At 41.1% G+C, this 72,089-nt stretch overlaps 1 protein-coding gene across 2 annotated transcripts; it reads left to right on the top strand.

Annotated features, from left to right (window-relative positions):
* The first annotated feature begins 23,735 nt into the window (after window positions 1–23,735).
* tmc4 (transmembrane channel-like 4) lies at window positions 23,736–61,312 on the top strand. 2 transcript variants are annotated; one of them, XM_060920377.1, is made up of 16 exons: window positions 23,736–23,882; window positions 30,424–30,610; window positions 30,715–30,863; window positions 30,959–31,126; window positions 31,664–31,749; window positions 33,173–33,318; window positions 33,425–33,572; window positions 34,974–35,132; window positions 36,176–36,330; window positions 36,643–36,763; window positions 54,064–54,161; window positions 54,426–54,609; window positions 54,829–54,959; window positions 55,161–55,316; window positions 60,515–60,593; window positions 60,888–61,312. In XM_060920377.1, the coding sequence occupies exons 1-16, from the start codon at window positions 23,855–23,857 to the stop codon at window positions 61,122–61,124; spliced, it is 2,232 nt and encodes a 743-aa protein (XP_060776360.1). In that variant the 5' UTR covers window positions 23,736–23,854; the 3' UTR covers window positions 61,125–61,312. The 2 variants fall into 2 exon arrangements, with proteins under 2 accessions (XP_060776360.1, XP_060776361.1); XM_060920378.1 differs by lacking the exon at window positions 34,974–35,132 and having other exon boundaries at window positions 36,275–36,330.
* The last annotated feature ends 10,777 nt before the right edge of the window (window positions 61,313–72,089 follow it).

The raw sequence follows: 72,089 nt of genomic DNA, 5'->3' as shown, positions 1-72,089 counted from the left end.
TTGATGCCCTCGCCTGTGGAAAAGCTCCAGGAAACGATGCCATTCCACCAGAGGTAATCAAACAAGGGAAACCAGCACTCCTCCCACATCTCCAAGACCTTCTCTGTCTATGTTGGAAAGAGGGCTCGGTACCTCAGAACATGAGAGACGCTAAGATCGTAACACTCTTCAAAAACAAGGGTGACAGGAGAGTCTGCGACAACTATCGCAGCATCTCCCTCCTCAGCATTGTTGGCAAAGTTTTTGCCCGCGTGGTTCTGTCCAGACTGCAGGTGTTAGCCGATCGCGTATATCCAGAGACTCAATGCGGCTTCAGAGTTGGGCGTTCTACCATCGATATGGTTTTCTCAGTGAGGCAATTGCAGGAAAAGTGCAGGGAGCAGAATCAACCCCTCTTCCTGGCTTTTGTTGATCTCACTAAAGCCTTTGACCTGGTCAGTCGCAGTGGTCTGTTTAGACTTCTCGAAAGGATTGGGTGCCCACCAAAGCTTCTGAGTATAATCAGGTCATTTCATGACAACATGAGAAGTATGGTCAGCTTTGAGGGAAACACGTCAGAGCCGTTCCCAATCCTCAGCGGAGTTAAACAGGGCTGCGTGCTCGCTCCAATGCTCTTTGGTATCTTTTTTTCTCTACTTCTGAGCTATGCCTTCCGGTCCTCTGCTGACGGTGTCTACATTCATACTCATCACGATGGCAAGCTATTCAACCTGGCTCGCCTACATGCAAAAACCAAGACAATCCGTGTCCTCCTCAGGGAGCTCCTCTTCGCTGATAATGCAGCTCTGGCTAGCCACTCAGAACAAGGCCTTCAGCGTCTCCTGGACTGCTTTTCAAGTGCATGCCATGAGTTCTCACTAACCATCAGTATAAAGAAAACTGTGGTTATGGCCCAGAATGCTCCATGTCCCCCTCTCATAACAGTCAACGGCTCCAGGCTTGTTGTAGTCGACAGGTTTACCTACCTTGGATCGACGGTCACCCACAACCTGTCCCTTGACGTAGAAATCAACACCAGAATAGGCAGAGCTGCCTCTGTCATGTCCAAACTCAAACTTAGAGTATGGGAAAACAGAAATCTGTCCATACAAACAAAGCTCAGGGTGTACGAGGCTTGCATCCTTGGCACTCTTCTTTATGGAAGCAAGAGTTGGACAACTTATGCGGTACAAGAAGCCAAACTTAACGCTTTCCACATGAGATGCCTACGAAGGATCCTGGGCATTACCTGGATGGACAGGATCACAAACTCCGAGGTCCTCAGGAGGTCAGGATCTCGGACTATGTACGCAATTCTCAGCGAGCATTGTCTGAAATGGCTAGGCTATGTCCGCTGCATGGACCGAGACCGCATACCAAAGGACTTACTGTATGGCCAACTTGAGTGCGGAACCTGGCAAAAAGGCCGCCCACATCTACGATACAAGGATGTCTGTAAGAGGGACCTCAGGGCAGCACATATTGACGTTGAGTCTTGGGAGAACATCGCCCTAAACCGCACCTTGTGGAAGTCCACCATCAAAACCGGGGTGAGAAGGGAGGAGGAGGATCGCGACAGACTGCAAAAGGAAAAGAGAGAAAAGCAAAAAACACAAACAGCTCAACATACTCGACGTTTATTTGTGAGGGCTGCAGCAAGGATTGCCACTCGAGAATTGGACTGTACAGTCATCGGAGAACCTGCTGCAGGAGGGGGCACGTGCCATCATCTGTTCAGACAGAGGGAGGCCGATGATGATGATGATGATGATGATGATGATCATGGCACGAACAAAGAAGATTTCTGAGGACCTCAGAAAAAGCGTTGTTGATGCTCATCAGGCTGGAAAAGGTTACAAAACCATCTCTAAAGAGTTTGAGCTCCACCAATCCACAGTCAGACAGATTGTGTACAAATGGAGGAAATTCAAGACCATCGTTACCCTCCCCAGGAGTGGTCGACCAACAAAGATCACTCCAACAGCAAGGCGTGTAATAGTCGGCGACCACAGGGTAACTTCTAAGCAACTGAAGGCCTCTCTCACATTGGCTAATGTTAATGTTCATGAGTCCACCATCAGGAGAACACTGAACAACAATGGTGTACATGGCAGAGTTGCAAGGAGAAAGCCACTGCTCTCCAAAATGAACATTGCTGCTCGTCTTCAGTTTGCTAAAGATCAAGTGGACGAGCCAGAAGGCTATTGAAAAAATGTTTTGTGGATGGATGAGATCAAAATAGAACTTTTTGGTGTAAATGAGAAGCATTATTCCAGCATAAGAACCTTATCCCATCTGTGAAACATGGTGGTGGTAGTATCATGGTTTGGGCCCGTTTTGCTGCATCTGGGCCAGGACAGCTTGCCATCGTTGACGGAACAATGAATTCTGAATTATATCAGTGAATTCTAAAGGAAAATGTCAGGACATCTGTCCATGAACTGAATCTCAAGAGAAGGTGGGCCATGCAGCAAGACAACGACCCTAAGCACACAAGTCATTCTACTAAAGAAGAATAAAGTTAATGTTTTGGAATGGCCAAGTCAAAGTCCTGACCTTAATCCAATGGAAATGTTGTGGAAGGACCTGAAGCAAGCAGTTCATGTGAGGAAACCCACCAACATCCCAGAGTTGAAGCTGTTCTGTATGGAGGAATGGGCTAAAATTCCTCCAAGCCGGTGTGCAGGACTGATCAACAGTTACCGCAAACATTTCGTTGCAGTTATTGCTGCACAAGGGGGTCACATCAGATACTGAAAGCAAAGGTTCACATATTTTTGCCACTCACAGATATGTAATAATGGATCATTTTCCTCAATAAATAAATGACCAAGTAAGTATAATTGTGGCAGCGGGGGTGTAGCCAAGCAGCAGTTTGTGAATGGAGGGCGGGGTCAGGGAAGGTAAGTGGCTAAGTCATTGCACCTGCTGTCAATTAATGTGTATGGGTGTGTGTGTTTGTTGCAGGGACGGAGCATAAAAGTAGGGGGAGAGCAGAGAAGAGGAACTCTCTCCTGACCAGAATGCATGTGTATGAGAGAGTAAGCTGAAAAGCTATAAGTATATACAAAATCAAGTTTGTGAGAACTCCACCCCCATCAGGGATTCGCAACAATAATATTTTTGTCTCCTTTGTTTAACTGGGTTCTCTTTATCTACTTTTAGGACTTGTGTGAAAATCTGATGATGTTTTAGGTCACATTTATGCAGAAATATGGAAAATTCTAAAGGGTTCACAAACTTTCAAGCACCACTGTATTTGTATTAACAACACATTTGCTCACATTGCATTGTGGATAATACAGGTGCCATTTCAGGAGCTCGTGCAGTTTTATTGCTTGTTTTATCATTTGGGACATGTCCACAGAAGATGGCATTTATGTGACCTCCAGAATATAATCAGTGTGGTTTGGGACACATCCATAGCTGACTGACTGTCTCTTTGTTTTACAGTAACAGTATATACCGAATTGTGTGACGGCTCTGTGATTTGCATATGATTCGGATATCTGCATGTAATGGCACTCCGTTAGCTCTTCCTTGGTTACTGTACCATTTCTAGAGTCAGTCGAAAAAACACTCTTTTTTCCACGTGAGCGACGAGACATGACAACTTCCCTTGTCTTTCTAAAATGTTTACTTAAAAACAACAAGGTAAATCACAAAGTCTGGCGCACGGTCAAAAGACTGTGTTGCTTTCACCGTGTTCTGACTCGAAACTAAGGTATAAGTGATGTCACATCATAAGATTTAGAACATGGAACTCTTTTCTATGTTCTTTTTCTATGTTCTAAACTCTTTTCTATGTTCTTAAATTATCATCATTCATTTTTAACTGTTTTTAACTTAAATTATTATTGCTTAACTGGCCCTTACATTACCCGGCCCCTAATTGTTTAGGCAGGAAGACTAAGCAATTACAAACTTAAACATTCAAATGACTTTCAATATCTCTGAACAGTCCAACTGGCTTCTTATGATTTTTCCTTTTTTCACATCTTCTCACTCAATCGTCTCTTCTGACGCTGCTTCTTCCAACAAGCACAGTTTGTTGGCAGGTCTTTCCAAGATGTTGGTCTTGGTTTTTATCTTCACTCTTCGCACCATTCCGCTGGAATCCGGTAATGTTTCGACTACTCTTCCCATGAGCCAGGAATTGCAAGGAGAAGAGCTGTCCACTAGTAACATGACATCTCCAGTAATAAAGTTTCTCCTTGGTCTTGACCATTTCTGCCGTTCTTGGAGGAGAGGAAGATACTCACGCGTCCATCTAGTCCAAAATAAATCTGCAAGATATTGGACTTGCTTCCATTGCTTTCTTGTATATGTGTCATCTTTGTTGAAGATGCATGGTGGCACGCTGGGTTGAGACTTCAGTAGCAATAAGTGATTAGGTGTTAGAGGCTCAAGGTCATTCACATCATCTGAGATACTTGTGAGCGGCCTGCCGTTGATGATACTCTTGACCTCACACATTATTGTCTGAAGACAATCATCATTCACAGCTTGTTCTTTCAACAGGGAATTGAGGATTCTTCACACTGTGCGAATCTGTCTTTCCTAGATCCCACCCTGGTGGGAAGCTGCTGGACTGTTAAATATCCACTTTATTCCCTTTGGTTGCAAGGCTCTTTCAATCTTATCATTATCCAGGTGCTGTATGGCTTCTCTCATCTCCCTTTCAGCGCCCACAAAGTTTGTGCCGTTGTCAGAGCACATGATGGTGACTTGACCCCTTCTGCTTACAAAACGTCGAATGGCATTAATACAGGAGTCTGTATCGAGGCTGTCTGCAACTTCAATATGCACAGCTCTGAGGGTGAGGCAGGTAAACATCACGCCGTATCTTTTGACTGTGCTCCGGCCCCGCTTGACATCAAACGGCCCAAAGTAATCAACACCTGTGTTCACGTATGTGTGTGTGGGGGGGGGCACTCAGATTATTTGGGGGGGGGCCCACTCAGATTATTTTGTCCCGGGCCCAGCCAAAGCTGTCAACGGCCCTGCCCTTACGCACAGAGATTCTTCCAGATTCTCTGAATCTTTTGATGATATTATGCACTGTAGATGATGATATGTTCAAACTCTTTGCAATTTTACACTGTCGAACTCCTTTCTGATATTGCTCCACTATTTGTCGGCACAGAATTAGGGGGATCGGTGATTCTCTTCCCATCTTTACTTCTGAGAGCCGCTGCCACTCCAAGATGCTCTTTTCATACCCAGTCATGTTAATGACCTATTGCCAATTGACCTAATGAGTTGCAATTTGGTCCTCCAGCTGTTCCTTTTTTGTACCTTTAACTTTTCCAGCCTCTTATTGCCCCTGTCCCAACTTTTTTGAGATGTGTTGCTGTCATGAAATTTCAAATGAGCCAATATTTGGCATGAAATTTCAAAATGTCTCACTTTCGACATTTGATATGTTGTCTGTGTTCTATTGTGAATACAATATCAGTTTTTGAGATTTGTAAATTATTGCATTCCGTTTTCATTTACAATTTGTACTTTGTCCCAACTTTTTTGGAATCAGGGTTGTACACTGGAACAGCAGAAAATCCTGCAGATCAAGCTAGCAGGGGCTTGAAGGCCAAGAGTTTGATGCAAGGAGGAACATGGATTAATGGACCAAACTTCTTGCTGAACAATGAATGCGATTGGCCAACACAACCTATGGAAAGGAAAGAAAGCCTTCAAGACGATCCAGAAGTCAAAAACACAGTTACAGTCAACACAATCAAAGTCAAAGATAACATGGAACCAATTAACAATTTGATCTACTACTACTCTGACTGGCATAAGCTAAAAAGGTCGGTTGCCTGGATTTTAAAGGTAAAGAAAACTTTGCAGCAACTGAAGGATGAAAGAAAAGAGTTCACAAGAACAATCAGTCAAACTGAAAAGGACCCTGAAAGGCAAAGGTCAAAGTTAGGACAGCATATGGAAAAATGCAAAACAACGATAGAACGGAAATCACTTACCTTGGAGGATCTGGCTGCTGCAGAAAAGGAGATAATTATGTTTAGCCAAAGACAGAAATTTGGAGAAGAAATCAAAGCTCTGCAAAAAGGCAAACAAGTCAGTTGCAACAGTCGCCGTTTAAACTAGACCCAATCCTTCAAGATGGCATTTTGAGAGTCGGGGGAAGACTTAACAAGTCAGCTATGCCAGAAAATGTCAAACATCCAGCGATACTCTCTAAGCATAGTAGAGTCTCTACACTGATTTTGAGAGACATACACCAAAGAACAGGACACTGCGGATGGAGTTATGTTTTGTCACAACTAAGATACAAGTATTGGATCCCACAAGCCAATTCTGCTATCCGAAAGATAATCAATAAGTGCACAGTGTGCCGCAGGACTAATGGAAAGGTCGGAGAGCAAAAGATGGCGAACCTACCTGAGGACTGCCTTATGCCCGACAAACCACCTTTTACGAACACAGGCAGGGCCGTTGACAGCTTTGGCTGGGCCCGGGACAAAATAATCTGAGTGGCCCCCCCCCAAATAATCTGAGTGCCCCCCACACACACACACATACGTGCGCACGCACATCGCCACACAGCAACCACCCACACCCAACCCCTCTTTTCACAGTCTCCATTCACTCCAACCCTTAAATAACAGGTATTCCAAGCCCATTATAACAGTCAACCATTTTATTTCAACATTTCAACATATTTACAGTTTGAACATTTCCTTAGTCTGCAACTATTCAGGTGCGAAATGCAATGCGCCGGACTTTTGCTGTGGCAAAGTCGTCAATATGAATGGCGCGTTGCGCGTGCTGGGGTTACATTACGGGGCTGGAAAAAAGTTATCTGTGTCTTACCTGGCTAAGCTGCCCCACTGCCTTCACAATCTGCTGCATCATCTGAATCTTTTCTAAAATATCTATGCAGTGAGCCAGGCCCGGTGCCATGGGCGGGCCTTAGGGGGCCGTGCCCGCCCTGAGACTCATGTGGGCCCGCCCTGCTGGAACCCAGAGCAGAGACTTTTTTTTCATAGGAGACAGGTCACTGAAGAAATCGTCCATAGAAATGAATGGGGACAGTTCGTAACGGCAGCAAACATTCTAATCAACCGTCTCTGACGGCAGTACGGGTCTGCAAATATCCCGCCTGTTCCGCTGCCAACAACCAATCATATGTCGATCTGAACCAACAGCTTTCCAATCATCTTGCAGCTTCGTGCTCCGCTGTCCCTCTCCTGCCGTTATAGAAGTACTGCGCCTGCGCAGTGTCAAAATAATCCACCAGAAAAGTGGATTTTAAAGCTTTTTCTGAGTCATGAGAACCAACCTAACACTCAAGTATAATCAACTTTTCATGGCGATTTCAATCATATGCTCTTCGCGACCGTTAGTTTTCACAGAGTCCAGTATTGATATCTCCCCCATTCATGTTCAGAGGGTCTGGTCTCACTAATCCGAAAAAGATGCCTGAAAGTGGCCGGCGAGTGACAGCACTTGGCCTGATAGGAGCCCGTCACAGCTGCTTCTTCTTTGTTTTTTTTTCCCCCTCAAAAAAAAAACAAAACGTAAACTACAAGTCAAAGTTTTTCAGTATAACAATAATAAAGAAAAATGTGCTCAATTTAAAATGTATTGAAACTATTCGAAATCGGCTGATCGGTTCATTCATTATTATCCGTGAGTACAGAAACACTAGTAATAATTTCTGGATCATTGCTATAAACGTGGACTAATATTTCTTGGGAACCAATGGGTTAATGTCATGGAATGAACCAACCGACCAATCGCATTTTTCCTTCAAATGGTATCTGGGTAAATGAGCAGCTGTCTCAGCCAATCACATTTTATTGCTGGACGGGATCATATCACGACATCTTCCGGTAGATACCCGAAATCAGTTTTGTGTATTGTGAGGCCAGCGGAGCAAAAAAAAAAAACTTTTAATATGCTGAGCAATGTTTGATACATTTTGGAAAGTTGTTTTGGTTGCTTTATAGGTTTCTTAGAATATTTAACTCGTCACGTCTGTGCTGCTCTCCTGGGTTGCTAGAAACAGTTGTGTTGCCCTGGCTTGGCGTATAAAATGTGTGCCCCCCCCCCCAAAGCAATTCAAGGCCCGTCCGTCAGTCCGTGTCTGGCGCCGGGTCTGCAGTGAGCCCCTGAGGCTCTTGGCTTCTTCATCTCTTTTTCTCTTTTCTTTTCTTTGCTCCTGACTTGTGCATGTTGGCAAACGGGCTCGCACGCTTATTGTCGAAGGGTTATGATGGAATAGTGCCGTGTTATTTGGCGCCTTAATCAAAGACCAAACCATTTCTGCATTAGGGGTGGTAGGTGGGTTCTTGAATCTATTTTCGAAGACAATAAAGGCAAAAGAACCAGAAATCATCCATTGAATGCAAATATAGCACATTTTTCTCCCCCAGATCAACACATTTTGAAATGAAACAGAATGATTAATGGCATCTTCATGAGGGACCAGTTCTGGGCCCCCCTCATGCCTGGGCCCGGGACAAAATACCCGGTTGTCCCCCCCTGTCGACGGCCCTGTGTGTGTGTGCACTGTATATGTGAATGGCCATTTAAGTTAGAGGTCTGTGTGAGTGTGTACACTATGTATGTGTCCATGGCCATTTAGGTTAGAGGATTGTGTGTCTGTGTGTACTGTTTGTCAGTAATTCCATGAAACAGTGTAGCATGAGACGGCCTGCAGTGTAATAACCCTCACAGTAAAAAGAAACAATAGGCAAATATATGCCATCTAAGAATTAGCAAAGTATGATGCAACGTGTATACACACTAGCGATATGTCCATGAATGGACTACCACCATTTTACTGTCCTGTTTCCTAGTAGGTGCAGCATGTACTTGATTGTTGTGTTTGAGGACGACAACCAAACCGGCCCGGTGGCCAAGGAATGGTTTTCAGGTGGCCTGGCATGGTGGCCGCCATATAAGCTGTACTCGAGTTGAGGGGGGATGGGGGGGATGCCATCCCCCCTGGAATAAAAAATGGTCAAAATCATCCCCCCTCTAAAACGGGCATCCCCCCTCCCTTCCCTTGAGCAATTTTATCAGTAAATGTGGACATTACTTCTATTTAACATTGGAATTAGAAATGCCATTCCACGTAGATTTGCTGAAACTGAGCATACAGTAAGCTACCGCGAGAGAGGGCACGCGCAAGCGAAGCGTTTGAGGAGGTGACATTCAGTTGGGGTTCCGTTATTTTTGATTTCATTCGGGGTCAGTGACAGCAGCGGATTGCAGCATTGGCCAAGCGGAGTGGACAGCAAGACCTAAGCAAGTTCGGATTTAAGATTGCAAGAAAAAACATTTCAGGAGGTAAGTCAAGAGTTACGAATATCAGTCACACTTTCTGTGAGCCCACTATCATGCTGTAAAGTTACCGATATGTAGCCTAATTTGTGGGCGGCGGATAACAACACAGCTATCATAATGAATGTTAGTTTGGAGTCTAGCCAGCTATCGATAGCTTACTCAGGTTCATGTTAGCTTTGATTTCTTGTATAAGGCCATTAATTTAATCAGCCTGGACGTTCGTTTGTTATTCTTCAGGCAACAAAAAGTGTTATTCAAGACAGGAAGGCTAAAATAAACGACACTAGCAGTTTTGAAGGCTTCATTGCCTCATTAGAGAGCCGGTCACAACACGTAAGGCAGAGCAGGATTGGTGTAGGACTCGACAAAGTGTCTGCTAAAATGCAGCTTTCTTTTTCTTCGTCATAGGCTCTTCTTCTGTCTCCTCAATGGGCCTTTTCCCCTTTCCAAAGAAACTTTCCAAAGATGCCTGCTTTTAACTCATTTTGCTAGCTTGTATCCAGTATGTATCAAAGTGCTGCTATGTATCGAAGCAAAGTATCAAAGTATCCAAGGCAGCTCCTTGGTAACCGTCAACGTTAAGGTGTCACGTGACCTAGATAACAGCGGGAATCAACGTTACGGAAAGAATCCGGTCATTTTTCAAAGCTCAAATCCTCGTTCAGATAATAAATAAATCAGAAATAACATAATTATATTTAATTAAATTATCTTATCCACTGCTCTTTATTCCAGATGACAGTCAGCAGCAACTGCAACACGGTGCGACAGGAGCTGGAGGACCCGGAGTGTGAGACAATACAGGAGCAGGAGCAAGCAGGAGAACCAACAGCTGAAGAGCTGAAGATTTACAATTTACTGTTGCTTCTTTTAGCTTATTGGTTCCCTACCTACCTCTGTATTTAACTCAATGTTCCCAATGTTCAGCTTTGAATACAAATTCTATTGACTTGATATGAAAAGATTCAGTTGTTCATTTACATTGCCTGCTGAGGTTTTAATAAATTATTTACCAAACGATTTAAAAGGAGCCTACCATGACTATGAAGTTACACTTCAAATTTGTCATCTGCATTTCACCCTAATATGGAGAATGTGGTCGGTATGTCAGCCAGGAGACTGACTAAATATGACACATGACATCCACACTGTGCATGTTTTACAGTAAAATACCAGTGTATTATGTTTTTTACAACAATAAAAAGGGTACACCGTGTGTACTACACACTTTATCAGCACAAAATACTGTATGTCTGGTAAATGAACAAGGTCCACAGACCTACGTTGTGTGCAAACCCTCCTAAAAGCAAACCAGTTTCCCACCGACGGACCGACCTATGGGTCGACACGCGACTAAAAATTTCACCATCCCCCCTGGTTTGATTTTACAACTCGACCACTGCATAATAAGGACCAATTTCAGATCCTAGGAGCAGTTCAGAAGAGGGTCATGCCAGACCCAGCAAAAGGGTGGAGGCAGTTCTGCGCTCGTGTACTGTATGAATCAGGTAATAAAGCATCCAAAAGACTGTTACATCTCAATGCTAAAACTCAACCGCATAAAGTTCAATTTTTATAGATATCCAAATATCTGTAAACAGCACCTCAGTGGAATTGTGTATCCAGTCATTGTAAAAAGCCTTTTTGTCAGAGGTGACGCTTGAGAAGATGATGGCAGAGACAGTAATTTTGTTAAATGCAAGGTTTTTTTTTTTTTTGCTCTGGTATAGGCTTATGCAAGGCTGACACTTGCACGACTTTTGGCCACGATTTTGTCGTGGCAAGTCGTGCCATTTTGGGGCACGAACTGGGAGGCTCCTGCACTGTTCACGACTAGTTCACGCATAGTTCACGACGAGTTCACGAATGCGTGCCCGTCCACATTCACGAACTGGCACGACGAGTTCACGCATAGTTTGCGCATAGTTTACGCACTTCCCACATTGGCACGATGAGTTTGCGCAATTCGGACGGTGTCGTGCCAACTTGGGCACGCCATATAAAAAGGGGGCCTCCCCAACCCCTGGTCATTTTTGAATTGGCTGTGGAAGAGACAACATACTGAATACCAGAGACACAATCATTGCAGAGAAGAGAAGATGCCTATACCTGGCAGCTGCTCTAGCCATTGTTGAAGAGCAGCAGAAAAGGCTGGAATGGCGAGAAGTGTCCGGGAAGCCCTATATATACCCCCGCACCGACGCGAACACCACTGTCGCGCAGTAGTCGTGAACTGCTCGTGAACTCGTCGTGAACTGCTCGTGAACTGCTCGTGCCATGCGCAAACTGTTCGTGAAGTGCATAAACTAGTCGTGAACTGCTCGTGCCATCAATGCGTGACCGTGTCAGTGGGAAGGCACGGCCACGCTGCGACGCGCACCAATTCGTGAACATGTCGTGAACTACTCGTGAACTCGACGTGAGCTGTTCGTGAACTATTCGTGGCAGTTCGTGACAGTCGTGGCATGGCGCGCACTTCCACACACTGGCACGCATCCTCCCGCATCGTCCCGACGAGTTCACGATGAGATCACGAACAGTTTGCGCATAGTTCACAACCCGGTCGCGAAATTTTGTCGTGACCAAAATTTTGAACATTTCAAAATTCTCGTCCCGACATGGCACGCAGTCACGACGGGTTTACGCACACTTCACACCAGTTTACGACTAGTTTGCGCACTGGCACGACTCGAGTCGTGCCAATGCGTGCCACGGAATCGTGCAAGTGTCAGCCTTGTATTATAATGATACGTTGTTCACAGACTCCATTCAAACTATCCAGTCCAAGTGGGACAAAGCATGCATCACGTCAGACTTAAATACAGATGTTGAAATGCAGGAGAATCCAGTTAGAGAACGTAAAAGGTGAGCCCATTTCTTTGATTTAAATTAAATTAGATATTGTCTGTATATCAAATACTTGTATGTGAAGAAAGTGCTAATTTTTGTAAATGTATAGACCAAGACGGCTCAGAGAGTCATCATCACTATCTGAGGAGGAGGAGGATCCTGAACACCTAAGAAGACCTCCCCCTTTACCTTTGAAAATTGCAAGACCAAGAGAAGAGCCAACTTACACTGAATGTAAGTATCTTTCATAGATTCCAAGCATTAGGCTGTCCTTAGAAATAGACCTCTACAGTGGCCTCATCAAAACGTGATTGAAATCCTGCAACTGGTTCCATCCCAAAAAATCCTATAGAAAGCCACGCTGTGGCGACCACAAGCCAGCTTCCAATGCAACTTCATTTGTTGTTTCATAAACTTGTTAGACCATTTTGACAGCCGATCAAAAGATGGGATTCAAAAACCTCTTCGTCAAGCCTCTGTGCAGACAAACTATAAAACCTAACTATAAAACTTTAACATTACCATGTTCATTAACATTTGCCACCCCTTCATATCCCCAAGTCTCAACAGTATTATGGAGGCTGAAGGACCACTGCACCACACTGATCAACAGCAAACCTGCCTGACTGAAATCCCTCGGCGTCCCCAAACCTGCCTGACTGAAATCCCCCGGCGTCCCCAAACCCGCCTTCCTCAAACCCACCAGCTGATTCCAGCTACCTGTACTGGTAAGTTTTGAGAACAAATCTGTTTTAATATTGTTGTTAAAGGTCACAGAGTGCTGCATGATTGAAGTGAAAGTCCCATTTTTGTCAGTGTGACACAGCTCACAGCGCACACAACGAAATTGCAAACATTTTGCCATTTCATGCGTGATGCATAAATGCAATCACTAACCCACGGGGGCATAGAAAATATTTTCTTTCCTCCCTGTCAGTGTTACTTTACCCTGGAATGCCACTTTAAAGGTATATTGCACTTTTGTATTTTGCACTTCCCCATCAGCTGTCGAAAGATTGATTTTGGAGCAGCAAGGGGAGCTGCACCTCAAGGTTAATCACATCATGGCCCTTCTTCAACAACTTTTGCAAAACCGTGATGTAGAGAGGGGTGAAGAACAACGGCGAGAATACGACCAGAAAACTCCCTTAACCTCAGCACAGGACCTTGACGATTTCGATGAGCTGCTAGACAGTGACTCAAATTTTAAGAAATACATGGTATGAGAGGCGGCACGGTGGTGTAGTGGTTAGCGCTGTCGCCTCACAGCAAGAAGGTCCGGGTTCGAGCCCCGGGGCCGGCGAGGGCCTTTCTGTGTGGAGTTTGCATGTTCTCAGGTTAGGTTACCTGGTGACTCTAAATTGACCGTAGGTGTGAATGTGAGTGTGAATGGTTGTCTGTGTCTATGTGTCAGCCCTGTGATGACCTGGCGACTTGTCCAGGGTGTACCCCGCCTTTCGCCCGTAGTCAGCTGGGATAGGCTCCAGCTTGCCTGCGACCCTGTAGAAGGATAAAGCGGCTTGAGATAATGAGATGAGATGAGATGAGACATGGTATGAGAATGTTTTATTGTCATTGCATAAAGAAAGAGTATAGAGTAGTGATACGCAGGATTTTTAACAACCGTGTGTATACACTGTCTGTGTCAATGGCTGTTTAAGTCAGCTCACAGAGCGCGCGAGTGGAGTGCACGAGCAGTGATTTGGGACTGAGCCGCTGTGTGTGTGATCTCAGTGCATGTCGGGCATGCGCGTCACTTACCACTTGCAAGTGGAAGGATGGCAAGCCTAAAGACAATCATAACTACACAATGGGCAGTATTTGCATCAGTATTTGCAGTATTTTCATACTTTTATACTCTTTAATGAAAGGTGATACAAGGCGGAAGTCCGCGCCGTTTTTCAGCAGTCGCGTCACATGACCAACGCCAGCGAATCAGGAAGGTAGATGTCACAGTGATGTTGTCCAATGACGACGCCAGCTAGAGCTCAGCACAGCGTATCCGTGTATTCTCAATGTTTACACAGCACCGGACCAGACACGATCTGGATTGAAGACGTGGACGCTGGCGGATTCCCGTTTCCCGGCGTTTTAATGTAAACGGACAGTGCATCCGCGAAGAAAACGAGACAGATACGGTCTAATGTAAACTTGGCCTTAGAGGCCTGTGTTTGTTTACTGTCTCTATGTCCATGGCCGTTTAAGTTAGAGGCCTGTGTGTGTGTACACTGTGTCCATAGCCGTTTAAGTTACAGGGCTGTGTGTGTGTGTGTGTGTGTGTGTGTGTGTGTGTGTGTGTGTGTGTGTGTGTGTGTGTGTACACTGTCTGTGTGAGTGGCTGTTTAAGTTAGAAACCCGTGTGTGTCCACTGTCTGCGTCCATGGCCGTTTAAGTTAGAGACCTATGTGTGTGTGCACACTGTGTCCATGGCCATTTTAGTTAGAGACCTATGTGTGTGTGTCCTGTCTGTGTCAGTGGCAGTTAGAGGCCTGTGTGTGCACATTGTCTACGTTCATGGCCGTTTTAGTTAGAGGCCTGTGTGTGTGTCTGTACATCGTCTACGTCCATGGCCGTTTTAGTTAGAGGCCTGTGTGTGTGTGTGTGTGTGTGTGCGTCCTGTCTGTGTCAGTGGCCGTTTACAGTAAGTTAGAGGCCTGTGTGTGTACACTGTCTATGTGCTCATCGCCATTTAGTTGGAGGCCTGTGTAATAGGTTCAGTAGATCCACTCGCCATTGTGTATAGTAATAATCTGCTGTCACTTTAAGAACGCAGTTAGTTATGGGAATGATGTGTTGGGGCTCTTCCCTGTTTGTTTTTCAAATGTAATTATCAATTCCCCTATATACTGTAGAGCCCAGTTTTTCAAATACAAGTGCCATTGCCATTGGACACTGCCACACCATTCACAAAGTGCCTTTGTTTTGGACCTCCAGAATAAAGACTGGTTACAACACAATGCAACGACTTCTGTTACATTTGTGTATATTGTATTATCTGAGAGACAGTAATTTCTCTGTACTGTGTATTTGGATGCTGTGTTTTAATTGGTCGTTTTAAATTCTTATCTCATCTCATTATCTCTAGCCACTTTATCCTTCTACAGGGTCGCAGGCAAGCTGGAGCCCATCCCAGCTGACTACGGGCGAAAGGCGGGGTACACCCTGGACAAGTCGCCAGGTCATCACAGGGCTGACACATAGACACAGACAACCATTCACACTCACATTCACACCTACGGTCAATTTAGAGTCACCAGTTAACCTAACCTGCATGTCTTTGGACTGTGGGGGAAACCGGAGCACCCGGAGGAAACCCACACGGACACGGGGAGAACATGCAAACTCCACACAGAAAGGCCCTCGCCGGCCACGGGGCTCGAACCCAGGACCTTCTTGCTGTGAGGCGACAGCGCTAACCACTACACCACCGTGCCGCCCCGTCGTCGTTTTAAATTAAATAATCAAATGTGTGTGTGTGCTTGCTGTGTATGTGTTAATGGTTGTTATGCAAGAGGGGTGTGTGTGTGTGTGTCAGTTTGAGAACAGGTGGTGACAAAACAATAAAATGATGTCTTTAAATTCTGTAACACTTCTTAAACACTAACTATTACACTATTATAACACTATTAAAATTACCTGGTATATGTGAAATTACCTAATATACAATGATTTAAAATGTGTGTGTGGTTTATATTTATATATATATATACCCCCTGTAAAAGGCTGTTTTAAGTTAAGGCCATCCCTCAGAATCACTGAAGTGTCTGCTACAGAAGATAGAAGTAAGGGAAAGGGTGGTTGTGTAAATAACTTGACACTTGACACTGGATTTACATATTGCTTTCCCTTGGTGCGCAGTGATTTTTTTTCCCCCTGTGATTTTGTTTAAGTGTGCTGTGATTGAGTGGTGTGCTTAACTTTTTTTCCAACACCATCCATTTATTAAAGACTAACAACATGTCGTTAATGGCCAGGTGTGACTCGTGTGCATTTGGGTGATGGGAGATTGGGCTGATCTAGGACAGGTCTCTGGGTATGTCTTGCCCTTTTTGTTTCAGGAGGCCACCATTGGATGGGCAGAGAGAGGGTCGCTGGCTACACGGAACACTGGTGATGATGCAATACTGTGTACTTTAAATGTTAAATTGTGGGGGGGGGGGGGGGGGTAGGGTTGCATCGTAAATATGTCGGCCCATGATCAAAGCCTTGAATCGTTTAGACATCGGCCAGTAGTCATTTACGATGGCTGGCCGACATCTCGGCGACGTCATAGCAATGAGCAAAAGATCTCCATGCGAAGTCTGGCGGACGTAGCTGACATACATTGGCCCAATGTCGGCCCTACATACACGTGTTGTTGGGGTCATTCAAGGACCGGCCCTGAAACGAGGCTGTGCAGTCGAAGACCACTCTTAACTTTCCTTTTTTAGGGTGGTACACCCCATGATGTGGTATATAAAACACCCTGTTGTTATCACGGTTCAGCTGATGTGCTGGAACTTGAACAGAGTAGCCTTTGTCAATAATGGTGACCATGAAGGCCTTGTACTCTTCATAGAACCCAGGATTCTTCTTGAACTTTCTGAGTAGAGTGGCTATGCGCTGTTCTGCCACACAACGATTATTAGGCATTTGAAGCCTTCTGTTCCTGAGTGGCAATCCAATGCTGTAATGTCCATTCTCTAAAGTTGCTGTTTCCTGCACAGACTGCATGAATTGTTTGTCTTCTTGTGACAACTCTTCTTTGTCATCATAGTTACGCTCTGGGAAGTCAGCATTGTATTGTTGGACCAGCAACTTCTCAATTTCCATCACAGAGATCCTGTTCACTGAACATTGAGGTGGTTTATTCTCTGTGTCGTCCAGCTCTTTTCTTATGGGCCCATTCACGACCCAGCCAACAGCAGTCTTCACCGCATAAGGTCCTCCATCTCTACTGTTGATGATGCGCCATGGCTCCATTGCCTTTGGACGGTTTGCTCCAATAAGTAGGCCTATGTCCGCTTCTATTTCTGGCAAGCGTACTTCTTTGAGGTAAGGCCACTTCTCTATATCTGATTGCTTTGGTATGTTGTCAGTGTTAACAGGTATGTTGTTGTGAGTGTACACCTTGGGTAACTGAATATACTTATTGTCTTCCAGTCCGCACACTTCCAGGTCCGATATCACATAACTGTTCATGAGTTTCTGTTCCCCAGGTTCATTTTGACCCATGGTGCTGAGAAGTATTTGCGTTGGTTTCCCTTTAACGTTCAGTTTTCTTTGCAGGTCTCTAGTGCAGAATGTTGCTGTACTTCCTGGATCCATGAAAGCAAACGTTTCCACATACTTGTCACCCTTTTTTGACTTAATCTTCACTGGTACTATTGACAGCACACATTCAGGTTCTCCGGCCTCTGTGAGGCTGCAAGATTCTTGAGTGATAGAAACTCGAGCACATGATACTTCTTCTTTGTGAGCACCATAAGCCTTCTCAGATGAAACAGAACTTACTTTATTTCCGTGGCCACCATCACTCTTGTCAGGTGAGACAGAAACTTCCCTTTTTGGTGTGTGTAGAATGTCTGGGTGCTTTAATGCACATTCTTTACACTCAATTCTTCTTTTGCAGAATTTGCTGAGATGGCCAGAGGTTAAGCATCCAAAACACAGGCCCTTTAGCTTCAAGAACTCCACGCGTTCTTTGCGTGGCTGCATTTTGATTTGGCTACATGTAGCTAGGGTGTGAGATTGCTGGCAGTACAAACATGGCTTCTCAAAGGCAATCCCTGTCTTGCTTGAGTTTGCTGGTTTCACATATGATCCTGGAGACCGTTGGTTTTCAGCTGAAACGTTTGTGGCAAAACTGCTTCCACGGATCTCTCTCTTTGCAGGATACCTTTCTTTGTGCTCAGTTTTTCCAGTTGTGACTGAGCAGCTGTCTGGTATATTACCGAAGAGGGGATCGAGCATTATTTTAGCTTGGCGGTCTATGTAACTCACTAAATCAGCAAACCTTGCTCTTATGCCTCTTCGCTCTTTGATATCAAAAGCTTCAGCACGCCAGCGTTCTTTCATTTTGTAAGGTAGTTTGGACACCACTGTTCGTAGGTTAGTAGGATTGTCTATCTCGTCTAAGAAGTCTATGTCTTCCATAGAGTTGCGACATCCAACCAAAAACATTGCATAAGCACTCAATGCCTTTCCCTCATCTGACTTGATCTGCGGCCATTTTAATGCCTTATCGATGTATGCACTGGCAATCTGTAGTTCATCCCCATAGTGTTTATGAAGCAGACGCTTTGCTTCGTAGTAGCCTTTGCTGGGTGGCATGTGTGCACAGCTGCGGACTAACTCTTGGGGTTCACCGGCTGTAAATTGTTCTAAAAAGTACAATTTGTCTTGATCATTGTCTGTCCTTTGTTCTATTGAGTGCTCAAATGCTCTTTTGAACGATTTGTATTGCAGTGCATCACCTCTGAAGACAGGAATATCCTTCACGGGTAGCTGAGATTGCTTCTGTTGTTTAACTAGCAGTTCAGTAATTACATTCTGATTTTGCATGACCTTTATTACGTCCTCATCTCTGTTGGTTGGCGCATTATAGTTCAAATCTTGTGGAACCACATTGTGCCGCGTTTGTGGTGGTGCGTGAAAGTTCATGCTGCCTGGTTGAAGAGGATAACTGGTTCTTTCTTGCTTCGCGTTCCCACCTCGTAGCTTTTGTGCTTGTCTGTAGCTACTCAGACCATCTTCTGAGTTCTCATATTCTTTGAGCACCTTTATTTTTGCACTACTTTCAGCTAATGCAGTCTCCAGCTCAAGTTCTTCCTTTGCGACTTTGTCTGGTCATTTCAGTCTCCTTTTGAGCTTGAAATGCAGCCATTTCAAGCTCAAGCTGCTGCCTTTTCTTCTGTGCAGCCGCACGTTCAAGCAGGGCTGCATGTTTCGCTTCTTGTTTAATGCGTGTTGCTGAGACTCGTGTTGTGGATGACGTGCGACTAACTTGAGATCCACATGGGCAGGTGTGCCCATCATCATTGACATCAACCTGAGAAACGCTGTCACTTGGTGTAACAGTATCTTGGAGGTCAATGTCCTGATCCTTCTCTCTTTGCAGTACAGATTCATGTACGTCTGCAATCCATTTTTTAGTTTCTTTCGTGAATTTTGTGATGGGTGCCATTTTGGGTTCAAACCATTTTTCCTGGTCATATATTTTTTCATCTTCAGCCAAAAGATTTACTTCATCGTTGTGGCAACTAAGCCCCTGTAAATGAAGTGCAAAATCATTTTCCATCACTTCTTTGACTCTTTGTAAATTTTGAGCATCACTCTTCAATGTCTCCTCGTCCCTTATTTTACTTGTGAGAGCTCCTAAGTTGTGCTTCCTCAGTGCTATGTGCCTTTGTAATTTCTCCTGTAGTGCTTTCTCTGTCAGCTTGCGTGACCTTCCCTGTTCCATCCTCAAGACATCTTGGCTCCTTTTCATTAGCCATCTTATATTGCAGAGTAAAGGCTCAAGTAGTATGCAAAAGTTTAAAAGCACTTTTCTTCAAAGTCACTTTTCTTCATAAAACGAGTGCAATACAACCTTTCAAAATAATGCCAAACTCCACGTTGTTTGACTCAAGACTTGCATTACAATTCACAGGGGAAATCCGTAACTTGCATTTTTTGTTTGCAATCGTCCTTTAATTTCGGCTCGAGCGCCGTAATTATCCACTTCACGTCTGCTCGTGGCGGCACGGTGGTGTAGTGGTTAGCACTGTCGCCTCACAGCAAGAAGGTCCGGGTTCGAGCCCCGTGGCCGGCGAGGGCCTTTCTGTGTGGAGTTTGCATGTTCTCCCCGTGTCCGCGTGGGTTTCCTCCAGGTGCTCCGGTTTCCCCCACAGTCCAAAGACATGCAGGTTAGGTTAACTGGTGACTCTAAATTGAGCGTAGGTGTGAACGTGAGTGTGAATGGTTGTCTGTGTCTATGTGTCAGCCCTGTGATGACCTGGCGACTTGTCCAGGGTGTACCCCGCCTTTCACCCGTAGTCAGCTGGGATAGGCTCCAGCTTGCCTGCGACCCTGTAGAACAGGATAAAGCGGCTAGAGATAATGAGATGAGATGAAATGAGATGAGACGTCTGCTCGTCTTACCGCACGTGGATATTACGAGGATCTATCAGTACCTTGTCTTGGAGAATATTTCAAACAATAGTCCGTTTCTGCTTCAGCATCCTTGGGTGAGCTCTCCTTCTTTCCTTTCATGCAACGGGCCCCGCTCTCTCACACATACACAGTGCAACTCCAGCTCCGCTGCTCCACTCGTTAAGCGAGTCTTTTGACTAAATGTAATAGCACTCCGTTAGCTCTTCCTTGGTTACTGTACCATTTCTAGAGTCAGTCGAAAAAACACTCTTTTTCCACACGAGCGACGAGACATGACAACTTCCCTTGTCTTTCTAAAATGTTTACTTAAAAACAACAAGGTAAATCACAAAGTCTGGTGCACGGTCAAAAGACTGTGTTGCTTCCACCGTGTTCTGACTCGAAACTAAAGTATAGAGGATGTGCAGTCACATGACCCGTCCGTGTTTACTCCGCCATATTGGACGGCTTCAGGATTGTTTACCTTGCGCGAGCGTAATGGATCCAGGGAGTAATCCCCAAGAAAATTCGTAAAATACCCCATCTACATCGCGCGATAACTTGTCTAAGTTTGTTCAGCATCTTGAAGGTGACGTGAGGCAGCGTTACGTGGAAAAGTGTTCCAGGTTGGGGATTGCAGATCCATACAACTTGCCGCAATCCTTATTTAGGGAAATTCGGAGCTGCGGTGCCGGCGATTCGCCCGATCTGGCCTACCACGACATTTACAATTTTCTTGTTAATCGTGAATCGTGTTACACTGGCAAAGCCCTCAAAGCTTACAAGAGCCTGGAAGCTTATAAATATTTTGTTGCGGGATGGGCATCCCAACTATACCTCTGGAAGGTTCCGAAGAAGAATGTCTACTTGATAACCTCACGGGTAAGTGGCATTAAGACGTTTATCATAAAGAGATTATGCAGGACGTTTTATCGTAAGAATGTTCGAAATCTAAACTCAGTTCCAGATAATGACAGGGTTGTAAATATGTATGTTTTTGTCTGAAAAAAAATATCACAAATCACCGACTATGCAGTTATCATTCAATCCGAAAATCAACTTAACAGATGTACTAGGAGTATTGAATTAGAAGATTACACCTACCTGATATGAAGTGTTCACTACAAATTCAGCTGGTAGAACCGGGGTTCCAGTTTTCTCTTCGCACAGCGGACACCCATTTTGCGCGTCTCTCCTCGTCTGCGGGGAATCTATAAAATGACAGGCCCTCCTTTTGGCCCTGTCTATTGGTACAACCAAATGCTGAACAAGATATAACCATTCTCGAAAGATCTACTCCCACACACTTGATAATTAGAACGGGTTCGTCTAAGTTCTATGCGCGGCCATGCCGTCCAAGATGGCAGATAGAACATGGAACTCTTTTCTATGTTCTTTTTCTATGTTCTAAACTCTTTTCTATGTTCTTAAATTATCATCATTCATTTTTAACTGTTTTTAACTTAAATTATTATTGCTTAACTGGCCCTTACATTACATATTGTTAAGATGAGAAGGAATGAAGACTGAGAGGGTGGGTGGATGGTTTGGGACATGTCCACAGTCAAGTGTCAGCATTTATAGTATGAAGCCTCCAGTATATAGTGAATAATAAATGTGGTTTGGGACATGTCCATAGTGGAATGGCAGTGTTTAAGTGGCCTACAGTATATAGTGAATAAGGAGTGTGGTTTGGGACACATCCATCGTTGACTAAAAAGTTATTATTTGCTCTACAGTAATAGCAAATAGTGTGTGTGTGTGTGTGTGTGTGTGTGTGTGTGTGTGTGTGTGTGTGTGTGTGTGTGTTTGATTTGGAACATGTCCATGGTTGACTGATGGTTTATTTGTTCTATAGTAAATAGAAAGTAATGTGTGTGGTTTGGGACACATCCACAATTAAGTGTCAGCATTTACAGTGTGTAGCCAATATATAGTAAATAAGAGGTGTGGTGGGCGGCACGGTGGTGTAGTGGTTAGCGCTGTCGCCTCACAGCAAGAAGGTCCTGGGTTTGAGCCCCATGGCCGGCGAGGGCCTTTCTGTGTGGAGTTTGCATGTTCTCCCCGTGTCCGCGTGGGTTTCCTCCGGGTGCTCCGGTTTCCCCCACAGTCCAAAGACATGCAGGTTAGGTTAACTGGTGACTCTAAATTGACCGTAGGTGTGAATGTGAGTGTGAATGGTTGTCTGTGTCTATGTGTCAGCCCTGTGATGACCTGGCGACTTGTCCAGGGTGTACCCCGCCTTTCGCCCGTAGTCAGCTGGGATAGGCTCCAGCTTGCCTGCGACCCTGTAGAAGGATAAAGCGGCTAGAGATAATGAGATGAGATGAGAAGAGGTGTGGTTCAGGACAGGTCCACAGTGGACAGAGTTTATGTGGCCTCCAGCATATTATAAGTAATCAGTGTGGTTTGGGACATGTCCACAGTAGAATGGCTGTGTTTATGTGGCCCACAGTATATAGTTAATAAGGAATGTGGTTTAGGACAGATCCATCATGGGCTGACTGTTGATTTGTTCAACAGGAAATGGAGAATGGAGCAAAGCGAGAGAACAGTCACAGTCACAGTTATCCTGCCTTGAACCCAGGTCTATAGAGTGCACCCTGACCACAACACCGAAGAGCCAGGAAAAGGTGACTGGTCTCACGCTTCGCTACAGATGGTGTCAGAAGTGGGATGGCTTGCCAGGAGGCCATTGGAGGTGTGCCCTGTGTGTGAGCCACAAAAGGGACCCCCAGGAAAGGTGGCCCCAGTACGAGGGACTCCAGAGATGGGTGAAGCACGAGTGTGTGGGGCACCCTGGTATGGGAGAAGTACGGCTGGGGGATGCGTGAGGGACACCTGTGTATGTGAAGCGCACGGGTGCGCCTCCCGAAGGGGAGGGCAGTGTGATGGAGTGCCCATCACTACAGTTGAGTATGTGCACTGACTGCCATACTAATGAGCCTGGCTCTTTGGTGTTGTTGTGAGGGTGCAGGTTTGGCACCCTATAGATCTGGGTTCAAGGTAGGACAAGGTTCTCTTGTTTCACTACAGAGAATAATGTGTGTTTGGGGGTTGGGATACATCAAGAGCATTTATAGTATGTGGCCTACAGTATATAGTGAATAATAGGTGGGGTGGTTTGGGATGTATCCACAGGGACAGGTATTTGGAACAGCTAGTCTTGGAGCTCATGTTGAAAATAAAGTTACCATTTACAAGAAGTTTTGTTTGTGTTACTATTTCTCTCAGAGCCTTAAATATAGCCACTGGAAAAGCTATTCTGCTCAAAGCAGAAACTAATATTTAGGATGAGGCCAAACCAGTTCAGCGGGTCAGTCCCCTCAGATTAATTTACAACTCTACCTCTAAGCTAACACCCATATGTACACACACAGTGGCCTCACAATGGAAGATTAATGTCCTTTCATACAAGGAAGTGTCTCCAAAACGCTTTTTCCTCAAGTTCAAAGTCCAAGCACGAGAAATTCCTGGATACGCGTATATACTTTTTTTTTTTTTGCAGTAGACTTCGAAACATCATTAAGAGTGATGAGAGTTTGAGTTTTTGGTGTTTGTATTTCATGACTCTGGTGCATCTCATGCATTTCCAATGGAGCTGAGAAAATTAAACACAGCAGGTAGGATTTTATCACTTGTCAAACACGCATATCTGCTTTTGTTTAATTTGTTTTTAACTTCTTAAAGCTAAACATGGGCCGACTAGTTGCTCCTTCATTGTAGTACACGTCTCCTTTCGTCGACTTTGTGTGTTTTAGAGAGAAAAAATGACTAATAACAAGAAATCTGGTTTGTTTTGCTGAGTATGCTCACATAAATGGGACGAGACATCAGGATACAGAATGCTGTGATCAAATGATCAGATGTAGCTTCTGCAGTGTCTTTCTTTTGGGAGAATAAACCATAAATAGTATCTATGGTTCCTGAAATGACACACAGAACCTGATAAAGGGTTGTAATTTGGCTTTATGTGCTGTATTTGGATGTATGGTGCGTAATTTCATATCCTTTGTTGTGCACTCTTGTGTGTTCCCTCTTGTGTGTCAAAAAGTACTATAGGTACTAGGGTTGCAAAGGGGTGGAAAATTTCCGGTATATTTTCGGTAAATTTCCAGAAACTTTCCATGGAAACTTTAGTTAGGGAATTTTGGGAATTTTGCTTCCACACACTGGATGGCGTACGTGGCATTTTTCTGTTAAATAAGATGACAAAAAATGCAAATATGTAGATAGCAAGCTGAACTAATGGAAAGGTCTTCAAAACATTTTAAATTGATGAAATCTTGTGTAGTTACATAAAACCGTCTAGCAGGAGGCAGAAGAAACAGCATCACATTTTGCGGTAGCTAGCACCACGATAAGCTAACTTCTTTAATTAAATGGTGCTAGCTAGCTTACATTTAGCACATCTGGTTTACCAGTAAGCTAGCAATAGATTTTGATTTTGCTAGTTAAACTTTAACACCGTAGATCAAATATCATCTACCTCATATTATCAAAACGTACTTGACTGTATGTAGTCCTTTGGCTCAAATGGTTCAATAGTCTGTATCTGTGTTGTGGGCTCAAAAAAGTTGCTTTAGTAGTTCAGAATTCTAGAAATCATTGTGCATGTGATGGAGGAATGCACAATGCATGTAGGGGGTGTGGTCTCAATAGCTCTACTACAGGAAGTAGTGTGCTATGTCCCTGTGATTGAGGAATAGCAAATTATACTCAACTGTACTCACATCAAATCTGATAGTTTTAGCCAAGATTATGCTACAATATTTTTTTCTACCAACTATATTTATGTTCCCAACCTTCAACTTTTGATAATTCCCAGTTTATTCCCAATAATTCCTGTTAATTCCCATAAATTCCCGTTAATTCCCATGGAAAGTTTCCAACTTTGAAAATTCCTGGAATTTTGCAACCCTAATAGGTACCATTGTAACAGGTGCACTCGGTGTCCATTTATAGGGATAGAGAGTCATTTTGGGTTTATTTTTGATACAAAAAGGTTTTAATGGCATATAAACCCGAGTTGATGTAGCTTCTGTGCAAGAGCAAGACTTTCGGGTTTATTTAACTTGGTGCTTCCTATATAAAGGCGCCCGAAATACTGCACTATGTCGCACACTAGATGTCTAATAAAGACGTCTTTTTGTATTTACAGCTCCCTAAAACCTCAATACATTCACTACATAGACATTCCAGTCTCTATGAAGTCTGCTGACTATTATAGATATCGATATATAGTGTCTAGCCCTGCGATGACCTGGCGACTTGTCCAGGGTGCACCCCGCCTCTCGCCCATAGTCAGCTGGGATAGGCTCCAGCTTGCCCGCGACCCTGTAGAAGGATAAAGCGGCTAGAGATAATGAGATGAGATATATAGTGTCTAGCCCTGCGATGACCTGGCGACTTGTCCAGGGTGCACCCCGCCTCTCGCCCATAGTCAGCTGGGATAGGCTCCAGCTTGCCCGCGACCCTGTAGAACAGGATAAGCGGTGACAGATAATGGATGGATGGATGGATGGATGGATGGATGGATGGATGGATAGATATCTCCTCCAAAATTATTGGCACCCCTTGTAAAGATTAGTAAAAAGGGTTAGAAAAAATCCACTTTTTGGTGAAGTCGCTTTGTCTCACACTGTCTCACGCTTTGTCTCACACAAAATGAGAAAAATCCAACCTTTAATTGAAATTTTTATTCAGAGAAAAACAAATCCCTCATCAAGAAATAATTTTTTTTTAAGTGTCACTATTATTAGTACGCTGGAAATGATACTGTGTGCTCCAATTATAGGGGTATCACACTGCTCAGCCGCCCCGAGAAAGTTTATTCCAGGGTGCTGGAAAGGAGGCTCTGACCGACTGTCAAACCTCAGATTCAAGAGGAGCAATGCGGATTCCATCCTGGCCATGGAACAGTGGACCAGCTCTTTATCTGGCAGGGTTGTTGAGGGGTTCATGGGAGTATGACCAGCCAGTCTACATGTGTTTTGTAGATTTGGAAAAGGCTTATGACCGTGTCCCCCAGGGACTCTTGTGGGGGGCACTGCGGGAGTATGGGGTATTAGGGCCGTTGCTATGAGCCATCCGGTCCTTGTACAACCAAAGTGTGAGCTGTGCAGTGGCGCAGATATGTTTTTTGAACTGGGGGGGACAAAGCTGTCAGCAAACCAACCCCAACCCCACCCCCAACATGTGGCTGGGCTACGTGTGTGTGTAAAGTGTAAACCAGTGCATCCTGACTTTCTAACTATGCCTGTGTGTTGCGTGAGCGGCAGTCAATCAACAACTCTTCGCAAAGTTTCCTTATAAAACAATATGCTCGCTGAAATTATGGCAGGGAACACCAGATTAAACATTAAAACTGCCTTCTGAGCACTACAGGCTACCACCGAAAGAAGGAGGCTACCAGAAAGGCATCTCTACTCCGTACGATTTTACTTTCACTACGACATTACTTTGAACAGACTATCAAAAAATTGCAAGGTGATATGATAAAGTAAGGCACAGTTTACTTACAGTCGTTTTTTTTTTTAAAAACGATGCAATCGTTTTCTGCCTTTTGGCACCCTTCATCATGCCGTGTTGGGGTCCTGAACTAGGAGGAGCTGTCCCCGATATGCCTGTCAAACTTGTTGTGGGTAACAATAGCAACCAAGCTCAAGCTCGCAACCTGTGCAGTCTGTGCAGTTGCAACTATGTATGTACTGCTGTGCACCTCAATAAACCGAATTGTAATTAGTCTTTTGATTTTTCCGTGAGGTTTGCCTTATGCAAAGAAAGACAGCATAGACGTTTTTTCCTCCCTATAAGTGGGGGGGACCGAACGAGGTGAATTTAAATCTGGGTGGGACGAATCCCCCCCGTCCCCCCCTCTATCTGCGCCCGTGGAGCTGTGTCCGAATTTTCAGCACAAAGTCAAACACGTTTCCAGTGAGTGTTGGACTCCGCCAAGGCTGCCCCTTGTCGCCGATCCTGTTTGTGATATTCGTGGATGGGATCTCAAGGCACAGCCAGGGTGAGGAGGGTGTCCGATTTGGGAACCTCAGAATTGTATCCCTGCTTTTTGCAGATAACATGATTCTGTTGGCTTCTTCAGAGCGTGACCTTCAGCAAGCACTGGAATGGTTTGCAGGCAAGAGTGAAGCGATTGGGATGAGAGTCAGCACCTCCAAGTCTGAGGCCATGGTTCTCTGCTGGAAAACGTTGGAGTGCTCCCTCCAGGTTGGGAGTGAGTTGCTGCCCCAAGTGAAGGAGTTCAAGTATCTCGGGGTCTTGTTCACAAGTGATGGTAAAACAGAGCGTGAGATGGACAGACAGATTGGGGTGGCCTCAGCAGTAATGCAGGCGTTGTACTGGTCCGTCGTGGTGAAGAGGGAGCTGAGACAGAAAGCAAAGCTTTTGATTTACCAGTCAATCTATGTTCCAACCCTGACCAATAGTCATGAGCTTTGGGTAGTGACTGAAAGAATGAGATCACAGATACAGGTGGCTGAAATGAGCTTCCTCTGGAGGGTGGCTGGGTTCACCCTCAGAGACAGGGTGAGGAGCTCAGACATCCACAGGGATCTCGGAGTCAAGTTGCTGCTCCTTCATGTTGAAAGGAGTCAGCTGAGGTGGTTCGGGCATCTGATTAAGATGCCTCCTGGGCGCCTTCCTTTGGAGGTTTTCCGGGCACATCCAACTGGAAGGAGACCTCGGGGTAGACCCAGAACACGCTGGAGAGATTATATATCTCATCTGGCCTGGGAGTGCCTTTGGATCCCCCAGGAGGAACTGGAAAGCGTTGCTGGGGAGAGGGACACCTGGAATACCCTGCTTACCCTGCTGCCACCGCGACCTGACTTCAGATAAGCGGAAGAAAATGGATGGGTGGATGGATGGAAATGATGGTGAACACAATGTAACTGAAGTATGTTTCCCATTTAAATTGTACATGTTTGAGCTGAATGGCGTGTGGAGGAACTTTCAAGCTGTAATCCATGACTTCCTGATTAACTGGGGGACAAATATGAGGCGAAACAGAGGCCAAATTCCCTTAGGCATCTATCAACATGGGAAAGAGAAGAGAAGACACAAACCCAATGAGGGAGAAGTGTGTTAACCTTCATAAGTCAGGGAAAGGGTATAAAAAATAGCTACTCGCCTGAAAAATTTATACTGTTAGAGCAATAATAAAAAAGTGGACACCAACTGGAACTGTTACAAACTTGCCTGGAAGAGGACCCAAGTTTATTTTGTCCCCATGTACTGTGATGAGGAGACAAGAGAGGCAAAAAAAAAAAATCTCCAAGGATCACTGTTGGTGAATTACAAGAAAAAATAAAATCTTGGAGTTTCCAAGTTTCCAAAACCACCATCAGACTCCATCTCCATGCCAACAGATTATTTGGAAGGTTTGCCAGAAAAAAAGCGTTTTCTGTCAGTTAACCACAAATGTAAGCACCTGAAATTTGTGAAATGCTATGACAACTTTGACTGGAACCGTGTTCTCTGGTCTGATGGAACAAAAATGGAGCTTTTTGGCAATAAACACTCAAGGTGGGTTTGGTATAAAAAAAAAAGGATGGCTATAATGAAAAGAAGCCGATCCCAACTGTAAAATATGGTGGCGGTTCTGTGATGTTTTGGGGCTGTTTTTCCTCCAAACGCTCTGAAACCTTGTTAGGGTACATGGTATCACGGAATCCATGAAATACCAAGACATTTTAAATCAGAATCTGGCTGCCTCTGCCAGGAAACTAAAACTGGGTCGTCGTTGGATTTTCCAGCAGGACAATGATCCGAAGCATCTGTCCAAATCAACACAAAAATGGTTCACTGAGCACAGAATCAAACTTCTGCCATGGCCATTTCAGTCCCCTGACCTGAACCCCAGTGAAAACCTGTGGGATGAGCTTAAGAGGAGCGCAAGAGAGGGCCGAGGACCCTGGATGATCTGGAGAGATTGTGTAAAGAGGAATGGGCTCAGATGCCCTGCTCTGTATCTCCAACCTTATAAAATGTTCTTGGAGAGACTCAGTGCTATTTTACTGGCAAAGGGAGGTTGTATAAAAAGTATTAAATGCAGGCGTGCCAATAACAGTGGCACATTTCACAATGACTACGAACGCTCAAACTTCTGTTCATCAAATAAGTTGTGAAATGAACAGAAAATAGAGTCTTGTCAAGATATTGACAAGGTTAGGAAGAATGATTTCTGTTTCAAATACAATGCAGTGCTTCAGAATTTGCTTTCATCATAGAATCCTCCATTTGTAGCAACTCTAGCTGTCAGTGTTTTGAGGTAATCTGCAGAAATTTCACTCCATGCTTCCTGAAGCACCTCCCACAAGTTGGATTGGTTTGATGGATACTTTTTTTGTCAACTGATTTGGGTTGAGTGATTGCACAGGCTAAGAAGCTGGTGTTTAACAGAGGCTATTTAATAAAGCTGCTAGATTTGGACCTGTGAGGCATCTGTTTCTCAAACAAGAGACTCTGATGTACAGTATTTATCCTGCTCCACCATTTCTTTTTCTCTCCTGGTTAGAGCCAGGCAATTTCTGAGTGATTCCCAACTTTTGAATGGCAGTGCAAATCAATAATAATTGTTTAATGATCATATTCATGGGCGGCACGGTGGTGTAGTGGTTAGTGCTGTCGCCTCACAGCAAGAAGGTCAGGGTTCGAGCCCCATGGCCGGCGAGGGCCTTTCTGGGTGGAGTTTGCATGTTCTCCCCGTGTCCATGTAGCCTGGGAAATCCCATGCTGCTTTGCACAATCGTTCCGATCTGAAAAGACATATTTCACTTGTGATATGGTCTGGTGTTAACCAGACTAGTGTCCATGTGGGTTTCCTCCAGGTGCTCCGGTTTTCCCCACAGTCCAAAGACATGCAGGTTAGGTTAACTGGCGACTCTAAATTGACCGTAGGTGTGAATGTGAGTGTGAATGGTTGTCTGTGTCTATATGTCAGCCCTGTGATGACCTGGCGACTTGTCCAGGGTGTACCCTGCCTTTCGCCCGTAGTCTTGCCTGCGACCCTGTAGAAGGATAAAGCGGCTAGAGATAATGAGATGAGATGAGATCATATTTATCTGCATTCATTAGCTAATCTTAGCTGTTCTTCAATGTGTCTGTATTTATCACTTCCTTTGCCTGTGGTGTTCCCTGCTCCAGAATATGACCGCAGCTACTACGGCTCCCTAAGGTCACGCAAAGCACCCTTCAGTGAAATGAACGAGGCTGCAGTACAGTTTAAATGGAGCTCACATCCTGAGGAAGACAGCAGTAAAGATGAAAATTCCAACAAAATGCAAAATCTCAAAGAGCTGCCCCTTCACATGGGACTGAAAAAAGCTATATGGTACAATATGTTTTCAATTTTTTTGTGAGTTATAAAATGCTATAATGAAAAGTAAATACAAATGTTGCTGCCAGTCAAGTGTCAATCCTGGGTCTGTCCTTCAGGCAGGTGCAGCAGATGCAAGTCCCCGTTGTGTCGAGTTGGACTTCCTGGCATTTACATCACTCCAAGTCCTTTCGGCGTTTTCGTGAGGACCTATCGGGTGCTTTGTATTTCATCAAGCTCTGGAGGAAGTCCTTACACCAGATCGGAGGTAACATATAAATTCATATTGTGCTCTGGGCTCAGGAGAACCAGGTGAAAGGAACCGGAGACTTTTTCTATCAGTGATTTTTATTTTCTAAACAGGACATTTTGGAGGAGGCGTCAAGTCCTATTTCCTGTTCTTGAGATTCCTTGTTATTCTGAACTTCCTGTCCTTCCTGTTGATGGCCGGTTTTTTGATCATACCCAGCATTGTTTTCCGCTTTAACAACTCCACTGGTCATTTACTCATTCCCTCCATCAACCTTTCAGGTAAAAACTGCTGGTTTTCTAATATAATAATCCACTCAGTTTTGTTTCTTTATTTATACCAAAATTGTGCCAATTTTTGGTCTGCCTCTTCCTCCGTACCACCATTCGTCTGTTTCCGATTATATTCACTTGTTCTGAGTTTCGGTTGGATTAGTTTAGTTCTTTATACTCTGTTATTTCCCTCTCCTCATGAAGTCCAAATTTTCTGTGGCCCTACCTCACCGTGCTACGGATTTTGAGGATGATTCCTGGTTAGCCCTTAAAAATTGCCATGCCACTTTTATACACATGTCCTCCTTCATACAACCAAACAGTGAAGCATGATGGTGGTAGCATTGTGTCAAGTATTAGCCTTGGCCTCTTTGCTACTTCTCTGACCTATGCTTCGTGTTATAACCAGGATCTGACATTTCCCTTGGGAGCAACTTCCAAATGGGCTACTTGAAATTAACCTCACAACCTTCTGATCAGGCACGACCATCTGGCTATGAAATGTTTCTCAGTGTGGATGGTGTGAGAGCTCTGTTTTTGGTGCAGGTGTGGAGGTGTGTCTGCAATATGATGTTCAGCCTCAACCTCTCACCGTTTACTACACCTACTTCCTGGATTTGCTCTCAGGAACGGTATGACACATACAAACACACATACACTTGCAGTAATTCACTTTATGTTCAACAGTTTTCACAGAATTTGCTCTTACAGTATGCTTCAATTTCTGCATATTGCACATGATGCAAATCTAAATTCAATATTTTAATATTATTCCTGGAAACGGTGTGCTATGTAGCTAAATGTACTGTTGGAAATAAATTACACAAGATGCCCAAAGGTGGTGGCACAGTGGTGTAGTGGTTAGCACTGTCGCCTCACAGCAAGAAGGTCCTGGGTTCGAGCCCAGCAGCCGGCGAGGGCCTTTCTGTGTGGAGTTTGCATGCTGTCCGCGTGGGTTTCCTCCAGGTGCTCCGGTTTCCCCCAAAGGCATGCAGGTTAGGCTAATTGGTGGCTCTAAATTGACCATAGGTGTGAGCGTGAATGGTTGTCTGTGTCTATGTCTTAGCCCTGCAATGACCTGGCGACTTGTCCAGGGTGTACCCCGCCTCTCGCCCATAGTCAGCTGGGATAGGCTCCAGGTTGCCTGCAACCTTGTAGAACAGGATAAGCGGCTACAGATAATGGATGGAACACCTGACCATCTCACCCCATTCCAGTTTTAGTTCTCGAGTATGTTTTAGTGCTTATGATATCTGACTCATTGAACTATGAACTCTAGCACTAATCTAACAGTAATAAATCAGAGTATCACACAGACATCACATGACCACTATTATCCCACTATTATACCACAATCATGACATTACATAACAGGAATCAATGACAACAAGACTTAAATAAAAAATTAATGTAAGCATAGCTTTACAGCAACATCATCTTAAAGAAAGAAAGAAAGAAAGAAAGAAAGCACAACTTTATTCATCACACACTTGTGAAATTCCTCTCTGCATTTAACTCATCTGAAGCAGTGAACACACACACACACACACACACACGTGAGCAAGGAGCACACACACATACCCAGAGCAGTGGGCAGCCATGCTAACAGCATCCAGGGAGCAGTTGGGAGTTAGGTGCCTCGCTCAAGGGCACCCAAGGCCGTCCCACATTAACCTATCCGCATGTCTTTGGACTGTGGAGGAAACCGGAGCACCCAGAGGAAACCCACACAGACACGGGAAGAACATGCAAACTCCACACAGAAAGGCCCTCGCTGGCTTCTGGGCTCGAACCCAGAACCTTCTTGCTATGAGGCGACCGTGCTAACCACTTACACTACCGTGCCACCCACGTAGTGCTCAAGTAGCTAAAACTAATACTTAAGTAATCGCCATGAGCTCACGGTGAGTTGAAATGTTGAAATTCACATCATAATAAATGCACCAGAGAAACGTAGTACTCAATTTTTTTTTTCACTTTGACGACAGCTCAGATTGGTCAATTTTTTTTTAAAATTTATTTTCTGTAAAAGCAGCTTGGAAAATTCTCTTCCAGGGCTTCATGGAGTACTCATACCTGTTCTATGGATTTTATAATAACACTGAGGTCATCAGCAATGGGTTTTCATACAACATTTCACTGGCTTACCTGCTCACCACCACCTTCTACTTCCTGTTTTGCCTGTTATGCATCGTGGTTCGGTAAGTCCAATAATAACAGTAATAACTTTGCTTCTATAGCATCTACATCCACTTCGAGTTCAAAATGGATACATACAATGAATGAAAGCCTCTGATTGGTTGACAGGATGGGTAGAGTCGCACAGCTTGTCATGGCGATGGATGGCGGACCCTTAGGAGGGTACAGTGTGCTTGTTTTCACAGGCTGGGATCATGGCCTCCAAGATCAGCTCACTGCCAAAGTAAAACACAACAACCTGCGTTATCGCTTACAGGTGAACGCTACTTCCTGTTTACAGAGACACGCCCATAAACATTTGCACTGACATCTCAGCTCTCATGTTAAATCATGTTGAATGCATTCGCAGTGAAGATTATCAACATTTATATTTGTATTTGATCTAAAAATCAAACTTGGAGCTGCTCTTATTTCCATATTTGGATTCAGTAACACGCCTACATTTCGGTTACGCAATATGGTGTTCAAATATGGTCGTCTTTTGGCATTCACCAATTTGACAGTGATATTTTTCTGAATTCACAACACGATGTTTTCATTTCTCAATATGATACAGCCCATTACATACAGGTTGGTTACTGATTAGTGCGAAGTGTTATTAATTAATTACAACACATTTTTTTATTTGTCATTCATTTCTTAGGAACTCACTCCCATATCTGAGGGAAATGCTGAGTCATCATGGATTTAATTTTCGACTTGTGAACTTCTTGTTTTTATGCAATTTTGAAAAAAATAACATTTGTATCCAAGACATAAGGGCGATGTGCTAGCTAGCTAAATTGTTCATGTCAGTCAATAGCCAGTTTATGTTCTGGATTTCCCTGTTGCATAGCAACAATATTCAAACCACTTAGCCATCATGTATGTTTGTGTTCCCATGTCGAAAATATAAACCCTACTTTACTTTCATTACTTCCTGGAACATTACTGTACTTCCTGATTATTAGTTGCGCAGGAAGTACGACCAACTTTTATGCTATAAAGTTCCTTATATTTTAGCCTTATTTTGCAAACAAAATGGCTGAAATAATGTCTTTCAGTAATTAACAGTTATTCCATGAAATCGAGTCGTACGTGAGCTGATAGCCAACGAGGCGCGTAGCACCAAGTTGGCGATAAGCCATGTACGACAAGATTGAGTGGAATGACTGTTTTATTCTATCCACATTCACTGGATTTTGAGAAAGAGAGCATTTTATTTTTCTTTTTTGCAAATTCGATACATAAAAACTTTGTACAAAATGTCCGACAAAATAATTTCCGCTAAGAATGTAAACAAACCGGCGAAATGACAGTAGCAATTTGTGAAAAATGCGATAATTATAATTCTTGGAAAAAAAGTTCTTACCATCAAATACTTTCATTCCATATTTTGTTGTTTTTTGGGGATTTTTTTAGAGTTTTGTTTTCAAGGAGAGTTTTTATTTTGTTCTCGGTTGGTTCGGCAACACGCTTCACCATTTTCTTCTTCTATTCACAATATATAAGCTGATAGCCTACTAGTAGATTAGCTAAACAGAGTGTGCGATTGCTCATATCCAGTGAATGTGGATAGAATAAACATCAATATTCCAAACACCTGATCTGACTTTCTTTATGCCTCATTATCTGCATCTCTCTCTCTGTCTCTCTCTCTCTCTTTCTCTTTCATCAGGTGGATCTGGAGGAGGAGAGAATTAAGAGGAAGGCTGACTCTCTCACTCTCTCTCAAGCATTCTTTCTTTATTCCCTCCGAATTTTCTTAAACCTCATTGTTCTGGCAATGATAGTTGGTGCCTTCTTTGCCATCAGTTCTGCAACCCAGTATAGTCAGGTAAAACTGTACTCGCTGTAGTTCTGAGCAATAGTCATGTTTTGCAAAAATTAAAACTTTTCGTTCGATCACATGGGAGCAATAAGTGTCAGTCAGAGCAAGCAATAAACAGTTTCAGGAGTCCTTCAAATAAATGCAAATGTTTGAAGAGTGCCTCATAAATACACGAGATGAGCTAACTCACTACTAGCTGTTGACTTCCAGGTGTGGATTTAAAGTAGCTAATTAATCACATGAGCTGACAGCAGGTGTGCAAAATCAGTACGAAGGTGAGCTGGAGCGAGTGAGGGTTTGTGATGGGTGATGGGAACTGGAGTTTTTGTCAGCCATGCTTGTAAGCAGTGAGTGTTCTTGGGAAATGGAGTCCAAATGGCAGAGTCTGGTGTGGATGTGACAGTGATGGTTCATCTCATCTCATCTCATCTCATTATCTCTAGCCGCTTTATCCTTCTACAGGGTCGCAGGCAAGCTGGAGCCTATCCCAGCTGACTACGGGCGAAAGGCGGGGTACACCCTGGACAAGTCGCCAGGTCATCACAGGGCTGACACATAGACACAGACAACCATTCACACTCACATTCACACCTACGCTCAATTTAGAGTCACCAGTTAACCTAACCTGCATGTCTTTGGACTGTGGGGGAAACCGGAGCACCCGGAGAAAACCCACGCGGACACGGGGAGAACATGCAAACTCCACACAGAAAGGCCCTCGCCAGCCCCGGGGCTCGAACCCAGGACCTTCTTGCTGTGAGGCGACAGCGCTAACCACTACACCACCGTGCCGCCCAGTGATGGTTCATTTGTAGAATATCATGCACTAGCTGGCTTTTCTGATTCAACGTTTCCTGACAGAAAATCTTGACCGTGGTCATTGCTAACCCTCGGCTCAAATTTTGCCATCATAACCTGAGAGAGAGAGAAAAGATAATTTTACAATCAACTCCAGAAGACAAGACTGTCAAAAAATGCAACAATGGCTGAATAAAATGAAGGCTTAATGAGAAACTGCTAATGAGTATTTCTTGCTTTCTTTTTTTTAGTCTCAGCAACGGGAAGGTATCTTGGGATTGCTACTGGAGTATCTCCCCTCCATCGTGATCACAGCCAGTAATTTTGTTGTTCCTTTTCTGTGTGACCAGATCGCTAACCTTGAGAAATACTCACCTAGTGTCACTGTAATCCTTGCCGTGCTACGGTTAGACACACACACACACACACACACACACACACACACACACACACACTTTTGAAACAGTGTTAGTTTTGTAATTAAGAGCAAGCTAAAGAACATTGCTAATTTACTAACAATCCAATGCTAACATGTTACACACCACCTATCAGGTTGCATGTTTAGATAAGTGTTACTAAAGAAAAGGCCAGGTGACTTGTTTAATATTGCAATATGCTGTATAATCAATTAACAGTGCATATGGGATCCAAATAATCTTCCTAATTGTACAGAATAACATGTTTGCTCCCCCCCCCCCCCCCCCCCCCATGTGTTCAGGGCCGTGTTCTTGCGTTTAGTGAGTTTAGCTGTACTCTTGTACACTCTGTGGAAACAGATCACATGTGAGGGAAACGCACAAATCTGTTCACCCTGCAGCTACAACTACTCACAGTATCAGGTAAACAACAACAACACACAGTATCAGGTAAACAACAACACACAGTGTCAGTTTCGAAATAATATGTAGAGAATAAATATACAGTGTATATACAATATATATATTCTGTGGTAGCTAACTAGATAGCGAGTAATAATCTCCTTTGGTAATTATAGTCACTAATTACATCATGTGGTAAATTTAGTGAGCTGGTAATAACCTTCTTTAGCTAGTAATAACATCCTGTGGTCAATTTATCCAGAAATAATCTGCTGTGGTAAATTTATCCAGAAATAATCTCCTGTGGTAAATTTATCCAGAAATAATCTCCTGTGGTCAATTTATCCAGAAATAATGTCCTGTGGTCAATTTATCCAGAAATACTCTCCTGTGGTAAATTTATCCAGAAATACTCTCCTGTGGTAAATTTATCCAGAAATAATCTCCTGTGGTAAATTTATCTAGCTATAACTTCCTGTGGTAAATTTATCTAGCTATAACTTCCTGTGGTAAATTTATCCAGAAATAGTCTCCTGTGGTAAATTTATCCAGAAATAGTCTCCTGTGGTAAATTTATCCAGAAATACTCTCCTGTGGTAATTTATCCAGTAATAATCTCCTGTGGTAAATTTATCTAGCTGTAACTTCCTGTGGTAAATTTATTCAGAAATACTCTCCTGTGGTAAATTTATCCAGAAATAATCTCCTGTGGTAAATTTATCCAGAAATAATCTCCTGTGGTAAATTTATCCAGAAATAATCTCCTGTGGTAAATTTATCTAGCTATAACTTCCTGTGGTAAATTTATCCAGTAATAATCTCCTGTAGTAAATTTATCCAGAAATAATCTCCTGTGGTCAATTTATCCAGAAATAATCTCCTATGGTCAATTTATCCAGAAATAATCTCCTGTGGTAAATTTATCCAGAAATAGTCTCCTGTGGTAAATTTATCCAGTAATAATCTCCTGTGGTAAATTTATCTAGCTATAACTTCCTGTGGTAATTAAATTTATCTAACTATAACATCCTGTGGTAAATTTATCCAGAAATAGTCTCCTGTGGTAAATTTATCCAGAAATACTCTGCTGTGGTAATTTATCCAGTAATAATCTCCTGTGGTAAATTTATCTAGCTATAACTTCCTGTGGTAAATTTATCCAGAAATACTCTCCTGTGGTAAATTTATCCAGAAATAGTCTCCTGTGGTAAATTTATCCAGAAATACTCTCCTGTGGTAATTTATCCAGTAATAATCTCCTGTGGTAAATTTATCTAGCTGTAACTTCCTGTGGTAAATTTATTCAGAAATACTCTCCTGTGGTAAATTTATCCAGAAATAATCTCCTGTGGTAAATTTATCCAGAAATAATCTCCTGTGGTAAATTTATCCAGAAATAATTTCCTGTGGTAAATTTATCTAGCTATAACTTCCTGTGGTGAATTTATCCAGTAATAATCTCCTGTAGTAAATTTATCCAGAAATAATCTCCTGTGGTCAATTTATCCAGAAATAATCTCCTATGGTCAATTTATCCAGAAATAATCTCCTGTGGTAAATTTATCCAGAAATAGTCTCCTGTGGTAAATTTATCCAGAAATACTCTCCTGTGGTAAATTTATCCAGTAATAATCTCCTGTGGTAAATTTATCTAGCTATAACTTCCTGTGGTAATTAAATTTATCTAACTATAACATCCTGTGGTAAATTTATCCAGAAATAGTCTCCTGTGGTAAATTTATCCAGAAACACTCTGCTGTGGTAATTTATCCAGTAATAATCTCCTGTGGTAAATTTATCTAGCTATAACTTCCTGTGGTAAATTTATCCAGAAATACTCTCCTGTGGTAAATTTATCCAGAAATACTCTCCTGTGGTAAATTTATCCAGAAATAATCTCCTGTGGTAAATTTATCCAGTAATAATCTCCTGTGGTAAGTTTATCCAGTAATAATCTCCTGTAGTAAATTTATCCAGAAATAATTTCCTGTGGTAAATTTATCTAGCTATAACTTCCTGTGGTAAATTTATCTAGCCATAACTTCCTGTGGTCAATTTATCCAGAAATAATCTCCTGTGGTAAATTTATCCAGAAATAATCTCCTGTGGTAAATTTATCCAGAAATAGTCTCCTGTGGTAAATTTATCCAGAAATACTCTCCTGTGGTAAATTTATCCAGAAATAATCTCCTGTGGTAAATTTATCCAGAAATACTCTCCTGTGGTAAATTTATCCAGAAATAATCTCCTGTGGTTAATTTATCCAGTAATAATCTCCTGTGGTAAATTTATCCAGAAATAGTCTCCTGTGGTAAATTTATCCAGAAATAGTCTCCTGTGGTAAATTTATCCAGAAATACTCTCCTGTGGTAAATTTATCTAGCTATAACTTCCTGTGGTAAATTCATCTAGCTATAATTTCCTGTGGTAAATTTATCCAGAAATACTCTCCTGTGGTCAATTTATCCAGTAATAATCTCCTGTGGTAAATTTATCCAGAAATACTCTCCTGTGGTAAATTTATCCAGAAATAATCTCCTGTGGTAAATTTATCCAGTAATAATCTCCTGTAGTAAATTTATCCAGAAATACTCTCCTGTGGTAAATTTATCTAGCTATAATTTCCTGTGGTAAATTTATCCAGAAATACTCTCCTGTGGTAAATTTATCCAGTAATAATCTCCTGTGGTAAATTTATCCAGAAATACTCTCCTGTGGTAAATTTATCCAGAAATAATCTCCTGTGGTAAATTTATCCAGTAATAATCTCCTGTAGTAAATTTATCCAGAAATACTCTCCTGTGGTAAATTTATCCAGTAATAATCTCCTGTAGTAAATTTATCCAGAAATACTCTCCTGTGGTAAATTTATCCAGTAATAATCTCCTGTGGTAAATTTATCCAGAAATACTCTCCTGTGGTAAATTTATCCAGAAATAATCTCCTGTGGTAAATTTATCTAGCCATACTTTCCAATGGTAAATTTATCCAGAAATAATTTCCTGTGGTAAATTTATCCAGTCATAATCTCCTGTGGTAAATTTATCCAGTCATAATCTCCTGTGGTAAATTTATCCAGTCATAATCTCCTATGGTAAATTTATCCAGAAATAGTCTCCTGTGGTAAATTTATCCAGTAATAATCTCCTGTGGTAAATTTATCTAGCCATAACTTCCAATGGTAAATTTATCCAGAAATAATCTCCTGTGGTAAATTTATCTCGCCATAACTTCCTGTGGTCAATTTATCCAGTAATAATCTCCTGTGGTAAATTTATCCAGAAATAATCTCCTCTGGTTAATTTATCCAGAAATAGTCTCCTGTGGTAAATTTATCCAGTAATAATCTCCTGTAGTAAATTTATCCAGAAATACTCTCCTGTGGTAAATTTATCCAGTAATAATCTCCTGTAGTAAATTTATCCAGAAATACTCTCCTGTGGTAAATTTATCCAGTAATAATCTCCTGTGGTAAATTTATCCAGAAATAATCTCCTGTGGTAAATTTATCCAGTAATAATCTCCTGTGGTAAGTTTATCCAGTAATAATCTCCTGTAGTAAATTTATCCAGAAATAATTTCCTGTGGTAAATTTATCTAGCTATAACTTCCTGTGGTAAATTTATCTAGCCATAACTTCCTGTGGTCAATTTATCCAGAAATAATCTCCTGTGGTAAATTTATCCAGAAATAATCTCCTGTGGTAAATTTATCCAGAAATAGTCTCCTGTGGTAAATTTATCCAGAAATACTCTCCTGTGGTAAATTTATCCAGAAATAATCTCCTGTGGTAAATTTATCCAGAAATACTCTCCTGTGGTAAATTTATCCAGAAATAATCTCCTGTGGTTAATTTATCCAGTAATAATCTCCTGTGGTAAATTTATCCAGAAATAGTCTCCTGTGGTAAATTTATCCAGAAATAGTCTCCTGTGGTAAATTTATCCAGAAATACTCTCCTGTGGTAAATTTATCTAGCTATAACTTCCTGTGGTAAATTCATCTAGCTATAACTTCCAATGGTAAATTTATCCAGAAATACTCTCCTGTGGTCAATTTATCCAGTAATAATCTCCTGTGGTAAATTTATCCAGAAATACTCTCCTGTGGTAAATTTATCCAGAAATAATCTCCTGTGGTAAATTTATCCAGTAATAATCTCCTGTAGTAAATTTATCCAGAAATACTCTCCTGTGGTAAATTTATCTAGCTATAATTTCCTGTGGTAAATTTATCCAGAAATACTCTCCTGTGGTAAATTTATCCAGTAATAATCTCCTGTGGTAAATTTATCCAGAAATACTCTCCTGTGGTAAATTTATCCAGAAATAATCTCCTGTGGTAAATTTATCCAGTAATAATCTCCTGTAGTAAATTTATCCAGAAATACTCTCCTGTGGTAAATTTATCCAGTAATAATCTCCTGTAGTAAATTTATCCAGAAATACTCTCCTGTGGTAAATTTATCCAGTAATAATCTCCTGTGGTAAATTTATCCAGAAATACTCTCCTGTGGTAAATTTATCCAGAAATAATCTCCTGTGGTAAATTTATCTAGCCATACTTTCCAATGGTAAATTTATCCAGAAATAATTTCCTGTGGTAAATTTATCCAGTCATAATCTCCTGTGGTAAATTTATCCAGTCATAATCTCCTATGGTAAATTTATCCAGAAATAGTCTCCTGTGGTAAATTTATCCAGTAATAATCTCCTGTGGTAAATTTATCTAGCCATAACTTCCAATGGTAAATTTATCCAGAAATAATCTCCTGTGGTAAATTTATCTCGCCATAACTTCCTGTGGTCAATTTATCCAGAAATAATCTCCTGTGGTAAATTTATCTAGCCATAACCTCCTGTGGTCAATTTATCCAGTAATAATCTCCTGTGGTAAATTTATCCAGAAATAATCTCCTCTGGTTAATTTATCCAGAAATAGTCTCCTGTGGTAAATTTATCCAGTAATAATCTCCTGTAGTAAATTTATCCAGAAATACTCTCCTGTGGTAAATTTATCCAGTAATAATCTCCTGTAGTAAATTTATCCAGAAATACTCTCCTGTGGTAAATTTATCCAGTAATAATCTCCTGTGGTAAATTTATCCAGAAATAATCTCCTGTGGTAAATTTATCTAGCCATACTTTCCAATGGTAAATTTATCCAGAAATAATTTCCTGTGGTAAATTTATCCAGTCATAATCTCCTGTGGTAAATTTATCCAGTCATAATCTCCTGTGGTAAATTTATCCAGTCATAATCTCCTATGGTAAATTTATCCAGAAATAGTCTCCTGTGGTAAATTTATCCAGTAATAATCTCCTGTGGTAAATTTATCTAGCCATAACTTCCAATGGTAAATTTATCCAGAAATAATCTCCTGTGGTAAATTTATCTCGCCATAACTTCCTGTGGTCAATTTATCCAGAAATAATCTCCTGTGGTAAATTTATCTAGCCATAACCTCCTGTGGTCAATTTATCCAGTAATAATCTCCTGTGGTAAATTTATCCAGAAATAATCTCCTCTGGTTAATTTATCCAGAAATAGTCTCCTGTGGTAAATTTATCCAGAAATAATCTCCTGTGGTAAATTTATCCAGAAATACTCTCCTGTGGTAAATTTATCCAGAAATAATCTCCTGTGGTAAATTTATCCAGTAATAATCTCCTGTGGTAAATTTATCCAGTAATAATCTCATCTCATCTCATTATCTCTAGCCGCTTTATCCTTCTACAGGGTCGCAGGCAAGCTGGAGCCTATCCCAGCTGACTATGGGCGAAAGGCGGGGTACACCCTGGACAAGTCGCCAGGTCATCACAGGGCTGACACATAGACACAGACAACCATTCACACTCACATTCACACCTACGGTCAATTTAGAGTCACCAGTTAACCTAACCTGCATGTCTTTGGACTGTGGGGGAAACCGGAGCACCCGGAGGAAACCCACACGGACACGGGGAGAACATGCAAACTCCACGCAGAAAGGCCCTCGCCGGCCACGGGGCTCGAACCCAGGACCTTCTTGCTGTGAGGCGACAGCGCTAACCACTACACCACCGTGCCGCCCCCCAGTAATAATCTCCTGTAGTAAATTTATCCAGAAATAATCTCCTGTGGTAAATTTATCTAGCTATAACTTCCTGTGGTAAATTTATCTAACCATAACTTCCAATGGTAAATGTATCCAGTAATAATCTCCTGTGGTAAATTTATCTCGCCATAACTTCCTGTGGTCAATTTATCCAGAAATAATCTCCTGTGGTAAATTTATCCACAAATGATCTCCTGTGGTAAATTTATCCAGAAATAATCTCCTGTGGTAAATTTATCTAGCTATAACTTCCTGTGGTGAATTTATCCAGTAATAATCTCCTGTAGTAAATTTATCCAGAAATAATCTCCTGTGGTCAATTTATCCAGAAATAATCTCCTATGGTCAATTTATCCAGAAATAATCTCCTGTGGTAAATTTATCCAGAAATAGTCTCCTGTGGTAAATTTATCCAGAAATACTCTCCTGTGGTAAATTTATCCAGTAATAATCTCCTGTGGTAAATTTATCTAGCTATAACTTCCTGTGGTAATTAAATTTATCTAACTACAACATCCTGTGGTAAATTTATCCAGAAATAGTCTCCTGTGGTAAATTTATCCAGAAACACTCTGCTGTGGTAATTTATCCAGTAATAATCTCCTGTGGTAAATTTATCTAGCTATAACTTCCTGTGGTAAATTTATCCAGAAATACTCTCCTGTGGTAAATTTATCCAGAAATAATCTCCTGTGGTAAATTTATCCAGTAATAATCTCCTGTGGTAAGTTTATCCAGTAATAATCTCCTGTAGTAAATTTATCCAGAAATAATTTCCTGTGGTGAATTTATCTAGCTATAACTTCCTGTGGTAAATTTATCTAGCCATAACTTCCTGTGGTCAATTTATCCAGAAATAATCTCCTGTGGTAAATTTATCCAGAAATAGTCTCCTGTGGTAAATTTATCCAGAAATAATCTCCTGTGGTAAATTTATCCAGAAATACTCTCCTGTGGTAAATTTATCCAGAAATAATCTCCTGTGGTAAATTTATCCAGAAATAGTCTCCTGTGGTAAATTTATCCAGAAATACTCTCCTGTGGTAAATTTATCCAGAAATAATCTCCTGTGGTAAATTTATCCAGAAATACTCTCCTGTGGTAAATTTATCCAGAAATAATCTCCTGTGGTTAATTTATCCAGTAATAATCTCCTGTGGTAAATTTATCCAGAAATAGTCTCCTGTGGTAAATTTATCCAGAAATAGTCTCCTGTGGTAAATTTATCCAGAAATACTCTCCTGTGGTAAATTTATCTAGCTATAACTTCCTGTGGTAAATTCATCTAGCTATAATTTCCTGTGGTAAATTTATCCAGAAATACTCTCCTGTGGTCAATTTATCCAGTAATAATCTCCTGTGGTAAATTTATCCAGAAATACTCTCCTGTGGTAAATTTATCCAGAAATAATCTCCTGTGGTAAATTTATCCAGTAATAATCTCCTGTAGTAAATTTATCCAGAAATACTCTCCTGTGGTAAATTTATCTAGCTATAATTTCCTGTGGTAAATTTATCCAGAAATACTCTCCTGTGGTAAATTTATCCAGTAATAATCTCCTGTGGTAAATTTATCCAGAAATACTCTCCTGTGGTAAATTTATCCAGAAATAATCTCCTGTGGTAAATTTATCCAGTAATAATCTCCTGTAGTAAATTTATCCAGAAATACTCTCCTGTGGTAAATTTATCCAGTAATAATCTCCTGTAGTAAATTTATCCAGAAATACTCTCCTGTGGTAAATTTATCCAGTAATAATCTCCTGTGGTAAATTTATCCAGAAATACTCTCCTGTGGTAAATTTATCCAGAAATAATCTCCTGTGGTAAATTTATCTAGCCATACTTTCCAATGGTAAATTTATCCTGAAATAATTTCCTGTGGTAAATTTATCCAGTCATAATCTCCTGTGGTAAATTTATCCAGTCATAATCTCCTGTGGTAAATTTATCCAGTCATAATCTCCTATGGTAAATTTATCCAGAAATAGTCTCCTGTGGTAAATTTATCCAGTAATAATCTCCTGTGGTAAATTTATCTAGCCATAACTTCCAATGGTAAATTTATCCAGAAATAATCTCCTGTGGTAAATTTATCTCGCCATAACTTCCTGTGGTCAATTTATCCAGAAATAATCTCCTGTGGTAAATTTATCTAGCCATAACCTCCTGTGGTCAATTTATCCAGTAATAATCTCCTGTGGTAAATTTATCCAGAAATAATCTCCTCTGGTTAATTTATCCAGAAATAGTCTCCTGTGGTAAATTTATCCAGTAATAATCTCCTGTAGTAAATTTATCCAGAAATACTCTCCTGTGGTAAATTTATCCAGTAATAATCTCCTGTAGTAAATTTATCCAGAAATACTCTCCTGTGGTAAATTTATCCAGTAATAATCTCCTGTGGTAAATTTATCCAGAAATAATCTCCTGTGGTAAATTTATCTAGCCATACTTTCCAATGGTAAATTTATCCAGAAATAATTTCCTGTGGTAAATTTATCCAGTCATAATCTCCTGTGGTAAATTTATCCAGTCATAATCTCCTGTGGTAAATTTATCCAGTCATAATCTCCTATGGTAAATTTATCCAGAAATAGTCTCCTGTGGTAAATTTATCCAGTAATAATCTCCTGTGGTAAATTTATCTAGCCATAACTTCCAATGGTAAATTTATCCAGAAATAATCTCCTGTGGTAAATTTATCTCGCCATAACTTCCTGTGGTCAATTTATCCAGAAATAATCTCCTGTGGTAAATTTATCTAGCCATAACCTCCTGTGGTCAATTTATCCAGTAATAATCTCCTGTGGTAAATTTATCCAGAAATAATCTCCTCTGGTTAATTTATCCAGAAATAGTCTCCTGTGGTAAATTTATCCAGAAATAATCTCCTGTGGTAAATTTATCCAGAAATACTCTCCTGTGGTAAATTTATCCAGAAATAATCTCCTGTGGTAAATTTATCCAGTAATAATCTCCTGTGGTAAATTTATCCAGTAATAATCTCATCTCATCTCATTATCTCTAGCCGCTTTATCCTTCTACAGGGTCGCAGGCAAGCTGGAGCCTATCCCAGCTGACTATGGGCGAAAGGCGGGGTACACCCTGGACAAGTCGCCAGGTCATCACAGGGCTGACACATAGACACAGACAACCATTCACACTCACATTCACACCTACGGTCAATTTAGAGTCACCAGTTAACCTAACCTGCATGTCTTTGGACTGTGGGGGAAACCGGAGCACCCGGAGGAAACCCACACGGACACGGGGAGAACATGCAAACTCCACGCAGAAAGGCCCTCGCCGGCCACGGGGCTCGAACCCAGGACCTTCTTGCTGTGAGGCGACAGCGCTAACCACTACACCACCGTGCCGCCCCCCAGTAATAATCTCCTGTAGTAAATTTATCCAGAAATAATCTCCTGTGGTAAATTTATCTAGCTATAACTTCCTGTGGTAAATTTATCTAACCATAACTTCCAATGGTAAATGTATCCAGTAATAATCTCCTGTGGTAAATTTATCTCGCCATAACTTCCTGTGGTCAATTTATCCAGAAATAATCTCCTGTGGTAAATTTATCCACAAATGATCTCCTGTGGTAAATTTATCCAGAAATAGTCTCCTGTGGTAAATTTATCCAGAAATACTCTCCTGTGGTAAATTTATCCAGTAATAATCTCCTGTGGTAAATTTATCTAGCTATAGCTTCCTGTGGTAAATTTATCCAGAAATAATCTCCTGTGGTAAATTTATCCAGAAATAATCTCCTGTGGTAAATTTATCCAGAAATACTCTCCTGTGGTAAATTTATCCAGAAATAATCTCCTGTGGTAAATTTATCCAGAAATAATCTCCTGTGGTAAATTTATCCAGTAATAATCTCCTGTGGTAAATTTATCTAGCCATAACTTCCAATGGCAAATGTATCCAGTAATAATCTCCTGTGGTAAATTTATCTCGCCATAACTTCCAATGGTAAATTTATCCAGAAATAATTTCCTGTGGTAAATTTATCCAGTCATAATCTCCTGTGGTAAATTTATCTAGCTATAACTTCCTGTGGTAAATTTATCTAACCATAACTTCCAATGGTAAATGTATCCAGTAATAATCTCCTGTGGTAAATTTATCTCGCCATAACTTCCTGTGGTCAATTTATCCAGAAATAATCTCCTGTGGTAAATTTATCCACAAATGATCTCCTGTGGTAAATTTATCCAGAAATAATCTCCTGTGGTAAATTTATCTAGCTATAACTTCCTGTGGTGAATTTATCCAGTAATAATCTCCTGTAGTAAATTTATCCAGAAATACTCTCCTGTGGTAAATTTATCCAGAAATAATCTCCTGTGGTAAATTTATCTAGCCATAACTTCCAATGGTAAATTTATCCAGAAATAATTTCCTGTGGTAAATTTATCCAGTCATAATCTCCTGTGGTAAATTTATCCAGTCATAATCTCCTGTGGTAAATTTATCCAGAAATAGTCTCCTGTGGTAAATTTATCCAGAAATAGTCTCCTGTGGTAAATTTATCCAGAAATAATCTCCTGTGGTAAATTTATCCAGAAATAATCTCCTGTGGTAAATTTATCCAGAAATAATCTCCTGTGGTAAATTTATCTAGCCATAACTTCCAATGGTAAATTTATCCAGAAATAATCTCCTGTGGTAAATTTATCTCGCCATAACTTCCTGTGGTCAATTTATCCAGAAATAATCTCCTGTGGTAAATTTATCTAGCCATAACTTCCTGTGGTCAATTTATCCAGTAATAATCTCCTGTGGTAAATTTATCTCTCCATAACTTCCTGTGGTCAATTTATCCAGAAATAATCTTCTGTGGTAAATTTATCCAGAAATAATCTCCTGTGGTAAATTTATCCAGAAATACTCTCCTGTGGTCAATTTATCCAGAAATAATCTCCTGTGATAAATTTATCCAGAAATACTCTCCTTTGGTAAAATTATCCAGAAATAATCTCCTGTGGTAAATTCATCCAGTAATAATCTCCTGTGGTAAATTTATCTAGCCATAACTTCCAATGGTAAATGTATCCAGTAATAATCTCCTGTGGTAAATTTATCTCGCCATAACTTCCTGTGGTCAATTTATCCAGAAATAATCTCCTGTGGTAAATTTATCCAGAAATACTCTCCTGTGGTAAATTTATCTCTCCATAACTTCCTGTGGTCAATTTATCCAGAAATAATCTTCTGTGGTAAATTTATCCAGAAATAATCTCCTGTGGTAAATTTATCCAGAAATACTCTCCTGTGGTAAATTTATCCAGAAATAATCTCCTGTGGTAAATTTATCCAGTCATAATCTCCTGTGGTAAATTTATCCAGAAATAGTCTCCTGTGGTAAATTTATCCAGAAATAGTCTCCTGTGGTAAATTTATCCAGTCATAATCTCCTGTGGTAAATTTATCCAGTCATAATCTCCTGTGGTAAATTTATCCAGAAATAGTCTCCTGTGGTAAATTTATCCAGTCATAATCTCCTGTGGTAAATTTATCCAGTCATAATCTCCTGTGGTAAATTTATCCAGAAATACTCTCCTGTGGTAAATTTATCCAGTCATAATCTCCTGTGGTAAATTTATCCAGTCATAATCTCCTGTGGTACATTTATCCAGAAATAGTCTCCTGTGGTAAATTTATCCAGAAATAGTCTCCTGTGGTAAATTTATCCAGAAATAGTCTCCTGTGGTAAATTTATCCAGAAATAATCTCCTGTGGTAAATTTATCTAGCCATAACTTCCAATGGTAAATTTATCCAGAAATAATCTCCTGTGGTAAATTTATCTCGCCATAACTTCCTGTGGTCAATTTATCCAGAAATAATCTCCTGTGGTAAATTTATCTAGCCATAACTTCCTGTGGTCAATTTATCCAGAAATAATCTCCTGTGGTAAATTTATCTCGCCATAACTTCCTGTGGTCAATTTATCCAGAAATAATCTCCTGTGGTAAATGTATCCAGTAATAATCTCCTGTGGTAAATTTATCTTGCCATAACTTCCTGTGGTAAATTTATCTAGAGTGTCAGCTACAATTGTCTACACCTTAACTATCTTTTGGCCACTTTCTACCCACTTTTGAACTATTTTTGTAGATCACAGTTTGTTCATCATTCATTGTTTTTTGTATTAATTTCTAGTTTTGTCGTTTACCAATAAATATCAACAGGCAATTGACATTGTAACCACATGAAAATCCAAATCAAAGGTTGCATGTCATTCCTTGAAACAAAACTTTATATTTTTATACCTAAAAATATAAAATGTCTCCTGATATTGTAATATGTGATAGATATTTACAACAAACTGCATATATATATTATACAGTGCTCAGCATAAATGAGTCCACCCCCTTTGAAAAGTAACATTTAAAACAATATCTCAATGAACACAAACAATTTCTAAAATGTTGACAAGACAAAGTTTAATATAACATCTGTTTAACTTATAACGTGAAAGTAAGGTTAATAATATAAATTTAGATTACACATTTTTCAGTTTTACTCAAATTAGGGTGGTGCAAAAATGAGTACACCCCACAACAAAAACTACTCCATCTAGCACTTTGTATGGCCTCCATGATTTTTAATGACAGCACCAAGTCTTCTAGGCATGGAATGAACAAGTTGGTGACATTTTGCAACATCAATCTTTTACCATTCTTCAACAATGACCTCTTTTAGTGACTGGATGGAGAGTGATGCTCAACTTGTCTCTTCAGAATTCCCCAAAGAAAATAATTTCTTTACACCACAAAGGTGAAGGCTACAAGAAGATCAGCAAAGCTTTACTTATCAGTCAGAATACTGTAGCAAAAGTGGTAAAAAAATTTAAGAAAGATGGAACTGCAACCATCTCACAGAGACGTCCAGGTCATCCACGGAAGTTAACACCTCGACAGGAGCATCTTCTGATGAGAAGGGTTGAAGAAAATCGGCATGCAAGTTCACTGCAGTTATCTAAAGAAGTAGAAAGCTAAACTGGGGTGACTATTTCTCATGACACAATATGGCGTACACTGCAGAGGAATGGCATGCATGGATGCCGTCCACGAAAGAAGCCTCTCCTAAAGCCCAGGCACAAAAAAGCCTGCCTAGAGTTTGCCAGGGCCCATGCTGACAAAGATGAAGACTACTGGGACTCTATACTCTGGAGTGATGAGACCAAGATGAATGTTTTTGGAACTGATGGTTTCAAAACTGTATGTTGTCGCAAAGGTGAGGAATACAAAGAAAAATGCATGGTGCCTACAGTGAAACGTGGTGGTGGCAGTGTCCTTATGTGGGGCTGCGTGAGTGCTGCTGGTGTCGGGGAGCTGCATTTCATTGATGGCATCATGAATTCACTGATGTATTGCTCTATACTGAAAGAGAAGATGCTACCATCACTCCGTGCCCTTGGTCACCGTGCACTTTTCCAACATGACAATGATCCTAAACACACATCTAAGGCCACTGTTGGATTTGTGAAGAAGAACAGGGTGAAAGTGATTCAGTGGCCAAGTATGTCTCCTGATCTGAACCCAATCGAACACCTATGGGGAATTCTGAAGAGACAAGTTGAGCGTCACTCTCCATCCAGCATCCAGTCACTAAAAGAGGTCGTTGTTGAAGAATGGAAAAAGATTGATGTTGCAAAATGTCGCCAACGTGTTCATTCCATGCCTAGAAGACTTGGTGCTGTCATTAAAAATCATGGAGGCCATACAAAGCACTAGATGTAGTTTTTGTTGTGGGGTGTACTCATTTTTGCACCACCCTAATTTGAGTAAAACTGAAAAATGTGTAATCTAAGTTTATATTATTAACCTTACTTTTTCCCATTATAAGTTAAACATTTTGGAAATTGTTTGTGTTCATTGAGATATTGTTTAAAATGTTACTTTTCAAAGGGGGTGTACTCATTTACACTGAGCACTGTATATAATTTTTTTTTCTGAATGGAATAGAAAAATCTGAATATTTCAAGCATGTAATTTTTTCATATGCTCGGAATTTAATTCTGGTCTAATTCTATTTATTGCAATAAGATTCCAAATACTCTATAAATCATTCCATTCTGTTATGAATCACAAAAAAAATTATTATAAATCACAGCACTTTTATTTTTTAAAGTACTTCATCTACTTCAACAATGTTACACAAAGATTGATCCATAGCAGTTGTAAATGTCCCTTAATTCCATAGGGTGTCGATAATGGACGACACCGGTGAAAGTGATCACGATTATCGACACCTCACGTGACTTCTCAAACGTTCATTTAGATACAAAATGGCGACTGTCAAATGAAAGAGTAAGAAACAAAGTAAGTTTAGACAAGTAGATCATAAAATATCGGTGAATTTGATCAACAAAAACATGTCCATGATCTTTCCACCATGCTTACCTGCAATGATAACGTCCGGGTTTTCCTCAAATTGCTGATCGCGCTAAAAAAAATTCCATCTCAGGTAACAAGCTGTGTCATCAGACGACAAGAGGCAAGGGCGGGTCTTCCGGTTGATTAATTAACCAATAATAACTGTTGTAACTGACACTCACCTTTGTAAAATTGTTTTTTATTGGTAAATCTGAAAAGGTGTCGATAATTATGGACTGTTGATAATTGTAGCTGCCGCTCTCATAATAACCTCCTGTGGTAAATTTATCTAGTAATAACCTCCTATATTTAATTTAACTAAACCTCTTATGGTGACTTTAGCTAGCAATAATACCGTGTTGTAAATTTAGCTAGGAATAACGTCCTGTGGTAAATTTAGCAAGCTGGTAATAACTTCCTTTAGCTAGTAATAACATCCTGTGGTAAATTTATCTAGCAATAATCTTCTGTGGTAAAGTTAACTCGTAATAACCTCCTATCGTAAATTTAAGGAAACTGCCTATCGTGGCTTTAGCTAGTAATAACATCCTGTTGTAAATTTAGCTAGTAATAACATTCTGTGGTAAATTTAACTTGTACTAACCTCCTATAGTAAAATTAGCAAAACCTCCTATGGTGACTTTAGCTTGTAATAACAAACTGTGGTAACTTTAGCTCGTAATAATCTGTGGCATATTTATAACCTCCTCTGGAAATTTTAGCTAGCAATAACCTTGTATAGTAACTTTAGCAAAATTTCATGTAGTAATTTTAGCTAGTAATAACCCCATGTGGTAAATTTAGCTCATAATAACATCCTGTGGTGTATAAATAACTAGTAATATCCTCCTATAGTAAATTTAGCTAAACCTCCTGTGGTGACTTTAGCTAGCAATAACATCCTGTGGTAACTTTAGCTCGTAATAACTTCCTGTGGTGACTTTAGCGAGTAATAACATCCTGTTGTAAATTTAGCTAGTAATAATATCCTGTGGTAAATTTAACTCATAATAACTTGCTATAGTAAAATTAGCAAAACCTCCTATGGTGACTTTAAATATTAATAACATCCTGTGGTAACTTTAGCTCGTAATAATTTGTGGCAAATTTATCTAGTAATAACCTCCTCTGAAAACTTTAGCTAGCAATAACCTCATATAGTAAATTTAGCAAAATCTCATGTAGTAACTTTTACTAGGAATAACCCCATGTGGTAAATTTAGCTCATAATAACATCCTGTGGTGTATATATAACTAGTAATATCCTCCTATAGTAAATTTAGCCAAACCTCCTGTGGTGACTTTAGCGAGCAGTAACCTCCTGTGGTAACTTTAGCTAGTAATAACATCCTGTGGTAACTTTAGGAATAACATCCTCTGGTAACTTCAGCTAGTAATAACCTCCTGTGGTGACTTTAGCTAGTAATAACATCATGTGGTAACTTTAGCTAGTAATAACCTCCTGTGGTGACTTTAGCTAGAAATAATCTCCTGTGGTAACTTTAGCTAGTAATAACATCCTGTGGTAACTTTAGCTAGTAATAACATCCTGTGGTGACTTTAGCTAGTAATAACATCCTGTGGTAACTTTAGCTAGTAATAACCTCCTGTGGTGACTTTAGCTAAACCTCCTGTTGTACCTTTAGCTATCAGTAACCTCCTGAGTTATTTTAGCTAGCTAGTAATAACCTCCTGGTGTAACTGTAAAGAGCAATAACCTCCTGTGGGATCTTATTTATCAATATTTATGAATGCTGTGGGAAATATTTGGGACATTCCACCGAATGGGTGCCATTTGCTTGTTGTACCACTCCCAAATTAAACTTAATTTGTTATATCTTTTCAACACTGATTATAATAACGCACATATTTAACTATTCAAAATGTGTATTGGTCAACTTCAGGCTACGTTATTTATTTTTTTACAAGGTTTGGAAGTCAAAGATGGCTGCATACTCTTTATATGAGTAACAGGACTGAAAGTAACAGGGCTGAGGTTTTAGCCTAGGATTAGCTAATACATGGAATTAAGCCACATGGCGTCATCGCTAATAGCATGACCACACTTAGCACATTCTAGTGATTTACCAAAAATCTGTATTTTTAAAATAAACAAATATCTTCTAAGAAATAATTTAAGTAACAGGACAGTATGTTGACATTGACCTTATCAGTCAAAGTTAAAAAAAAAATCATCAAATATATAGAAAAGTAAATGAGAGAACTAACTTTTGGTCTTCCCATGGCCTTCAGAAGACATAACTGATGTAACTTCCTGTTGAGCATGTGATTTATGGAATGTTCCAAATTTGTCAGATGGGGTAATATGTTTGGGTAACAGGACTGAGTGAAAACCCAGGGACACGACTAAAATCTGTATTTTAACTAAGATATTGTGGATTTCTTATGAAAAAAAAATATTTAAACCATGGATAGGATATGGAGTCACACAACAGTGCAAAAAAAATACTGTTTCTGAAAGATTTTAATCATAATATTTCATAGTTAAGTATAAAGTTAGAGTGCGGGGACAGGTAACACATGCTATTTTTCAGTGTTTTAGGTAGTTTTTATTAATCCTTACAATTATATATCTTAAATTTGAAATCAGATCAATGTGCAGGACATTCTGCGTAATAAGGAAATGTATTTTAAAGTACATTTTTATGTGCATTTATACATATAATTTTCTAGGGACGGAAATGGCACCGATTCGGTGGAATGGCTCATTTAATTTTATTCTATATTTTCTTGATACAATTTTGCAGTGTCGCTGTTTCTGATGTGTTTTGTTCCCATTTTCTTCATTTTCTTTCATCACATGCACAGTGCTGGGAGACACGTGTTGGGCAGGAAATGTATAAACTGACACTGTTCGACTTTCTTATTACAATTGTGGTGATGCTACTGGTGGAGTTTCCTCGCAGGTTAGTTAGATACCTTTATTTAAATAAAACAACAGGGTAGTCCAATCAGTGGCTTTACTCCTCTGCTATCAAAAGGAGCCCTGTCTGTTCTATTATTTCTCTTTGTTTATCAGTCATAACAATTTTAAAAATATAAAGTGAACAGAATATTCTGATTTTGGTTTCATATGAAGATTTTTTTATGGTGGACGCAAAGATTTGGACCTGATGGGTGTGTGTGTGTGTGTGTGTGTGTGTGTGTGTGTGTGTGTGTGTGTGTTGCAGGCTGGTAGTGGATCACTGCTCATGTAAGCTGGCTCAGTGGGTGGGTCGTCAAGAGTTTGATGTCGCATCAAATGTCTTAGGGCTTGTTTACGGTCAGACTGTAGTGTGGAGTGGTGCTTTGTTCTGTCCGATACTGCCGCTCATCAACACCATCAAGTTCATTATCATATTCTACTGCAAAAAGGTACTATTATTATTAGTAGCAGTAGTAGTAGGAGGAAGAGGAGTAAATAATTAGTAATAGCCTCTTATTTAAATAATGACACATTGCTATCTATTAAAAACAAGTACCAATATTTTGACACCCCTCCTTAAGTCTGTCTACCCTTATCTTTCTATCTGTTCTTCTGTCCATCTGTTTAACTATTGATGTGCTTCTCTCTCTTTCTCATTTTTTTTCCAGGTCACTCTATTCCAAAATTGTCGTCCGACGGTGAAGACGTTTCGCTCCACCAGCTCCAACTTCTTCTTCTTCCTGGTTCTTCTCTTTGGTTGGGTGCTCTCCAGTGTGGTACTCATTTACAGCATAGCTAGGTGAGTCAACACACACACACACACACACACACACACACACACACACACACACACACACAGACACACTGATTCATAGTTAGAAATCTTGCTATTTCACATGCTGGATGATTAGTCAGCTAGTTAGCTATGGGCTTTACAAAGATAATACCAAGGAAATCACTCCATCATCATTATTATTATTATTATTATTATCATCTGCAGTATTCATCCGTCCTATGGCTGCGGTCCTTTTCGTTTCTCCCCTTCCATGTGGACCGTCGTTCCTGATTCCTTCCATTCACTGTCCAACACAACACAGGAGTTTCTGCTGTATGTGGGTTCACAGGCTTTCTCCATCCCTCTCTTCATCATATCATGGTTAGTGATCTATCTATCTATCTATCTATCTATCTATCTATCTATCTATCTATCTATCTATCTATCTATCTATCTATCTATCTATCTATCTGTCTGAAATGTCCTGAAGAGTTTTATTCCTCTTATACCACAAAAAGACACATCATTTTTATCCATTTATAATTGCACTTCATGTTGTGGAAAATAATAATAATATTGCAGCAAAGTCCTCCATCCTGAAGATTTTCCCAGCTTACCATCTGACTGTTACAAGCGCTGACACTGGAAACTCCTTCCATAACTGTTAAATGATCATTGCCTGACAGAATATGCCACCACATCATCAATTACACACGTTTTTAAAAATCTGTTTATGTGGAGCATCCTCCAGACAAGAGTTAGCCGTCATGATAAAAACGATAACATATGCACTCACCGGCCACTTTACGAGGAACACCCATCCACCTGCTGGTTCCTGCCGTTCTCTAATCAGCCGATCCCTTGACAGCAGAACAATACATCAAATCATGCAGATACAAATCAAGAGCTTCAGTGAATGTTCACAATGTTCAGTCATCAGAATGGGGAAAACTGTGATCTCTGTGACTTTCACTGTGGCATGGGTGTTGGTTTGAGCCAGATGGACTGGTTTGAGTATTTCAGAAACTGCTGATCTCCTGGGGTTTTCACACACAACAGTCTCTCGAGTTTACACAGAATGGTGCAAAAAAACAAAAAACACTGAGTGAATGAGTGAGGGACAGTTCTGTGGGTGGAAACAAACACCTTGTTGATAAGAGAGGTCAGAGAAAAATGGCCAGATCGGTTCAAGCTGGCAGGAAGGACATAGTAACTCATATAATAATTCTTTACATCTGTAGTGAGCAGAAAAGCATCACAGCATGCAACAGCAGAAGATCATATTGGGTTCCACTCCTGCAAAGAAGACGAAGCTTAGACTCAAGAACAAGTTCCTATTAAAGTGGCCAGTGATATGTGTCAGTCCACCAGATTTTTATACCAGATGCCCAAATTATGGATTTTAAGTTATACCTGCTGCATTAAACTACCAAGCCCCCTTTTGCAGGAAATACAAACCAAAGTGAAATTGGACCAAGGGAAGTTACTGTAAATCTGACATGAAATCATGTGCATGCAACCCAAAATGGTCCATTTTCCAGGCACTGACTACAGATGATACAGAACCTTGTGAATCCATCAGGAGACAATCTTGACTGTAGATTATTGGCAAATTTCCCAGATCTGTTGAGCAACAGACCACAAAATGCTGCTCGGAAGGTCAAGAAAACACGTGGTGAACTATTAGCGCCACCGCGTGAATGCTGTGCAAAAACTGCGCTCGCATGATCGACGCATTTTCACAACAAATCAAAATGTCGATTTTTATGGCAGAAGGAAGCTCTATCCTTGTCTCGGTCGTGAATGATGTTAAAAGTGGTAAATGTATCCCGTAGGGGCGCTACTGAGGTGGTTATTCGTTGATAGTGACTGGATCAGCCAGCGAAAATGGTGCAAAATATTGCGTGCTTTTCAACGCCGTTTCTATGCATTCTGTAAATAGAGCATCTGGTACAAAAATCCCGTCGTGCGACACGTATATTTATTCTGTCCACATTCACTGGATATGAGCAATCGTGTACTCTGATTGGCTACTCTACTACTAGGATATCAGCTCATATATCGTGAATAGAGAGGAGCGTGTCGCTGAATCAACCGAGGACGAAATAAAAACTCCACTCGAAAACAAAACCCCAAAAAATACAAAAAAGCAACGAAACATGGAATAAAAGTATTTGATGGTAAGAATGTATCTTTTTTATTTTTCAAAAATTATAATAATTGTACTTTTTACAAATTGCTGCTGTCATTTCCATGGTTTGTTTACGTTCTAAGCGGAAATGATTTTGTCAGATGTTTTGTATAAAGTTTTTATTTATCGAATTTGCAAAAAATAAAAAAAAATGCTCTGTGAATGTAGATAGAATAAAACAGTTATTCAACTCAATCTTGTCGTACATAGCTTATAGCCAACTCGACGCTACGTGCCTTGTTGGTTATCAGGTCATGTACGACTCGATTTCGTGGAATAAGTTGGGACAAAGTACAAATTGTAAATAAAAATGGAATGCAATAATTTACAAATCTCAAAAACTGATATTGTATTCACAATAGAACATAGACAACATATCAAATGTCGAAAGTGAGACATTTTGAAATTTCATGCCAAATATTGGCTCATTTGAAATTTCATGACAGCAACACATCTCAAAAAAGTTGGGACAGGGGCAATAAGAGGCTGGAAAAGTTAAAGGTACAAAAAAGGAACAGCTGGAGGACCAAATTGCAACTCATTAGGTCAGTTGGCAATAGGTCATTAACATGACTGGGTATAAAAAGAGCATCTTGGAGTGGCAGCGGCTCTCAGAAGTAAAGATGGGAAGAGGATCGCCAATCCCCCTAATTCTGCACCGACAAATAGTGGAGCAATATCAGAAAGGAGTTCGACAGTGTAAAATTGCAAAGAGTTTGAACATATCATCATCTACAGTACATAATATCATCAAAAGATTCAGAGAATCTGGAAGAATCTCTGTGCGTAAGGGTCAAGGCTGGAAAACCATACTGAGTGCCTGTGATCTTCGGGCCCTTAGACGGCACTGCATCACATACAGGCATGCTTCTGTATTGGAAATCACAAAATGGGCTCAGGAATATTTCCAGAGAACATTATCTGTAAACACAATTCACCGTGCCATCGGCCGTTGCCAGCTCAAACTCTATAGTTCAAAAAAGAAGCCGTATCTAAACACGATCCAGAAGCGCAGACGTCTTCTCTGGGCCAAGGCTCATTTAAAATGGACTGTGGCAAAGTGGAAAACTTCTGTGGTCAGACGAATCAAAATTTGAAGTTCTTTATGGAAATCAGGGACGCCGTGTCATTCGGACTAAAGAGGAGAAGGATGACCCAAGTTGTTATCAGCGCTCAGTTCAGAAGCCTGCATCTCTGATGGTATGGGGTTGCATTAGTGCGTGTGGCATGGGCAGCTTACACATCTGGAAAGACACCATCAATGCTGAAAGGTATATCCAGGTTCTAGAGCAACATATGCTCCCATCCAGACGACGTCTCTTTCAGGGAAGACCTTGCATTTTCCAACATGACAATGCCAAACCACATACTGCATCAATTACAGCATCATGGCTGCGTAGAAGAAGGGTCCGGGTACTGAACTGGCCAGCCTGCAGTCCAGATCTTTCACCCATAGAAAACATTTGGCGCATCATAAAACGGAAGATGCGACAAAAAAGACCTAAGACAGTTGAGCAACTAGAATCCTACATTAGACAAGAATGGGTTAACATTCCTATCCCTAAACTTGAGCAACTTGTCTCCTCAGTCCCCAGACGTTTACAGACTGTTGTAAAGAGAAAAGGGGATGTCTCACAGTGGGAAACATGGCCTTGTCCCAACTTTTTTGAGATGTGTTGTTGTCATGAAATTTAAAATCCCCTAATTTTTCTCTTTAAATGATACATTTTCTCAGTTTAAACATTGATGGTGTCTTTCTTGGTGTGATTTTGGATCATAAAGTCTGCTGGAAACCTCATGTAGGATACATACGAGCAAAACTGGCAAAGTGCTCGGCAATTCTGTGGAAAACAAAACATATTCTTGATTGCAAATCTTTGCATACTCTATATTACTTGTTATTTTTGCCATATCTGACACTGCGTCGAAGTCTGGGGAAACACCTACAAAACCACTCTGCAGCCGATATGTACAATACAGAAAAGAGCAATAAGGACAATAAATAAAACAGGATACAGAGATCACACAAACTCACTATTCGTAAAATCACACATGTTGAAATTTATGGATCTGGTCAAATTCAGAACAGCACAAATAATGTACAAAGCGAGAAATAATCTATTGCCAAAAAATATACAAGGAATGTTTAGTGAGAGAGAGGGGGGATATAATCTAAGGGGAGACCTAAATTTTAAAAAACCAAAGGTTCGAACAAATATGAAAAGCATGTGCGTATCGAGCTGTGGGGTGACTTTATGGAACAGACTGGAGACAGAAATAAAACAAAGTGCAAATATAAATCTGTTTGAAAAAGGTACAAAAAAATATTTTTAAACAAGTATATAGAAGAGGAAGTATGTTAATGGAGGATGATGAGGGATAAATAGAATAGGGTTGATTGTTATATTAGAACTAGCTTAGTATATGGTATATATTTATTTATGGGGATAGTTTATATCTTCATATTTACAGGGATAGGTATGTAGTAGATATTTATTTTTGTAATTATATATTTATATAGAGGGGCAGCACGGTGGTGTAGTGGTTAGCGCTGTCGCCTCACAGCAAGAAGGTCCTGGGTTCGAGCCCCGTGGCCGGCGAGGGCCTTTCTGTGTGGAGTTTGCATGTTCTCCCCGTGTCCGCGTGGGTTTCCTCCGGGTGCTCCGGTTTCCCCCACAGTCCAAAGACATGCAGGTTAGGTTAACTGGTGACTCTAAATTGAGCGTAGGTGTGAATGTGAGTGTGAATGGTTGTCTGTGTCTATGTGTCAGCCCTGTGATGACCTGGCGACTTGTCCAGGGTGTACCCCGCCTTTCACCCGTAGTCAGCTGGGATAGGCTCCAGCTTGCCTGCGACCCTGTAGAAGGATAAAGCGGCTAGAGATAATGAGATGAGATATTTATATAGATATTCATGAAGTGTATATATGGTATATATTTTTATAGGTGTATTAATGTAGTTTGGATTTCGGAGTAGTTAAAAAGGGGTGGGAAATTAAAAAAGTATTGTACTTCTTCCCACTCCTTTTTCGAACAATGTGCGGTGTTTTGTAATGTCTTAGATCTTTGTTATTTTATTTTTTTTATTTCTCGTTTTCTTTATGTACAAATAGTTACATACATTTTTATACATGTTCGAAATAAAAATAAATTCATTCATTCATTCGATGTCATCTATGTTCTATTCTGAATAAAATATGGAATTTTGAAACTTCCACATCATTGCATTCCGTTTTTATTTACAATTTGTACTTTGTTCCAACTTTTTTGGAATCGGGGTTGTGTATGTGTGTGTGTATATATATATATATATATATATATATATATATATATATATATATATATATATATATATCACAAAGTAAACGACCAACTTTGCTCTTCTGCAGTGTGATGATGTGGTACATGGCTGTGTTGGTTTCGGTTTATGGGAAAACTGTTAATCTGCTGAAGAAACAACACAAACTGGTAAGTGCGTCCTGCTGTGACACGCTGCAACCAATCATGGATCTATCGTTATTTTTTCATGCTAGTATGTGGGCCTGCGTCTCCATGAAGGCACCAATTTAAGAGATATTACTTTATCAGCTTCCACTCGATTGCAATGAACCCCATAGATTAAAAGTTTATGTAGTTTGGGGGGGGCGGGTTCTTTTTACATCTCGATGATATTTTACATGTAAATGTAAATGTTCACTCAATGTATGAATCCAAAACTGCTTTCTGTTTGCTGTTTCACGTGCTTTCTGCTTGTCGATACAGGAAGGACGGGATAAACAGTTCCTGGTCAAACAGATCAAGGAGCTGAGTGCAAAGGTTTCCAGAAACAAACAAGAACCACAACTAAGAGATGGCAGAGGAACGAGAAATAGCAGAGGCCCAAGAGATGCCGGACCGAGATGGGGAGAAAACTACAATCCTGCATTCGAGCCAGATGAAGAACCGACAATGCCAGCGAGAGACTTTAGGAATAGTGGCTTTTATGCAAGAGGCTTTTGACATTCCTGTTCAATGAATCAAAATGGAGTCATAAATGATGCTGTTATTGTTTTCCCTAACACTTCATAGAGGCAACATTTACGTCACGATTTGCTTTGCTTCATGTCTCGCAGCCAAAATCTACTGTGAATATCGTGTTTGTATGTGAAGTAGGATGCTCATGGAAATATTTTTAGAACTGTGACTGCTGTGGGGTTTTTTTTCTTTCACTCCATAGCTACTCTCTGAGAAGGCTTACTAAACCATACGCTGTAATATAATGTAAAAAAAAAAGATAATTATCAATAAAATATATGTGTAAATATCAGACGATTGAGTTATTATTGCTTTAATGATTAGTTGCAGAAATTATTTGGAATATTAACTTGAAATTCGTAAACTGTTTGAATAATTTGTGAAGAAGACAAACCACTGGGATTCGCTTGATGATCGTTCTCGATCTTGGGCGCCATCTTGTGATTGTCACCCACTGAGCTCCATATCAAATCTGTTATTGATAGCGAATGTGTGATCATTTTTACAGCCCCGCCTAGCAGTATTGGCACCCCTTAATTTTATTCACAACTTTTGTAATATCTCCAGAAATAAATGGAAATGGACACAATTTGCAATACTAAGATCTTTTAATTGAAGGTCCAAAGGAACTGAAAAGTTGTTTTCATTCAAAATAGGCATTTTAATTTCTAAGACAACAAAAAACAGAAATACAGCAGGTGCAGGAATATTGGCACCCCTCCTTAGTATTTGGTTGCACACCCTTTGGCAGCGATGACGGCCTCCAAACGTTTCCTGTAGCCATCAATGAGCTTCTTGCATTTGTCTTGTGGTATTTTCTCCCACTCTTCCTTCGCTATGTGCTCTAGGTCTTGGATATTTGAAGGATTCCTTCTGCCAATGGCAGATTTCAACTCCCCCCAAAGATTCTCAATTGGATTGAGGTCAGGACTCATTGCTGGCCATTTCAAAACAGTTCATTTTTTCTTTTCTAACCATTTTTGTGTGCTTTTAGATGTGTGTTTGGGGTCTTTGTCCTGCTGGAGTACCCAAGATCTTCGCCTCAAACCGAGCTTTCTTACACTGGGCAGGACATTTTGCCCCAAAATCTGTTGATAAACTTCAGATTTCATAATACCTATGACACAGGTAAGGCCTCCAGTCCCAGATGCAGCAAAGCAACCCCACAGCATTATTGATCCTCCACCATGCTTGACTGTTGGTAGGGTGTTCTTTTCTTTGAATGCTTCGTTGCAGCGCCTGTAAACATACTGCCTGTGAGAATTCCCAAAAAGCTCTACTTTTGTCTCATCTGTCCACAGGACATTTTCCCAGAAGGACTGTGGCTTGTCCAGGTTCTCTTTCGCAAACTCCAGACACTCCTTTTTGTGTCCTTTTTTTCAATAATGGGGTCTTCCTTGGCCTCTGCCCATGTAGCCCTGCTGTGTTGAGTGTGCGCCTTATGGTGCTTCTTGAAACAGTTACCCCAGACTGTTCCAGGTGGGCCTGCAGGTCCGTAGATGTTAACTGAGGTGATTCTGCCACCAATCGCACCAACCTTCGACGACTTCTATCATTGATTTTTCTCTTACCCCCACGCCCAGGGAGGTTCTTGACAGTTCCATGCTTCAAATATTTCTTAATAACATTATGCACTGTTGACACAGGGATACCAAGCTCTTTGGAGATGGCTTTATATCCTTTGGATACTGCCTGTGAGAATTCCCAAAAAGCTCTACTTTTGTCTCATCTGTCCACAGGACATTTTCCCAGAAGGACTGTGGCTTGTCCAGGTTCTCTTTCGCAAACTCCAGACACTCCTTTTTGTGTCCTTTTTTTCAATAATGGGGTCTTCCTTGGCCTCTGCCCATGTAGCCCTGCTGTGTTGAGTGTGCGCCTTATGGTGCTTCTTGAAACAGTTACCCCAGACTGTTCCAGGTGGGCCTGCAGGTCCGTAGATGCTAACTGAGGTGATTCTGCCACCAATCGCACCAACCTTCGATGACTTCTATCATTGATTTTTCTCTTACCCCCACGCCCAGGGAGGTTCTTGACAGTTCCATGCTTCAAATATTTCTTAATAACATTACGCACTGTTGACACAGGGATACCAAGCTCTTTGGAGATGGCTTTATATCCTTTGGAGCTCTTGTGTTTGTCAACAACTGCATTTCTTGTTTCTTCGGACAGCTCTTTTGTCTTCACCATTGTGAAAAAGGGACTGAGTGAAACAGTTGGTTTTTCAAAACACAAATCTCATCATTCATTGGCCATTTCATGTCACATGGGCACAGACAGGTCTTCACAGGTGATTTCCATTTGTAATTTACCATAGGTGAGTCAAATTAGGTTTAGTTAGGTTAGGTTTTAGGACTAACAGCAAAGGGTGCCAATACTAGTGATACAGCAAGATTTACCTTTTTCATTTTTTTCACTCTAATTGTTTATTTTTTTTATTTTGTTGATACTTTGCTCTTTTATATTAACCACGAGCTATCTGTAGAAAAATTCTGCATCACTACATCACTTTTGTTCAGGAGATGCTTAACTTTAAGTACATAAACTTCAAGGGTGCCAATACTACTAGGCGGCACTGTACACACATGTGCACAGCACCATTTGCGTGTACCCCCTATAGGAAGAGCAAAAAAAAAAAGCTGTCTCATCGTCTTGTCTATTTTTGTTGAAAATCTGACATTGATATCTGGGATGAACACTGTCCCTGCTTGTACTCAGTGCAATATGTATACCGTTCCTACTTATTCAGGTGACATTGAGCATACAGTAAATCCTCTAATACTGGCCTGTATTCCATTACTGGCCGGGACTCTAATATTGGCCGGTCTCGCTGTCGGAGGAGGTAAATAATGGCCGGACTCTAATGCCGCTTTTCCACTACAAACGCGGCTGAGCCGTGCCGTGCCGAGTCGAGCTGAGTCGAGCTGAGCGGGGCTGTTGGAGTTGCATTTCGACTACAACCGCGCTGAACCGTGCTGGCTGGAAGTGGGTGGACACATTGGGTGGAGTTAGCGAAAGTGGGTGGACGTCATGTGATGCCGTTAAGCAGCGCAAACAGTGACATCAGTGACAGTGGCGGAACAAGTCAGAGCCGGGCCGGGGGCGGGGCAAATGACCGGGCCCTTTATTAAAGCTTATCATAACATCATTTTAGGCTACAAAATGTCCGCAACTGCGGTGTTTACCAATTTCAACACTACCGGGTGCAACTATGTTATTTAGTACATCAAGTCCTTCAAACGAACATGTAACTCAGAAACAAAAAACATTAGGATACTGTACATGGCTCATAATAAAACATCAATAGCCTATACTGCGCACATTATTTGAAGGGCATACGAATGAGCGCTCAGAGGTTGCAACGCTGACAGGAAGAGTCAGAAATAAAAGGAGTGCGGTGCAAACCTCACTGAATGCACTGTGTTTACCAATTTCAACACTACGGGGTGCAACTATGTTATTTTGTACATTAAGTCCTTCAAACGAACATGTAACTCAGAAACAAAAAAAAACATTAGGCGACATACTGTACATGGCTCATAATAAAACATCAATAGCCTACTGCGCGCATTATTTGAAGGGCATACGACGAGCCTTGCGCTCCGCGAACTCGTCCACGATGCTCTGTATGTCACTGATTCAGTGAGCTTTTAAGCGGTAGTCTCACGACCCGAATAGTAAACAATAAACATGGAGGACATGGAGTCGTTAGTGTTGCTGGTCTTGGTGCTGTGGCTTGTTGTCACCGACAACGCGGACAGATACTGGCAAGAGCGTATAGATGAGGCGAGGCGCATAAGGCTTCAGAAATTCTCGTAATTCGTAATTCTTCTTCTTCCGGGTTTGCGGTGTTTACAGATCCCAGCGCGCTCGCGGGGCGTGTGTGGGCATGTGAGGACACTCCTCCTCACCAATCAGTGCACAGGGGAGTGTCTGCTCACGCCCCCAACCTCAGTCGGCACGGTTTGGCTCGCTTCAGCCCCACTCCAAAACGGTGCGAGTTTTAGGGGCTAAGCAGGGCTGAAACGAGCTGAGTCGTGCTGGTTTTTGGTAGTCGAAACGCGAGCCGTGTCGGGCTGAAGTGAGCTGAAGCGAGCTGAAGTGAGCTGAAAAAGGGTAGTGGAAAAGGGCCATAATACAGGCCGGGGCTATAACCAACGATGTTTCTGAGATCATAGTGGCCTTACACAATCGTTCCGATCTGAAAGACAATTGTGATCAGTGGCGCCGCCAGGCGTATGGCCGTACGCACTAGGCGTACCTTGGGGAGAGAGATATATTTTTTTTTTATTATAATTGTTACCTGAATGCTTTGGCAATGCAACATAATTTGAAAAAGAGAGAGAGAGAGAGAGAGAGAGAGAGACGTGTGTGTGCCGGCGCATTTGTGTGCTTCAGGAGTGGGCGGGGTGTGCGTGACCAAGAAAGCTCATTGGTCAATGCAGATATACTTTTCTTGCACCACTGAGATTCTCTCCAGTTTTGAGAAACGGAGACAGACAATCGTCAGTAGTCAGAGCTTGTGCGAGAATTTATTGAGAAGCGAGTCAAAAATGAGTAAACGAACCCTGAAACAAACGAGCTTGTTTCAGACTTTTACGAAAAAGTCCAAAAGCAGTGATCCAGGGGTGTCATCTGCTTGCCAGTCCTCTCCAGTATCAGCTAGTAACACGGCACCGGCAGCTTCCACTCCTCCGCAACCGAGCAGCAGTGCGCTGCAGCTGGATGCGAGCTCAGTTCCTTTGAGGGAATTGCCTTCATCTACCTCTGAGTTTGAAACTAGCCATACATCCAGTGAATTTCATATAAGAACACCTACATCTCCCCATGTCCCTTACGATCAGAAGTAGATGGTTGCTCCACCTTGCTGACAAATGAGCCATCAGATAGCTTTACTAATGAGCCACGAGTCAGCCCGCTATCACTGACATCAGATTTATCAGACATAGGTAAACTTCAACCAGATGCCTTAAAATGTGCACCGGACTCTGTAAAGCTCAATGTCCTACAGAACCGCTTCAAACCAGACAGAGGGTGGGTGGCTCCTTCTACTCTGATTTTCGGTAAACTCAGAAAAATACCCGAGGAGTTTTTCAGCGAGTCTCTGTACCCCACGTTGCGCTACAGTGTGTGTCAGAGTCGTGCGTGCGGTAGTGCTGAGCAAGTTCACTACATTCTAATCGAGGCTATAAAGAGTTTATTGTTTATTGTCGTGTGTAGTTCACATATGTTGTTCAAATATCAGCCTGTGTTCATGGAAGGCTATTGTTCAATTTCAAGTTAAAGTTCTATCGTTGTTTTGTGTATAAGCCTATAGATCGACTCTTCATAGAAACTGCAGCACGCAAGCGTTTTTTTTTTTTTTTTTTGGGGGGGGGGATTACACCGCTAGTGCGTACCTTACAGTTCAACCCTGCAGGCGCCCCTGATTGTGATTACCGGTAGGTCTGGTGGTAACCAGGCAACCAAGCATCAACTTGACTCGAACGTGAGACTTCAGTTTTCAGTCACCAGCATCTTTTTATTCATTCCACTGGTAGTCTGTTTTGCTCAAATAGAAATAGAGGCCTGCCTCTAATTCTGGCCTCCTTCCAATAATGGCCGGGACCAAGATGCACTTGAGTGAAATAAAGGCCCCGGCCTATATTAGAGGATTTACGGTACCTAACAACCTGTGTCCCCCCCAAAAAAAATCTGTCTCTCTGAGTTACATGTCGGTCCTGGGATCAAGATGCTGGCCTCTTCTGCTCCTCGGACCTGCCTGATCCATCCTGGTGCCCTGTGTCTGGTTGGAGTCTCATCGCATCGCTCCTGTGGAGGGCGGCCCCATGTGGACAGTTGGGGGTTGCGCCTGGAGGACGCGCTGGACTCTTGCAGTGGTGCTTTTGTGTCTGGGGACTGCAGTTGACTTGCTGACTTTAGGACTGCAGTTGACTTGCTGACTTTGGGACTACAGTTGTTGTGAACGGTTTTGCGCTCGGGTTTCCGTCGGTGGGGGGTTTATAGCATCAACGAATCTGACTTAATGTTAGGACTGTTAATGTTATAGTCATGTTGTCTGTTGTTGCCCGGATGGGTTCCCTTTTGAGTCTGGTTCCTCTCGAGGTTTCTTCCTCATGTCGTCTGAGGGAGTTTTTCCTTGCCACCATTGCCACAAGCTTGATCATTGGGGATAGATTAGGGATAAAATTAGCTCTTATTTTAAGTCGTTCAAATTCTGTAAAGCTGCTTTGCGACAATGTTTATTGTTAAAAGCGCTATACAAATAAACTTGACTTGACACTGTGACTGTAACGATCAAAATTGCTTCCTTATGGAAATTGATTTCTCAATGAAGCGATGCACCTTATCTCTGGAACCTTGAAACCTACACCGACTGAGATGCTCCCCGTAGTCTCAGGAATTCCTCCTGCAAGCATCCGGCGAGACTATCAAGATCTCAAGCTAGCAGAGAAGACACTCGAGGAGAATAGCTTCATTTCACCAACTCAGGATGACAACACCCTTCAACGACTATCAAGGCAGCACTTCGCCATCAAAGCTGCAGCGCTCATGAAAGCTGGACCGGCCTCCAACTCCATGGAGCAGAGATGGCGGGAGGAATGGAGCCGCTCATGCACCACCTTGCATTCTTTCGTTGATTTCCCCTTTGCAAAGCCTAGCAGTTATCATCTCACCCACAAAGCGTGGACCCGCCTCAACCATCTCCACACTGGATAGGGCAGGACCCAGTCCTTTCTCAAGAGGATTGGAGCTAGTGAGGACGACGCCTGCCAGTGCGGTCGCACGCAGACAATCCCTCACATCCTTCAGGAGTGCCCAGTCTTCAGGCCACCCCATGGGCCTGATGGTCTCATTAAACTGGACGTGGACACAGTCAGCTGGCTGGAGAATGCTGACATCTCAGTGTACTTCCCGAGGAAATTACACGAACGACGACGACTGTGACTGTGTCAGATATGAGTGGGAAAAATTTTTATGTTTAATGTTTTTTGTTTTTATCTTTTTAGGTATAGAAATGCCATTCACTGGAAAAGCAAAGGCGTTTTGTGTGTTCGAGTGCCGTGTCTCAGGCGGTGCGCATTTTGAAAATTTGCGAAATCGGTCATGGAATCCATATACCTTTAAATTTTTCATTCACATTTTGAGGAATAAATCTTGTACTGCTCAACATTCAGCCTGTTCAGTTTCATTTACCTAGACTATGTAGTTTCTGCGATATTTACATCTCAAATAATATCAAATTTTTTGAAATACCCTGGATTATTATATATATATATATATATATATATATATATATATATATATATATATATATATAAAAGGAAGAAGAAATACACGAAAGAGAAAGGTACACTGTGTGAGAGAAAAACTGAAATACTCTCAATAAAAATAATTATAGGAGTAAAAAAGAGCTATTCAAAAAAAAAAAGATCAGACAACTGGAAAAGGGAAAAAACAATAACAGTGAAGGGGAGCACTATAAAGATATGTAAGGAATGTGGGTAAAGTTGAGAAAATTAGAGGAGGGAATGAAGTGGGGGGGAGTCAGGAGATGCTTTTCTTGGGGCAAATTTGATCAGATACCACGGTTGAACACCGAAGTCAAAGACACGCAATGGGAGTGGTAATATAGTGGCCAGATGGCTTCAATTGTCTCTCCAGCGGGGAATAGGCGATGACCGCAGAGCTTTTTTCAAGAAAGTGCCGAATATAGACAATCAATCCATAATGACTAACGCTCATTCAAAATTCATAAAGTGGCCTATTCCACCTAAAGTCAAAGAGACTCATTTTAAAATAATCAATAATATATATCCAGTCGCCCAATTTCTTCAGACAAGATTTAAATTTGTCGTTGATTTGTGCACCTTTTGTAATGCCACTGGACTCAACGTTTTTGGCTGAATATCAGAAACTGAAACATAGTATTCTTTCATGAAGTATGACTCACATTTTATTTTACATGGATAATTTAAGCCCATTGAACTCCAATATTGTTAATATCGTCTTACATTTAGCCAAATATCACATCCATTGTAGCAAATGGAGAGGAAACAAACCCTCATTTTTTTCTGTTTTATGAACGAATTCAAATTGTACTATTCTGGATTACTTAGTTTAAAAGACTGGAAGGTGGCTGGAAGTATTTCTCATCAGATTTCTAAGTTATTATTGTTTTAACCTATTTCCAGTTGTATAGTGTAGCTCCTTTTTTTTAAATAAAAAATATTATTCTTATTATGCCCCCTAGTTTTTTTTTCTGTTTGTTCCAGGCCTGGAATTTCATCATTTTAGGGGCAAGGCCACTTGGCTTTTTGTGCTGTCAATTTTTTGAGGGCACGAAGGCCGAAAGCCAGGGCACCAAGGCCATAAAATACAACAATGATTTTAAGTTCACGTCTATAATGAATTTAATTTAAGGACTAATGACTCTTCTGAGGAAGATTGGAGTCTCAGTCAAAACTATCAAGCAGGTAAAGAAACATCTCCTACACTATTATGTCTGAAGATAAGAAAATAGTGTTGCAGTGTTCTGCAAATTTGCAATTTAATATTTCAGATCTTGAGACAGGCAGCACGGGGGTGTAGTGGTTAGCACTGTCGCCTCACAGCAAGAAGGTCCGGGTTCGAGCCCCGTGGTCGGCGAGGGCCTTTCTGTGTGGAGTTTGCATGTTCTCCCCGTGTCCGCGTGGGTTTCCTCTGGGTGCTCCGGTTTCCCCCACAGTCCAAAGACATGCAGGTTAGGTTAACTGGTGACTCTAAATTGACCGTAGGTGTGAATGTGAGTGTGAATGGGTGTCTGTGTCTATGTGTCAGCCCTGTGATGACCTGGCGACTTGTCCAGGGTGTACCCCGCCTTTTGCCCGTAGTCAGCTGGGATAGGCTCCAGCTTGCCTGTGACCCTGTAGAACAGGATAAAGCGGCGACACTGTTAACCCAAAAGTTCATTCTATGTAAACAGTTTGAGTAAATACCATTTTTAAAGATTAGTTTTATTGCAATACTTAAACAGTATGAGTATATGAAGAGTATATGAGACAGTCATTGGGTGGACTCATTTTTGGAATTTAAACAAACTTAAACTATCATGTTTTACCTCAGGCCACAGTGCTGCCCTGTTGTGATTTGGCTCAAAACTCAAGAAAAGTCTGTGCTTGTCCGTTGACGGCTACAGAGAAAGTTGCGCCATTTTCCAATTTACACAGAGCAATTTAAGGCCTTTGCACTTTTGACAGCAAGCGAATTAGCATTTATTAGCGGCTACAGTCGGTACTCAGCACGTTAAAAGTGGGTCAACGTTGTAACGACATAATGTGACTGTACAAGCAATGCTTATTTAACGGTAACAAACTTAAGCCCTATATGTTGAAATTCCTGTCTTATTCGTTCGTTAATTTACCTCAGTCAACTTCTTCCCTCCTTCTGGGAAAATTCAGCGTCTCAGACGTGGACACAAGTGGGCGGGGGATGCGTTTGATTAAGTCTCCTGATTGGCTGGTGATAGATTGGTGTCATTATAGCGCGTCGGAGCGGTTCATGCCAGGCTCAAGTCCGATCCACCACTGATGAGTTGCCCAATAAGAATCCAGAATGTTATCAAAAGATGTATTTTTTTCTCAATAGACGCAGGTGATGTTAAAGCCTATTGACAGTCACGAGGCAGACTACAAAACCGCAGGACATCAAGGCGACTGTGGCCTTACGGCAGATATTTTTTCCCAAGGCCACAAGGCCAAATTGAGAGGGCACGAAGGCCATGGCCCTCATGAAATTCCTGCCCTGGTTTGTACTATTGTACAATTAAAAAAAAAAAGTCTGTGAAATATGGTTGGGTTTTTTTCGTCTAGGAGACATTGTATTGTATTGTTGTGTTCTTGTATAAATAAAATACAAAAAAAAACCTACCAGTCATTTAAAAAAAAGAATAGGGTATGAGCTCTCTTTTTTTTCCTTTATTGAATCAAACACACATTATACAAAGGGTACAAGAAAATAAAACAGTATTGTTATAATTACGCCAGGGGATATAAAAAAAAAAGCCTATACAGATAAAAGAGTAATCATAAAAAGACGTTATACAATACAAAAATAGTTTCCGTTCTAACAGCCTTTTCATTAGTGCTGGTAGAAATTGCAGATCTATAATGTTTCACATCTATACCAAATTCAATGAAGTTAGGTTTTTTGTTTTGAAATTTACATTTATGAATGTAGTATTTGCATAAAAATAACAAAAGATTAAACAAATAATATTGAGAGCCCACATACTCCTTTTCATGAAAACCAAACAAGACATTTTCCCACTTTAATGCAAAGTCTGAATGAATGGAGTCTATGAGCAAGCTTACTCCACAAAAGTTTTGAATAAGGGCAAAGCCAAAATAAATGAGTGATAGTTTCTCTTTCAGCCCCACAAAAAGAACAATTTATATTAATATCTTTTTTGAATTTCTGTAAATAAAAATTTGTTGGATAAAATCTATGTAACAACTTAAAGGATATTTCTTTAACTTTGTTGGTTAAAAAGAATTTTTTAGGCAATAGCCAAACGGGTATGAGCTCTCCAGATTTTCCATCGAGCTCAGTGTTGTCACCATAGATTTACATAGAAGACTAGATGCCTCGTCCCCGTTGCCCGTCAACGAAGTCGAACGTCCGCACATGGCGGCCATCTTACCTCAGACAGCTGGCTTACCCATTACATTGTGTTGGTAGCGATATGTACTTTTCAGATGGCCGTAACTTCCTCAAATTTCAATCGATATTCAAACGGTTTGGTTTGTTATATAAAAAAAACAAAACAAACGGAAGTATGTATTTATGATATTAATGATGAATAATCATTTTATGTTTTAAAAAAATACGCATAGCTTGGCGAAAATATTTCAGTATACTACAGACTAAGACAGGATGCATGCTGAAATTCCTATGCTGTGAGAAGCCCAACAC

The sequence above is a fragment of the Neoarius graeffei genome, chromosome 5, assembly GCF_027579695.1.
Source record: "Neoarius graeffei isolate fNeoGra1 chromosome 5, fNeoGra1.pri, whole genome shotgun sequence".
Lineage (NCBI taxonomy): Eukaryota > Metazoa > Chordata > Actinopteri > Siluriformes > Ariidae > Neoarius > Neoarius graeffei.
Note: the sequence above shows the minus strand (reverse complement) of the source record. Positions and strands in the feature narration are given on the sequence as shown.

Coding starts and splice junctions, on each gene's coding strand:
- tmc4 (XM_060920377.1), top strand. CDS start 23,855: ATGGAGCTGAGAAAATTAAACACAGCAG. Junction 30,611..30,714: donor GGACTGAAAAAAGCTATATG/GTACAATATGTT, acceptor TCTGTCCTTCAG/GCAGGTGCAGCAGATGCAAG. Junction 54,610..54,828: donor TCATATTCTACTGCAAAAAG/GTACTATTATTA, acceptor TTTTTTTTCCAG/GTCACTCTATTCCAAAATTG.